Genomic DNA, 61,225 nt, shown 5'->3' on the forward strand with positions numbered 1-61,225 from the left:
GTAGGCATAACGGGGGATCCTCTTGGCATAAGTGGACTCTACCGGTTACACTTCTCTCTCGGCGGAATGGCATTGGAGCACCCCTGCTACGTATGCCCGGACACGGTGTCTCTGCCCAACGGAGTGTCAGGTATATTAGGGCAGGATTTTTTGAGAAAAGGGAAGGTAGTAGTCTCATTCTCTGAGGAAGAGGTTAATACGGGCGGGTCAAAAGTTCCGTTTTTGAACAGGAGAGGGGCTGAGATTCTCATTACCGAGATTGATACCCGTCAAACAGTGGGATCATTGGAGGAGGTATATTCGCGGGTTGCCGTCAGGCTGGTCGATGAGGCGGTCGTCCTTCCTTGGTCGGAGCACATTTTGTACGCGTTTGTGCCTTCAGATGTAGAGAGCGGCGCCGTGGGAGTGCTTGAGCCGGTCGACTCTCTCAGCAATGGCCTGAAGGCAGCCGCGTGCCTCGTGACAGTTAATGACGCCCACAGAGTGCCCCTACGGGTGGTTAACTGTAGCCAGCAGCAACTGAGCCTTCTCAAGAACAAAACATTGGCTTTCTTCACCTCTGCGATAGAGAAACGTGAGCCCACCGATACGGCACTCGCAGCTGTAGAGCATGCTAGTCCTTCGGCTGCTCCAAAGGTGTCGTTCGATCTTTCTCACGTAAAATCCAGGGAGAGGGAGGCTCTGGCTGGTTTGCTGAACGACTACTTGGAGGTATTCGCCGCGTCCAACCTGGATTTGGGCTGCTGTGGCGTTATAAAGCACAGGATAGAAACCGGCACTTCATCGCCCGTTTACCAGCGTGCGTACAGGATTCCTTACTCCCAACGTGAGGAGATGGAGCGGCAGGTGCAGGACCTGATTGATCGTGGCATTGTCGAACACTCAAAGTCACCCTGGGGAGCACCAGCACTATTGGTGGAAAAGCCAGATGGCTCGTATCGATTGGTAGTGGACTACCGCAAACTAAATGCCGTAACTCGCATCGATCCATACCCCATCCCCAATATACAGGAGACGCTTTCTCAGCTGGGCTCTGCCAGGTACTTCACGGTTGTGGACATAGCGGCGGGATTCTGGCAGATAGCAAAGGATCCAACAGATGCCGAGAAAACGGCATTCAACACGCCCTCAGGGCACTATGAATGGAAAAGAATGCCGATGGGTCTGGCCAACAGCCTTGCTGTCTGGCAGAGAATCGCTGATGTTATCCTGGCAGGTCTTCTGGGGAGGCTGTGCTTCGTGTATATGGGTGACATAATCATATACAGTGACAGTTTTCAGAACCATTAGCGCGATATTGAGCAGATTTTGGTGCGACTAAGAGGAGCGGGTCTCAAGCTGAAGCCCTCTGAGTGCCAATTCCTCAAAAACGAGGTGAAATACCTCGGGCACGTTGTTTAAGCTGACGGCGTGCGACCGGACCCTGAGAAACTAAGGTGTGTCTCGGATTTTCCATCCCCGACTAGCGTCCGCCAGGTCCGGCAGTTTCTCGGCCTGATCGGTTACTACCGAAGGCACATAGAGGAGTTCGCCAAGCTCGCTAAGCCGATCACCGCATTAACAGCCAAAAATGTCGCCTTTCGCCAGGACGAAAACGCGGAGGATGCTTTTGGGGCCCTGAAAAGGAAGCTAATGAGTGCACCGCTGTTGCGCCACCCGGATTTTAATTTGCCCTTCGTTATGGCCACAGATGCGTCAAAGTTCGCAGTTGGTGCCGTGCTATCTCAGGTTATCGAGGGCAAAGAACATCCCGTTGCTTTTGCTAGCCGACAGCTGAGCTCCACAGAGCAAAAGTACGGAGCTACGGAAAGGGAGTGCCTCGCCGTTGTCTGGGCAGTAAAGCACTTCAGATGCTACCTTTACGGCCGCAAATTCAAGCTAGTCACAGACTGCCATCCTCTGAAATGGGTGATGAGTGTCAGGGACCCTAGCTCGCGACTCGCTAGATGGAATCTACACCTGCAGGAATACTGCTTTGAAGTTGAGCACAAGTCAGGAAAGACACATCTGAATGCTGATGCACTCAGCCGCACAGCTGCCGTGGCAGCTATAGATGAGTTTGTCCCCGTAGTCGACCCCGCCGAATTACGCACAGAGCAGTGCAAAGATCCTGACCTGAAGCGAATAATCGAAAGCTTAGAGGGCGCACCGTCTCACCCCGAACAGCTAGGTTATTTCATTGGCAAAGACGGCACCCTGTGTCGGCGCACGAGACCAACCAGGAAAGGGAGACCATATAAAACCGCTTGGGAGAGAGTCGTCATACCTCGGTCGTGGACAGAAAGGGTTCTTCGCGCGTTTCACGATGCGCCATGCGCCGGTCATTTTGGCGTAGCGAAGACACGCAGGCGTGTGGAGCGTTTGTACTTTTGGAGTGGCATGCGACAGGATGTTAGAGACTACTGTGCGAAGTCTCATTCCTGTCTCGAAAGAAAAACACCCAAGGGAAGAGGACCAGCTCCAATTCAGCCGTTCCCTGAGGTTTCGGCTCCCTTCGAGCGGACAGGTATGGACATAATGGGCCCATTGCCCACGACCACTTCCGGAAACAAGTACATTTTAGTATTTGTCAACCACCTTTCAAAATACGCGGAAGCGGTAGCACTCCCAGATCAGAAGGCAGACACGGTTGCAAGAGCATTTGTCGATCAGATCGTGCTCCGACATGGACCCCCGAGGCAACTCTTGACAGATCGGGGAACGAACTTCGTGTCGCAGCTAATGAGGAGAGTTTGCGAGCTGCTTAAGATCGCTAAGAAGCAGACAACACCGTACCATCCGGCTTGCAACGGCGCGGTGGAGCAACTGAACCAAACCATGGCCGGGTTCCTGTCGCATTTTGTTTCGCGCGACCAGCGCGACTGGGACTTGTGGCTCCCGTATGCAATGTTTGCCTACAATTCCGCAGCACACGAGAGAACGGGCGAATCGCCATTCTTTCTTCTCTACGGCCGAGACCCGGACAAGCCTTGTGAAGTGCCAGAGGGCCCCCGTCGTGTCCCATACGCTTCACTGGACGACTGTAAGGTTGAGCTAGAATCGCGATTGCAAGTGGCGAGGGGCATCGCAAAGGAGGCCTTAAAGAAAGCGGCGAAGCGCAGGAAGGAGGTGCACGATCGCAGTGCTAGAGACGCGCCGTTTGATGTGGGGGACAGCGTGTACATTGAAAACTGCCAAAGGCAGATTAGGCTAGCTTGTAAGTTCCAGACGAAGTGGAGAGGACCGTGCGAGGTTGTCGAGAAGCTTTCTCCGGTAAACTTCAGAGTCCGAGACGTGAACCGGCGCTTGATAAGGATACACGCAAATCGCCTCAAGTCGGCACCGGTTCAGTATTCACGAAATGAGAAAAGGGAAAGCGCGGATTTTGATGGGGACAGAAGTGTAGCGGAGCGCGCAGATAGTTCGCAAGAAACGCCCTCTCCTGCATTTGTTCGGCAGGCGCCAGAGGTGATGGCCGGAATGCCACCGGATTTACTTCATGCATTGCTAGAAGAAGAAGCGCGCGAGGTTGCCGCGCAGATAACGCCAGGAGAGGCTCCTGCCACGAGCCCTCGCGAGTCCCAAAGCAGACAAAGGGTCACAGACTTACTTAGTATGACTCATGAAGGCCGATATCCGCTGCGAAATCGGAAAGCTAAGTCGGACTAATGGCGTAAACAGAGCGGAGTTGTGAACTGGTTAGAATTGTGTAATGCCGCAGCTCATAACATTGCTATGTGCGTATGTGTTAAGTTATCGGAGTTGGTAGTTAAACCTTTCTGTCATTAAGTAACACCTTCACAGGAGAGCATGCGGAGCGCATGCAGAACCTGCCCTACTTCCTTTCGTTATTTATATTTTTGTCTGTGCCTTGATCGTGCTAGAAGTGGGAGCTCCTTCGTAACTGTGGTAAATTTATTTCGTCCAGTTTGGACTAGAAAGGAGCTGCTTGGGTGCTGAGTTTCATGTTTATCTGTAAAAGAAGATCACTGCTGCCCCTGGAGACGCCAGTTATGACAGCGGAGGCATATGGTGTTGGGCAGTGGTGTTGAGTGCAGCGAAAAGTGTTTTGTCGGACGCACTGTGCGAGGCGATTCAGAAAGACAAGGGGAGCTGCATGGACTCAAATGTTCGGAGAACATTCTTCTGGAGGGTGAGCGAGTGTGACGTTCCTTGTGTGTGCTACGAAGTTCTGCGTTCGACGGCGCGGCGTAGACGGAGCCCCCAGTGACGGCGAAAGCACAACCGGACCCCCTTTCATGTTTCTTCTGTGTATGGCTGCAAGCAACTTGAGTGAGATTGCTTTTGGGCCTGCCGCCGTGGACCGCACGGAGACGACCCAGATGACAGCGGCATCATCAATTACCGAGCCATACTCGTTGAGAGTGACGACCGGAACGAAGGGGTTTAAGCCCAACCGGACCCCCTTTCCATAGTGTCGGCACGAGTCGAACGCCGCCGCCGCCGCCGCCGCTGGGAGACGGGCGTTATCTTCCCCAATTGCCGTGGCCGTTCCAGGGCGGCCTCGTTTCGGCGGGCCTGGCCCCGTGGCAAGACGGCGGGCCTCATCAATCAACCCTCCCGAGCACATCCCAGGACAAGGGACCACTTTCCCGGCCTTTTAGTGACCACGCGTTCCGGCCTTGAGGGGCGAGTGTCATTTGATGGAGAACGGAGGCCGGTGACCCGCGGGAACCGACAGCGGGCCAGAGCGCGCCTTACCACAGCGGAAGCTATGCGCTACCTCGAAGACAAGCTTCTTTCCCTCGGACTCAACACGTGAGGGGGGCGAGACCATAAGTGCGGTGGTGTGTTTGTGCACCCAAGTGAAAGCCCTAGCCCCCCCTCCCCCCTCCGGCGTGGGCGTCCTCACCCTAGGGAGTGTGGGGAGAAGAGGATATAAAAATCGACAAGCAGGACGGAAGAAGAACGCTCAGGACGACATCGTTCGCCAAGGGGGCCTTCAGCGCCGAAGCCCGACGGCGTGCAGCTTCTGCCAGCAACCGTTCGAGATCAACTCCGGAGCCCCTCCATCGTCCCCATGAAGTCGTCGGCACGTAAGCTCGGACGCCCCAGCCTCTGATGTATAATCTTAATCATGTGTAATTATTGAATATATCTGTTTGTTTAAACTGAGCCATACGGTGTCTCTTTGCCTCTCCGTCCCGTGTGGACCTGCGCATTATGGGGGGTCATCACACTTGAGAATAAAATTTTTTGCCTTGTTTTCAAAGATGACAACTTCGCAATAACTAGCCTGCTTTTGTCTTCAGAAAAAGCTTCAAGTCTATGAGCCCGTTAAACCGACAGTTCCGACGGTGGCAAATTCAAGGCAGATGAAGGTACATTCCCAAGTTTTTCTTCAGCCTCATCCCAGGACTCAGAATTGGCGTCAGAAAGGCCTAGAACAGAAGACTATCATGGCGCTGCCTATCTTTGAGCACCGCCTGATTATCCGTCAATTTCAAATTTTCTCTAGCTAGGCTATCAGCAAAACTTCTTAGTCGTTGGCGCTCCTTCTGAAAACATTCACTGGCTGTAGTTTTGCCTTCGACCGCAGCTGGCCTACTATCATTATCTGATAACTGATTCTGAATTGCCTCCTGGCTTCTATTAACTTTATTCACAGTATTGATTAGTTCGACTTGGTCTTTCTCCATTTTGGAGGTTCGAATATTCATATCCTGTAGCATCCCTAACATATCACTTAGCTGCTTCTGCTGTGCACCCATGTCAGCTCCTGCTTCTTGGGAACGGTTATTGTGTCGCGGTCCTGGGTTTTCTTTCGCATCCGTGAAAGACATAAGAGCGCAAACTGGCAACACGGACGAGGAAGGGAACAGGACGAGCGCTACACTTTCAACAGGGTTTCTTCAGGTAAGAGCGTATATATAACCTCTGACCTTATCCATGCTCCTAATCTCAATTTGACAAACATCTACCTTTCACAGATATGCCTCACGAAACATCATTTCACTGTGCCGGATAATAACCGAGGTGTCACTGATGCAATTGTCACCTCGTTTCTTGATATAAAAGGCTTCCACGAGCTCACGTTCAGTCTTATCTCGGCTTTTCAGTAGCACTTTGCATTCAGGCAGTCGGGGCATGCAGACTATACGTTTCTCTTTCGAGCATGCTTGGCAGTGGTCTGGAAGATGGGCTCCTTTCTTATTTAATGAATTCTTGTGTTCAAGCAGGCGCTCATTAAGACACCGGCCGGTTTGTCCAACGTACACCTTCCCGCATGTAAGCGGGAACTAGTACAACACTCCTTTCTTGCAGCCAACAAGTGGTGTTCGGTGTCTCATGGCGAAATCTTGCATTTCCTTTCTCCCAATACGTGAGCACATTCCGGCTAGTTTTCGTGGCGCTGAAAATACCACGTTGACGCCGTACTTATTGGCCACCTTCTTGAAATTATGAGAGGTGTGGTGTACGTAGGGTACAACTTCCGGCCTTTCCAGCCTTTTTTCTTGAGGTCTGTTGTTTTCATTGCTGCCCTTCAGCTTTTTCAGGAAGGTCTGCGTCACGGACAGCATCACCGGACAGCAGGAGCAGCTCTTTTAAAACAACAGCACGCTCACATAGCATGGACAAATGTATTCCCGGGCATGGGAACATCAACAAGCAGGCATTATTCGATTTACGGGCGTAAAGACTATAGTCATGACTCACCTGGCAAAGAAACAGACGAAATTGAAGAGCCTCATCACGTAGTTGCTCCCATGCCCACTCAGCAGTTATGGAGCACGCCAGCAGTTCTTATCAATGACGAGTGCTGATGACATAGTCAATCCGGATAACTTGATTCACGCAGAAGCGATCCTGCGGGGTTGCCAATGGTGGTCAGTTTTCTCCGTGCAAGCTGACGAAACATGTTGGCGAATCGCTGCATTCCCGCGCTTACGAAGTATGCTTGCCGGCATTCTCATGTATCTCGCACGGCGGCACAATTAGCGGTTACTTCGATATCGTACTCGTGTGTGTTTGTGTGTGTGTCTGCAACCCGAGTACACAACGCGCAGTACAAGTAACCGCTCGCTCACCCTGAAGAACAGTGCTCCTTCCAAAAATGCCCGGATGATGATGGTCCTTCCTCAGCACTGCACGAGCCCTCGAAGACTTGAAATTTGCTTTAACCGCCCCAGAACATGCAATCATTTCCAGAATGAAATTATTCTCAGATCCCCACCCTTCAAAATATAACTGAAGGCATCAGGAAAATATTGATAATCTTAATGCATCGAGCTCCCCTGGGCCTGAAGGAATAATCGAGAGCGCTCATAAATTACTCTATAAATTACTCGAGCCCATAAATTACTCGAGAGCGCTACCTACTCGATTCCTGCAAGTACGATTCGAACAATCTATATCAATTGGTTCACTACCAAAAATTTCAAAGGGCGCAATGACCGCAGCGGTGGTCGAGTGGATGAGCATCCACCTCGCATGTGGGAGGTGCAGTGTTCTATCCCCTGTGCCGCCGGTTACCCACCGGCGATACAATGGCTACAAGTTTTCTCCTGGTCAGGTGTTCAGCTTCTTTTGATTGAAATGCTTGGGAAATGGCTCTTTGAGCCCACCTTGAGAAATGAAAAATACCTTCTGATATGGCGCTCTTTGGCCGAAGATGCCCTTGAGCCATAAAAATTCATCGCCATAATCAAAGGGAACAGCGTTATGGCGGCGTTGAAGGCTTGTAAGCGATCAGACTCATCGAGTTCTCGCTCCATTTCGCCGAAATGCGTTACCTGTAAACTTCTAGAACGCACAATATATTCGTCAATCTCATTGAACCTATACCATGACACTTCCGTTTTTGCTGAGCGGCATTACTTGATTCTGGCTTCTCCTGCAAAACTCAGATTTTTTATTACAAACCTTCATTAAAATCTTTACTTTTTACTCCAAACCAACATCATATATTTAAATTTTCTTCAAAAGGTTTCATTAGCGTACTCCATCACCCTCCATTGTCTAACTTTCCGGACTCTCTATCGAGCCTTTAATATTACCATGGATACACTGTCTTCTAAGAAATTGTCTGTAGTGAACAGCAAGCGACATCACTCTTTGTGTACTACTAAAGTAAACTCTCGTGAAACCTAAGGTTCTGTTCTGGACCCACTTGTTTCGCGGTCTTCATTAACGATCTTCACTCTGGTGATTCCGCCACTCTCCACCTCTATAGAGATGACTGTATCATTTATCGATACATTCCTACTAACAGGCGTCAGTTGTCGCCCCAGAACTGTCAAACAGAATTGAACAGTGGTGATCAGACCCGCTTATCTAGTGAAACATCTGAAAGTGGCAATAAATTAGCGTCTAGAACACATACTACTCAGTTACGCTTATTCACACTAACGCAAGTCCGATGCTGTCGGTACCACAGAGACATTTTATCGAGGAAAGTAATCTGGTCCGTACAGATTAGCAGCCAAATCATTTTAATGACACGGCCTCATCAGAAGAAGACTCTACCTGCTCCCTTTAAGCGGCATATCTAAAACATCGCGATTTGTGTTCGTACACGGTGAAGTTCTTTTTTTGAACATTCTTGGGCACAAGAGCTATTTTGTCCGACCAAATCTCGCTCGACTCTACCGATGTTCTCAAGGCTACTAATCGTTAGTCGGAAACTCGTTTCGGGATTCAAGACGCCGCCAACTGCCGTCGTTACATCTGCCGGCGTACTCGAGCCACGCGCACCTCGTCCATACTAGAGCAGCAGAACTAGTGGTTTCCTTGGCATCGCACTTGGGTGTGTGCGTCTGCACGGACACGGGAGTGCAACGTGCAGCCCAAGTAACTGCTCGCTCGCTCCGCTGAGCAGCACTGCTGCTTCAAGGACTTTTCAGCCGCAACTTGATTTGTGTTTATTAGACCAGAATCTCAGCGAGTGCTATCACTCATCACCGGCACTATCAGCCTGAGTACACCCACTGCGGGGCAAAGGCATCTACCGTGCCTATCCATTTACCCTCTCCTTTGCAGCTGCGCCCACCTTATACCTGGAAACTTCTAAGCCTCATTCGCCAACCTAAATTTTGCAGCCCCCGGCTACGCTTGCCTTCTCTTGGAATCCACTCCGGTACCCTTAAGAACCAGCGCAGGGCCCTGCTAAAGGTCATTTTTTACTCTTGATTTCGACTGGGTTGTCATTACCCCGAGTTTATTCCCTCTCCTACTCTGCCCGGCTCCGGTCTCTTAACGTTACACCTATCATTTTTCTTTACGTGGCTCGCTGCGTTGTCATTAACTTAAGCTTAACCCTTTTCGTTAGCCTCCACGTTCTACCCCGTAGGTGAGTACCGGTAAGATACAGCTGTGAACACTTTTCTCTTAAGGGATGTTGGTAAACTGAAATTCATGACCTCAATTCTTATACTTCTAGTTATTTGCTTCTCATCATACGTATCAGCTGTCATTACCTGCCCTAAGTAGACGTATTTCTTTACCACTTCCAGCACCTCGCTGCCAATTGCGAACTGCTGTTTCCTTGATAGACTGTTCAGCAATACTTTGGTTTTCTGAATGTTAATTTAAGACCCACGTTCTGCTCTGCCTCTCTTTCTAATCGACCATAATTTGCAGTTCATCTCCTGAGTGACTCAGCAAGGCAACGTCATCAGCGAATCGCATATGAATTAGGTATTCTCCATTAACTCTTATTCCCATCTGTTCCCAAATCAGGGCTCGGAATACCTCTTGTCCTGTAAACAGGCGGTGAATAGCATTGGCGAGATCCTGTCTCCTGGCCTGACGCCCTTCATTATTGGAATTTTATTGCTGACTTTATGAAGGACTATAGTAGGTGTGCAGTGGCAATATATATCTTCCAGTATTTTGACATAAGGCTCTTCTATGCCCCGATTAGCAATGCCTGTATAACTCCGGAGATTTCCACTGAGTGGAATGCTTTCTCGTAATCATTGAAGGCTATATATACGGGTTGTTTATATTCTGCGCATTTCTGTATCACCTGATTGATAGTTTGGATATGATTTATTGTAGAATATCCTTTACGAAAGCCTGCCTGATAATTTGGTTGATTAAAGTATAAGGTTGCCCTGACTACATTAGCAATTACTTTAGTAAATACATTGTAGGCAACGGACAGTAAGCTAATCCATCGGTAATTTGACAAGTCCTTGGCGTCTCCTTTCTTATGAACTAAGATAATATTTGCGTGCTATTCCTATTGCACAGCATCTCGTGACAAGTGTCGCTTCTTTCCTACCGTCAATCATTAATTTTGCACTGATGAGGGTACGCTCCATGAGATAAAGACCAAAATGTTTGCCGCTGTTCCAAAGCTTAAATATTCCTCTCACTCCATCCCAGGTGAGGTCAAGCCAAGCTCCACGCAGTGAATAAATTTCCGAAGCCTACATATCTGAAATAATTCAGGAGCTTTATTGCTCCTTGCTCGTACTTTCGTGCTTCGTCAGCAATTTTGCTGACCCCTCTGACAAAACTTCGCGACAGCAGTTCTTACTTGTCGGCCTGGTCACCTGCGTGCGACGGAACATTTACAGCGATTTGCTGTTTTATCACCTCCACTCGTATCTCAGCGGAAACCTAGTTTAAATTAATACGTCATTACTTACGCCAACAGAGCACTCACAAATGCTTAGACTAGTTATTCAGCAACGAAAAATGAATGCTTGTCGATTTGAGCGATTACAAAAGTTCGCCCTTACTTATATGAGCGCCTGCTCGAGGTGATCACAGATCACCATGCCCTTTTTGCTGGCTGTAGTTTCAGAGATCCGCCCAGCCGCCTCAGTCGTTGGGCTCCCTGTTTAAAAAATACGAAATTCGGGTGATTTATTGCTCCGATCGTAAGAACTCAGACGCCGGTGCCCTCTCAAGATCCCCTGTGCTTGGGCCGTATCCTAGGACAGTCTCTTTGTTCATTCTACATTTACATTCGGTCCTCTTCTATTAGTCCCATCTACTCGCTCACATAGGCACCTATTTCAAGCAACGGTGGGAAGCGACGCGAATATTGGCTGGTTGGCGACCGGACCAGATTACCAGTATAATAAAAACCTGCCCACCGGATCTTGAGCACACTGCAAACCGTGGCAGATGGCAGTTCAAGTTACGACTGGTCGCGGGGGATTGCCCTAGAACAACCTGGGTCTCACAAGCCCCACCGATGGCAGCACCTGTCAGCGCCGGGATTTGGCCCTTCGCTGCAGCGCTGCACCTCTAGACCAGGAGGGTAGTGAGGACCCCAGCGATCAGTGAATGCAAACTCTAGAATGCAAACTTCCGCACATACCCATAAGGCGGAGTTTAAGTCCAATTTGCCGATGTTAGTCTGAAGCCTGCTTGATCTAGAAAACCGAGCTCGAGCAGCAACAGAAGTTCTAGAGCAGCTAATTGGTATTTGGCCTAACCACGATTAATCATCCGCCATTTTTATTTATGTTTCGAAGTTTTAAATATTTCATTGTTTCAATTTCGCTTTTCTTTATTCTTCATATTTTATTTTCTTGTTTGGGTGCTTTTTACTTGATTTTATTCTATTTTTGAGAGCGGTGAGCCCTTACAACCCAGTTTGGTAGCCTCAAAACATGACACACAAACCAACCATTTGGTCTATAAATTTTTAGTTGTTATTGAGATCAGGCCGCGTGGTCGCGCAATTCCATTGACACACCAATTCTTTTCAATTCCAGTGGAGAATTGCGCGGCGGGGATTCCTCAACAGTCCTATAGCACAAGAGGCACATTTTTTTACCTCTACGCCTAATAGCGCTTTAGTAGCTTGCGTTTCGCTGTTGCTTTTGCAAGGTACACACATTTAAAATAAACATAATTTCACAAATAAGTTTAAAAAATACAAACCTCCTTCACGCCTCTCCCCTTAAGCTGGGGTAGCCCGGTAAGAATGGATGCAAGCGACACTTGCAAACGCTTCCGCGCCGCTATTTCACCTTCTGCGTTGTACACCTTGAAGATTTAAAGCTGCAGTTCATTTTATGTTTAGTTTCCTATTTTGTCGCATAGCTGCTATTTTTAACGTCATGTCAAAACAGTGGCATGCATAAGTCGACAATGATCGTCTCCACGAGCGTGGCACACGGCCAGAAAACCTGTTATTACTCTAATTCAGTGGCGTATGTGGTTTTTTTGTCGGCGACTTAGCAAGCAGTGAGTCGGAAGCGGCTGACTCCTCAATCGGCTTGAGTTTCGAAGGCTAAGAAGAGCCGAGGCACAGATCCAGAGCATCAGTCGTACTGCCTCGGTTAGTTTTTTTATATTTTTGCCTGTTTCATTCGACTCTGCGACCGTTTCGAGAATATCGCACGCTACTATTGTTCTTTGTCTTATTTCTAGAGATTCATTTGTAGGCATTACACCACGGAACGAGACTCATCCTTTGATGTCAGCGACGAAGAAAGCGCCAGGAACGCCTATAGAGCCATCTCCGGCTTCGTACTTTTGGGGTTCGCGGCCACAAAAGCATATGACTGACTTGTGCTCTTTGCTTTTCTAGGTAGGTCTTTTCACTGCTCAATTTTGTTATAGTATAGTCCTGCGGTCGCTGGTCCCAACTATTGTCTTTCAATGGATATGCATTTGTGCATGTATCGTGCTCGCATAAGCTCATTTTCTTTCTGTCACATACTAGTATGTGAACAAGAGTATCGTTTTAGACCAGTGGCGGGACTAGTCCGTGAATTTTGCCCGAGACCCTCTTCAATTCTGCAGTTCTGCTTTCAACATGCCTGACACAAGTTTTCCTTTTGCTTTTTGCGAGCGATGTCGATCCAAACCCCAGAGCAAGGATTGATGTTGTGCTCACGGTGTTAAAAAAATGCCGTGCTGAACAAGAATATTCAAATTGTATCACAGTTTCATTAGCTGTCGCAATTGCAACATATTGATTGAGTTTAAAAGATTTAAAAACAAATTAATCTTCGATCTGAAAAAGGCAAGGTATTATTATTATGAAATAAAATTGTACAACTTTCGAAACGATTAACGTAGACATTGGAATAATATGAACGATTTCACTGGCCGAGGGCGAAAAGCATATCGAGAATGAAATTGTAATCGATAATTGCAGTATAGTTGGGAAAGAGCATGTTGATGAAATGAATCAGCACTTTGGTAGCACAGAGTATACAGTGGACAAAACTCAGAAGCGTATAGTTTTATTACTACAGGGCAGGTTGATTCCATTAAGCTTACACCAGCGACCCCTACTGAAAACGAAACTGCCGAGTACTGCCCTACAAGCCTTCATGGCTTGGACAGACCTGTTTCAAAGATTGTAAATATGTTTTCTGAAAATAAAGGTGTTTATTATTATTATTATTAATGTTATTATTATACTTGGAAATCCATGGTCTCCCAGAAAAAGAGAAAAAATCTGAAGGAAACTTGTGATATCGCTGAAAAATTACACCTCCAGAATTTTTCCCTGACGGAGGTTGAGGCGATTCATCGTCTGCCGGGCAAACGTGACTCTATTCCGAGGGTCCTTGTGCGCTTCACTACAACTACTGCCAGAAACAATCTGTTCAATGCCCGAGGAAAGCTTCTACAACTCAGCGAAACTAGTTCGCTTGAAAAGATATTTTTGAACGAAAACTTGACAAGACTAAACCGTGACCTATTCTGGCGTGCTAGGACTAGAGCAAAGCAAATGGAGTACAAGTTTGCCTGGGTGAAGCGCGGCAAGATTTTTGTGAAAAAGAGTGAAGGATCATCTCTTCTTCGAATAATCAGACATGCAGACTTGGACAACATTGTGTAGCTATCATGGCTAACACGTGCTACCAGCTACCACCCTTCCAGTCGTTCAGACACTTTTGGTGAGAGCGTTGATAATGATTTCACTATTGTAAATACAAATATCAGGAGCCTTCGCAAATGCGGGGAAGAATGCAAGCTCGTCGCTACGTCAGGAACAGGATTCGTCGTTGTATTCGTGCTGACAGAAATCAATACTTCAGATGCTTGCTTGCGTACATTTTCAGTGCCAGGCTATCAAAGTCATTTTGTGACAAGGCCTCATCGTCGAGGTGGTGCAATCGCCATCTTTGCAAGTGAAAAAATTGATGTTTCATCAAATGACGTGAACTTCACGCATGCGGATTGTTTAACGTTGAAGATAACTTGCGGCGCCCGGTGTTTAAGTTTGTTGGCTGTATACCGGCCGCCATGTGGTAGTATCACCCGATTTCTGCTAGAACTCGAAGAACTATTGCACCTCTGGAATTCCGTGGAAGAAATATGTTTAGTGGGCGACTTAAACATAAATACATTGTGCCCTACCATGGGCACCATTTCCGATTACTTGTCTGTCCTGTCCTCATGTGGTTTAATGAATACGACCACAGTTCCTACTCGTGAAGAAATGGCTAACGGTCATCTAACTGGTTCATGTATAGACCACATTGTCTTACGTGCTCCTAACTACTCGTTTGCCTCCTGTGTTATATTACAGCGCTTTGTGGATGAGTATCTGGTTGCTTGTCGTTCGTCTCTATCTTTTCCTTTATGAAATGCTTCACGAAACGCTGTTCCAAATAACCTCACCTATATTACAATAGCTGACCATAGAGTCCAAGATAGCTTAATTAGCAATTTTAACTGGTTAGCAATAACTGAGTCTAATTCACCGGGTAAGGTCTATAGTATCTTCTGCGACCAAATAAGGAAGTTTGAGAACAATTCTAAACGGGTCGTAATAAAAAAGCGTCGAAGAGAATATAACTGGTTGACCCCTGACATAATGCGTGCCATTTCACACAGAGACATACTTTGGAGACGCTGTATACGAGTACCAAAAAATCAAGCCTTACGGCTGGAGTATAAAGCCGCAAGAAATAGGGTGGTCGCTCTGCTAAGGTCCACGAAGTGCCAGTACTTTTTTCAAGAATTTCGCCAATCGTCAAGGAATGCCGCTAAAACGTGGTCACTGATAAACCACCTTCAGGACAAAAATTCTGCAAGTACGTCCCCGCTTTCCTTCTTTCCGGGAGATTCCGGGTATTCGAGCCGCCATAATAACAGCCTTCAATTGTACCTTGGTCCCTGTTTTAACCACGATATTTAATAACTATTTGAAAAATTCTGCCTTTCCTCGCGTGTGGAAAACGGTGCGTGTTTTCCCTGTCTTCAAACCAGGAAACAAATCTGATGTTTCGAACTACCGCCCCATTTCTCTTCTTTGTGCAACCTCTAAGCTTTTTGAATTAGCTTTGCACAAAGTACTTTCCTTCCACCTAAAACATGTAATCATACATAATCAGCATGGTTTCATAAAAGGTCGTTCTACTACAACTAACCTTGTGACTTTTATGACGTATACATCAGCTGAAGTCCTTCAGAGGAGTCAGGTAGACGCTGTGTTCTGTGATTTGAGCAAAGCTTTCGACGTTGTTACTCACTCATTACTTCTTCAAAAGCTTCTGCTGTTTGAGATCGACGTTTCAATTGTAGCCCTCTTACGCAACTATCTTCTTGATCGGTCCTGCTTTGTCAGTGTAAATGGACAGACCTCATTTGTTTACACTCCAACCAGCGGAGTTCCTCAGGGCTCGGTATTAGGCCCGCTTCTGTTCTCTGTTTTTATCAATGACGTTTCCTCCGTGGTCAAAAACTCCACGTTTCTCCTTTATGCGGACGATATAAAAATGTTCAAGGCAATACATACTCTTCATGATTGCTTGTCATTACAATCGGACATATCCGCCTTCTCTGATTGGTGCTTGAATAATGGGCTCACTCTCAATTGATCTAAAACCAAGGTTGTCTCATTTACGCGTAAAACGCACAGTCTTTTCTACTCTTATCCTGTGAATGGTAGGCCTCTGCCCAGGGTTGATGAAATTAATGACCTCGGCGCACTTTCCGACCGTAGCCTCAGCTTCTCCTTTCATACAAAACGCATTGCTCTACGGGCTATGCATACACTCGGATTCGTCTGCAGGCTTTCGAGAGTTTCGAGCCCCACTTCCATGAACTGACGTTTATTCAAAAAACATTCAATATAAGACATCTCAAAATACTGGCACTTACACACGCGTCTGTTCTTGGTTTTCGTCGGTTTTCTTGCAAAACTTCAAGCTCTCGTCCTAGACGCAGTAACACACTGCAGATTCCTTCTCAGCTGCCGTCGCGTGAGGGCAGATATACTTTTCTTGAATAAACTTCTTTATGGTCACATTCTATGCCTTCAGCTCCTAGCGCGTGTCCTTTTGCGTGTACCGTGAAAGGGCATAAGGGAATTCAAACCATTCCAAGTTTCGGCGCTTCTGCTCTCCCTCTTTCCTCTGGACAGAATGCAAAAGTTGTTTAAATCTCTTTGTCCTCACCTTGATATATTCGAAAATTATCTCCTTTCCTTTGTATTGAATGTCCGTGACATTCCACTTTGAGCTCTCTTTTTCTCATATGTAACTTCCCCTTAAAAGCATTCTGTCTTTACTTCACTTCTGCATTTGCACCTGTATTATGCTGTTTTTCTTCACCTTAATTGTTCATCACTTCTAATTGTTTTCATTAATATTATTTCTTTAAAACCGTCTGTAACGCGTTCACTAATTACATTTCTTATTGTTTATGATTGTATTTCAAGCTAGTATTTCAGAGGTTTCATATTCGTTCATATAAGTATTGGCTTCATTCTTGTTTGTATTTTGCTGTACGCTGTACTTGGATGTTATCGGTCGTTCTTGAGTTCGTTTCCTTTGTTTATTGTTTCTTTTAGTTATTTATACGTCTGTTGCCTGTTCTAGCAGTTTTCATTTACTGCTTTTCTCGCTGTTTTCTTGTTTTCGCTTTTTTGCTTTATGCTTGCTGTCACGCATAGTTTGAATCTTTATATTCTATCGCTTTGACTGCTGCATTACCTCACTTGAGGGTGTTTCTTTGTGGTGAAAAAAATTTACATTTTTGGGCGTGTGCATGGTGTACCAGCGCCAAGACCTTTCGGTTGTTCCTGGGCACCAAAAGATAAATATTGATTGATTGAAATATTTTATATTATTATTATTATTACTACTACTATATTATTATTATTGTTATTATTATCATCATGGCCCTAGATAGCAATGCTGCAGGCGGGGAAGACGAAATAAAGCCCTTACCTGTCAAGTATGTCGCTCATCTCATAAGTGCTGTGTTAACCAATATAACAAACGCGATGCTTACACGTGGTGAGTTCCCAGATGAATTAAAATAGCTAAGGTCACCCCTGTTTACAAAGGTGGCGATAAGAAAAAGCTTACCAACTACTGGCCGATATCTGTTTTGCCTGTTTTTTTCAAGATATTTGAGCACGATGTCGCAGCATGGCTTTCAAAAGGATAAGTCTGCAGAACTAGCTTTGATAAACATAAAGGACAAAATAATTGAAAATATTAACAACATACTGCTTACTTTGAGGATTTTCTTAGATTTGAAAAGGCATTTGACACTGTGCAACAAGATACCCTTCTTAAAAAGCTTGGTGCATATGGTGTTCCAGGTGTAGCAAAGAATTTAATGACATCATGTCTCTCAAATCACTATCAGTATGTATGCGTCGACAATCTGGTATCACAAAAATTGAAAGTCGAATATGGTGTCCCTGAAGGATCATCCTTAGGACCCCTCTTATTTCTTATATACATAAATGATATAACGTCAATACCAAACTCCCCTGAAATAATAATGTATGCTGACGGCACTAATATGTTCTCTACTAGCCCCACAAAAGAGGTCATAGAATCATCTGCTAATAGTAACCTCGTACACCTCTCCAGGTGAATTAAAAGCAACCAGTTGAGTTTAAACACGAGCAAGACCAAATATATAATTTTCAAGCCAACAAATAAAAGGTTTCTACTGTGTTCATCCGAAATTTGAATACACGTTACTAGAAGAAGTTACAGAGCAAAAGTTCTTGGGCGTATGGTTTCAAAGGACTTTACATGGAATACTCACGTTAACAAATTAAAAAAGTGAGCTATCTAGAGATACTGGCTGCATGTATAAAACACAAAATATACTACCCCCTGGTTGAAACGAGCATTATACTACTCACTTTTCAATTCAATACCCAGTTACGGCATTCTCGTATGGGGAACTACGACAGCTTCAAACTACAACAAACTAATAAATGTACAAAAGAAAATATTGAGCATGTGTGAAAACTATGTAGGTGACAAACGAGGACACCGAACAAAACTGCTCTTCATTAAATATAGCATGCTTAAAGCAGATCAAGTTTATTATTTCAAACTAATCCAGTGGATTTATAAAAACAGGCCGCACACAATACCTGTCGACAGTTGCACTTCATGCCCAATGCGTAGACCGCACCATCTAAAGCCCGCCACAAGAACTAATTACTGAAAGCAAACACTGAATCATCAAACGATTAATATATTAAACAGGAATCACTTTAACCTACAATACAGTCCTTCCACAACTTCAAAAAGGATTGTAAAAGCTATTAGTGGGCTGTGACATTGCATTTTCATTTTTTGTAACTTGCGCTGATCCCTGATAACACATGTAACCCCAGTTATGTTGCATTATGCTATGTTATTTCTATGTTATTATTTAAGTATATGTTATATTATGCTGTGCAGTTTCACTCATTGCTTGTAATATATATTTCCCATTGCTTCAGAATTTAAATTCAAATCAGTCTAAACCTTGTTCTTTTCTGAAATGTTTCTATGTATTGATCTACTCACTGCATATGCCGTTTATTTTCGGGGCACTGAATTCTATGGTTTTCTTTTCATTGTTGACTTCTGATGTAAGCCAATTATATTTTTACATAATACTTATTGTTTATATATCTTCAGCCTTTTCAAAATCTATCATGTCCAAGAAAAAGTTTTGCTTTTAAGGCATGCGTTCTGAATAATTGAATTTTTCGTTGCTCTCTGCTGTGTGTTAAAGATATGTTTGGCAAATATGTGTGTGAATGATACTTCATGCTGCCTTGAAGTGTAGGGGCGAAGAGGCTATGTCAGGAATTTGTCTTTGCCTCTGCCGCTTACACGGAGAGAATCTGTGAAACAATGAACAATAAACAATATGCAAACAATGAACGTCAGAATCGCTAGAATATATCAAACAGGAAATAAACAACGTCCAGGACCGTGTTACTGAAATCTAGAAAAGTATGTCTGCTGTACTTGATATGAAGAAAAACTTCGACACCGCGTCTTGTTCTGCAGAAGCCGTGAAGACAAACATACGTAAAACAAACTATGAACTGACAAGCGCAGTCGAAGATATGAACAAACGAATTAGAAGGAACAACTGGACAATTAAAGGTCTCGTTGAAGAAGAACACGACGGCTATGCAGAAACAGAGAAGATAGTTGAGGACTTTTTTAGCGAGCATCTTGAACTACAGTGCGGTGACATTGAACGTGCACCTCACATTGTCTGATCATGCTCGACCAAATATAGTCATACTTCTGAACTTTATCTCTAAACTCGAAGCACATAAATGCTAATAACTCACGAACCAAAAGATTGCCTAGACGAAGGCTTTTCGTAGAAGGATCTTCGTGCACGGAAAAAAAAAACATCGCGATTTTTCAAAAGCGATAATCAGAGAAAATAAGTGTTAATGTAAAACAGGTGACAAGCTTCACATGAAAAATAATGTTTACTGTTATGATTCCGAAACAGCGAGCCTGAAAAGACGTCCTTCCAGGCATACGCCCTCGCGGCTTCACAGTCTGCTGCAAAGAACCCCAACTGTAACAAAACCAAACCTGTCTAATTGACCTCGGCGGACTCCCACAGCATATATAACAAAGTACACGCTCATCAACATATTGCACATACCAGCTCAGCTGATATCATTGTGGGCACGGAAACGTGGCTAAGCGAAAACGTTGCAAGGCATGACGTCGCGCCTCCATCATCTTTCGTTTTATTTAAGAAAATTAGTGCTTGCCTTCGGCGAGGAGGAGCAGTACTCATCGCGATTAAGGAATATTTCCAAGCATCTCATATTCCTTTCGACTCTCCCTTAGAAAGAGCCTGGTTTTCTGCTCAACTTGGTCACATACTTTGCACTATAGGTGCCCGTTATCGACCAACAAATAGCCAAATTGAATTTAGTGAACCATTAAATGACGCCGTCGAGCAGATCTTTGTAAAACATTCAAATTGCCTTTATTTTTAGCAGAGGACTTTACCTTCCGTGCGATTAACTGGACGACGCAAACTGTCGATTCCGACAGTAACCACCGGGAGAGCATTAACTTATTTCATTACTTCAACGTCAACACCTCACCCAAATTGTTCACGAGGCCACTCGCGGTCCGCATATTCAGGACGTCATCCTAACAACGCATGCGGTGTTCTAAGATATTCACGTTTTGGAATAAATAAGTGATCACAAAGTTGTGCACTGTTCTCTCTAATATCCAGGGACCGAGAAAACAAAACCAAAAAGCTTATCTATGACTACCCACGCACAGACGTGGAAAAATAAACGTATTGCTGGAAACTTTCAGAAATAGTTTTGATGCCAATTTTTGTAATCGCAAGACTAATAAAAATTGTAAGCCCTTTCGTGACAAACTCAAAAGAATTGAAGCTTCCTTCGTTCAAAACTGAATTATAAGCACACGTACGAATAATCATTCGCCTACCAGATATGTCAAGAGGGCATTAAATAGGAAAACAGGAGCATTTAAGCAAGCAGTAGAACAAATGGCGTTACAGATAGGGAAAACTAGAAAATCATTATGAGGACAGCTGAAAAACAAATTTAAGAAGCCAAAAACAATTATCTTTAGTTTCAAACATCCTATTTTGATAAAAAATGATCCTGAAAAGGTTTGGGACACAATTAATGCGAAAAGCATTAGTACACTTTCCAGTTATTTTGTAAGTAAACTGCAGCACCCTACATATAGAACAATGTGCAGAACATTCCTACAGCCGTGTCACAGCGTTTATTACGAATTGCTCATTTACAATTCACTCCAGTTTCATGAGGCCGATATGCAGATTCCTTTTCGCCCATGCACATATCAGCACTTGGCATGGGTCGTGCAGGTGAAAGCCTACCCCACCACACTAGCACAGGACTCGATGGTATCCAACGCGAAACTGTTAAAGCAACATGCCAGCACACAGCTTACCTGCTACCTCTCATTTTCCAAGAGTCACTCGATACGACATGTGTGCCGGAAGACTGGAGGTGTGCGTATTGAATTCCGGCACTTAAATTTGGAGAGAGATCCGTTCCTGACAACTACAGGCCAATTTCACTTACCTAAATATGTGTCAAAATACATGAACACACAATATTCACTCACATTACGACTCATCTTAACCAGAACAACTTGTTGATAAAACCAGCATGGATTCCACAAGTATTTACCCTGCCAGACAGTTATTCAAGTTAATAACGGACCTTCATCAAGCGTTCGACTCTTCCGTCTACATTGACTCCATCTTTATTGAATTCCCGAAAACTTTTGATCGCGTACCTCATAACAGCCTGATGTTAAAAATAAGTAATGTGCACCTGGATCAAAATACTACACAGTGGATTAATACATTTCTAACCAACTGCTTTCAGTCAGTTAAGTAAGGAAGCTTCTTGTGAAGACATACAAGAGTTGCTTCAGGAGTCCCGCAGGGTTCGGTGCTGTTTTTCACTGTTTTTCTTAATACATAATATTGACATCACGCCGAATATAGCATCACTAATAAGAATATTTGCAGATGACTGCGCAATTTAGCTAGTGATAACTAACCGTCACGACATAGTTGCTGTCCAGACTGACCTTGATGAGGTAACTCATTGGTGAGGCAAGTGGAAAATGGTAATTAACAATGATAAAGCGATATATCTCAAGTTTACTTCCGTTACTATCACGTGTCCGAATGCCTAAACAGTTAACAACAGTGTTATTCAAACTGCTGCGTCGCTAAATTCACCTTATGCTTAGTATTTGCAGAATAAAAACAACTTAAGTTGAGTTCATGGGCACGCCCTTCAAATCACTGAGTAACTGATAATGCCTGTCATTAAATGTCCTATATGAGGACGCAACCATCAGAGTTCAGCGCATGGTATTTACTATGAATTCTATGTCTGCGACAGAAAACAAACAGAAAGCTCAGAAAGAAGTCGATGAACTTGCGGTTTTAAAAACATACGCGATGTGAGTAAAATCTCTACAAACATAACCCCACGATCTTGGAAAATGTTTTACAATAAACCTCTGGTAGTACTCTAAGTTTATAGTACCATTCTGTGACACGTCTACACATCTGTCTGTTAGCCCGCTTCTTCAATTCGTGCTGTTGATAATGCCCAAAACATACCTATGTGAAATGAATGCCCTTAGCCTTTGTTAACCTGTTTGTGTAGTTAAAAATGCCAATAAAACATACTTGTCGGCAGACATTAACAATGTACCAAAGCCACGCCATGCTGTCATTTCTGCTTCTCGGAGAAATGTCACCGTGACATTTGGGAACCGTGCCGAAAAGGTCAAGTGGCATAATGACAGACGAGTGCAGATGATCGTTATGAGCTAGCAGGTGCAAGATTTTTGTCGGTACGCTGTTTTATTCGATACATCCCCAAGCTTATTAGAGAACTTAATATACCTTGCAGCCTGCGCTGTACGCTTCGTGGGCAATTTTATTTTTTCCAGTAATTTCCTCTCACAAAGAAAAGAATTTTTGCTGAGCCAATTTAATACATGGTTAAAAATCGCTTCATTTTTGTTTTCTTGCTAACCGGAGACAGAGAGGTATATTTTGTCGTTTCTCAGAATAGACCTTTGGCACAGCTTTGCTATAAAAACCTGGAAGTTTTTTACCGATAATGGTTTCTTGGAACAACCTCCGTGGATTTCAGTCTAGTCAGCATATAAAAAGTTGTTTTCTCCCTGCCTGGCAGGGCTATCATAGGTCGTATATTGACAGTTTCTTCGCAATTTCACATCATGAGGAGGTTTTGTCGACACGGAAGAATATTTATGTTCATTATGTCCGCCCATCTCATCACATCGGAAGCAAGTAAGTACCTTTAAAAGCGAAATGAAACGTACCGGCAGCAAGAAATCCAAGTTTAGCTGTGAGCTTAAGATTTTTGTAGTTCACATGAGCCACAAATTTTTTTTTGCCGTAAAACACCAAGCACATTATTTAATGCTTGTATGAATTAACTTATACCGCATTCTCAATATTGTGTGAATACTGGGGTACTCCATGTTGCATTTTTTAGCTTTGTACTAAATAAGCATTCTTATTTTTGTCAATATGCACAAATATATTGCGCTAGATGTCATGGTAAATATTCAGGTGTGTTCATGTGAGGCTCATAGTTGAAAATTTAGGAATACAAAAATTTTCAGGCGTCTGCAGCGGTTTTCTCAGTAGAACTGAGCTGTTAATCCGCCTGTAAAAGAAAAGAATTCGTATGTATCTGTGTTTTGATTGCGCAATTTCTCTTTTCTGTTTGTAAGTGGGTGTCATATTTATTTTTAGTTATTACAAAGTTGGCAATTTAGTTAGTGCTTTATTTCTCCTCAGCATTTTGAGGATCACTCTATGCGCATAGGTGTAATCAGGTGGTACACCTTTTAACGAATCAATGAGTGGCTGGGCTAGCAAGGCTTCTGGACTTAATTCGTGGAGTAGCGATGGGGCTGACAGGTGAGCCTGCTCCCTCTGGTGCTGCGCGGTTGGCAATACGCGGCATAAAAATGCCACCACGGGCTTTCATATATTCTCCACAACGGCAAGGCGACAGAGTTAAAATTTCTGTTCTGCATTTTAGAACTGCATATTTTTCCCCTGTGGTTTCAGCTTTCCCAAGCCCGCGAATTTCAGCGGGTAGTGTAGAGGAGTTCACTTCTTCATTGGTCTTTGTATCGTTTTCTTCCCCGTTTGGATAATAGGCAGGACAATGGCTGCCGCTGAGCTCAGCTCTCTTCATTTTTCACTTCAAGGTCTCGCGCTAAGCCTATGCCTAAGAAGATCAATTAATATTTAACAACTCACTGGTGCACATTACCAAAAGATGCCAACCATTGCAGATGCCGCTTAACTTTGATAAAACCATCTCTATGACAGAAACCAGGGAAAAAAGGCAGGACAATGGCTGCCGCTGAGCTCAGCTCCATTTTTCCCTTCAAGGTCTCGCGCTAAGCCTATGCCTAAGAAGATCAATGAATATTTAACAACTCACTGGTGCACATTACCAAAAGATGCCAACCATTGCAGATGCCGCTTAACTTTGATAAAACCGTCTCTATGACAGAAACCAGGGAAAAAATTCGGTAATATTTGCTTATGGCATTGAGAACCAGAAACTAAATAAAGTTGATGAACATAGGCGCTTAGGAATTCTGCTCTCATAGAATTAGAAATGGAATATATGTGTTTTGTATATAACATCTTAATCACTCACTGCGCTCTATTCGTTTAAGCATTCCCTAACATCCGCTGCAACTCACACCAAATTATTAGCATATACTTTCTTTTTTCGTTCAGTACTAGAATATAGCCCCTTTTGTTGGTTTCCGTAAACTAAAGACTGCATTTGGTCAATTATAAGGTGTTCAGTGAAGGGCCATTAGTTTCATTTATAACAAATACCGCCGTAGCGATTCCCCAGCAGGACTTTTACGTGAAGCTGGTCTGCAAAAATACAAAATACGGCCAAATTCTTAGGGCTAAAGTTTCTTTTGCGAATTTTAAATGATGCATTCAAGGTAGATAAAAATAAGTGCTTGTCATTTTCTAACTCAGTAAACTCGAGAACAAAGCATACTAAGTACATTCGTGAGTACAGATTTCATAGTCACACATTCACATTTCTTTGGAATATATGGCCGAATGATGTGGTCACCTGTAATTTTACAGATGCCTTTTTGGAAGGCCTGTCATAGATAGAATTAATAGGGCACTGTTTTGGAATTATTTGTTTTGATTTTGTTTTCTGTGTGCGTGATTTATCGCTTTGCATTGCCATTTTCTTTTCTCAAGGTATTTTGCAACAAAGATTTTTTTTAGTTCTACAGTAAGCTATCTGTACACAAGTATTTTCGTTTGTATATAATTTTCCTTCCCTGCAAAAGCCTCCAGGTAGGGACTAGCAGTATGTTGTAAATAAAATTAATAGATAGATATACACTATATAAAAAACTACATATTAGTATAGCCTAGACTAAAATGAATTTGCATTATTTAACCAAATGATTTCGTTCCCTAAATACCGAATATGGGATATATGCGGAAAGCAAGAAAGGTTTCTTTCACAAACAAAAAATTGCGCCTTTAGTGAATATTCTCGTTGGAGAGGATCTTCGGCCGAGGGTCCTGGTTAATGTGTTTGGCTGTTAAACTTCAGGCATCAGACACGATATCCACAGCTTCCCTTTCACTTCACAGAAGTAGAGCTCCACTTCTGCAAAATATTCTATTCAGTGAAACCGGTGCCGAGTTAGCGGTAGAGAGAATTGATTTGCCTAACCTAAGGTAAAGTTACCATTAGTTAACTGCCTTTGGTGAGCATCGCTTACAAAGAAGGCCCCATAGAATGTGCATAACCCTTCCACAAGCGCCGGGACCTGTACTTAAAAACCTTTTACCCATCGACCGCAAGATCGCGGTAACAATTTTTTTAACCACAGAAGCCCATCGCCTTCAAGTGTCGTTTCTGTAAAACATGAAAAGAATGCAGTTACTGCTTCTGGTGCGAAGAACAAGGTATTTACAGATACAGAGCTTCATGGGCGGCGGGAACCATATATCCCACGGGCTACATGGACAAAGACGTCGGTATCTACTCTAACACACAGTGCCTTGGAAAACGGCACAGCGCTGTTAAGTGACAACTCGCACAGAACAGAAAGCTCAATTTCGGCTAAGCCGCAGCTCTTAGCGGCTTTATACCAAGACAATTAATCCTAGCGCAAGATGACGTCATAAAAGCACAACAAACAGAACGGATCAGCACAAAAAACAGAACCATATACCGAATGTCCTGCTTTCATACCAGAGCTACGCACATATATAAAGGCTTGACAGGTTGCACTGTAGCAGTTTCAACAGAAACGCCAGACATCGACGTTTGGTTTGGTTTGCAGGGATTAAGATTGGAAAGCGACGCAGGCTAGGAGGGGCGCTAATTCGACCATTTAAACTAATTGGGTTTCTTCAACAGCACCGACATCGAGAATTGCGTTGGACTCTACCGTTTCGCCAAGATCAAAATGCGACCTCTGCGTCCTGGATCGAAACTGCTTCTTTCGGATCAGCAGCCGATTAACGAAGATGACACCAAAGACGGGCAGCGAAGAATGAAACGGCGGTTATTGTGAGAAAAAAGTCTCATTCGGGGTTGAAACCATGGACCACCAGCTGCCCAAGTGACTCAGCTTTATACTTAAGCTAACTTGGACATCCAGCGGCGGGCAAATCTAGAGCGAATCGATTTACAACTTCAAGCGGATACAGCGCTGTTTCAATTATTAGGAAAATGCTGCAGTAAATAAAATGTGGCTAATACAGGAGTTCTAAATCATTACCATCCACCAAAGCGTGGCCATACAGTCACAAAAAAAAGCTATATAGCTTTCACGTAAACATTCAGAAAAAAAAATAGAGTGCAAAAAGAGCGCCTGCTTGGTTACACCGACATCACCTGTCCCAAGTCATCTGTTTTTAACGACGTCGAAAATGGTGGACGAGACAAATAGGAGGCTGCATGATATGTTCATATTTGTAACGATTTAAGTTTTACAACTGCTTTTTTCTGCGCGTAAGGAATTTTTGAAGCATTATCTTCATCATTGGTGAGAATGGCCGCACATAAAGATGCAAAAAGGCATATGCTACATCAATATATCACGCTTTTTGATTGGACACCGAGGCTAAATGATAATCGTATGCCACGTGCGGCTTCCATTGGACAACTGGAAAGAAATTTTGTAGGGTTGGGTTTCGAGCCGCTGCTGTACTCAGAGAGGAAGAGGTTCCAGGCTGAATTTGGCAAGTAGATATTGCTGGCATTACGCTAGCATTTTCGTCTTCAATTCGAATATTCTGAGAACTCCTTCAATAAATGGGAGCCTGCAGGACATCGAATGTAGTGCTGCAGCGTAAGAGCAATACTCAAAGTTGAAGCGTGCAATGTACATCTTTGGTTGAGAAGTGAAAATATTTGCAGCATGCTCTGTCCCGCATCCCAAGTACTGCCGCAAGCTTTGTCGTCCTCAAAAATGCCAATTCCTGATTTTGTGCGTCATGAATATTTTCATATGTTTGGAATCTGAAGGAAATAAAAATTCAGAGTTTAAAAATGTTGTAACCACTGTGCCCTGCCGCTTTTATAAAAGGACGTGCAGCAATAACTACCATCCCCGCATGCACCAATAATGCTTGATATCTGTAACGTCCCTGAATGGTAGCGGAGCATAGTATATGAATGTACGTAATCTTGAAAAAGCGGAAAAAGTGAAGCCTGAAAAGAATAAGTAGCTGCTGGGGATAGCGTGTTGCAAGATGGCGGAGCAAAGGGCTAACGGGAACCACTGGAAAAGACTGGAAGATGCCTTTGCCCTACAGCGTCTGCGGCTGGCATGAAAACTATCAAAGTTTTTTGTTTTCTTAGCAGCATCTTGTACCCTCAAAAACCCCGTTACCCGTTTGACTGTGTTACCTACCTGCGTGGATATCTCGACGCCCAGCTGCGGACTATCAGCGACTGGAGATGAGCCACAACATCGTCGATTGCTATGACAGCTCGGCTATCAAGCGTAAGGGTTTTGTGCGTGCTCGAAAATTTGGCGGGGATGTGAATATGAAGAATCCCTGTTGTGTTATTGAGAAAATCAAAGAACTTCGTTGAAACGAACGATGTCTTTATGCTAGTTTCACGATGTCAGTGTCAACAGAGCATTAAGGTTTCGATACTTGATGATGATACTCGATACCAATGAGCTCGGCGAAGGGCTGATTATTGCGAATAGACGAGCAAGAAGGTCAGAAGATACGGAGTCATTGACGAGGTAGGCCGACTTCCGCCATTCCAGCGTTACCTAGTGAGCGGAGATGTTTATGTAGCTCATGTAGAATGCAGTACGGCTGTACAGAACCTGAAAGGACCCGAGGCAGTGCGGCTGAGGATGGATGCGGTGGTAGTTGGTGGAAAAAGAGAGGTAGCTGCGGTCAAGTCGGGTCAGATGTAAACTTGTTGACATGTTCCGGCGCTCTACGCCTGAGTTCGATATTTTAAACACGTCGCGGCGGAGCTGTATATACGCGTTGGGGACGGTAAGTGACCGTGAAACATTGAAGTCAGTAGGGAGACAAGGTGAGATGTCATAAAAAAGGCTAACTCGTTCAACAGAAGTGCTGAAGGCACATCGTATGTCCGGAAGGGCTAGAGGCAGGTGCTCAAGCCACACTTATCTAGGGGATTAGGGTGTGCATGGGGCCTTCAGGTTGCGATGGAGACTCATCAGTAATTCATTTGCCTGGCAGTGCTGCAAAGTGGTGCGCAGGTGAGTCGTGCCGAAAAAGCGGAGCTCAGCAAACAGAGATGGTTCGAACTGTCTGCCTCGGTCGGTTATGATTATAGACAGACATTTAATATGGGCCACCCAATCACAAAAGAAAGCAGAAGCATTGGGGGGGGGGGGCGAAATACTGGAGAGCGATGCTGTTGAAGCCAATGGATGTACTGGTCCACTGAGGAAAGTAAGTACCGTTGACCTTGGCAATGTCGAAGCAGTCCGACCAGCAAGAAAAGCACCGCGAGTGGCCTGGCGTGGGAATTTTGCTGGTTTACAAGAAGCAAATGCGCGGAGCCGATCACGAGCATAAGCATTCATGAGCGACCATAAGTAGCGAGAAGCGACTAGTTTCCGCGTTGCGCGAATAACAGGGTGATACAAGTTGTGGAGGACGTAGAAGATTAGTTTCAGGACAGAAACAGGCACAAATTTTCTAAGATAACCCGTGGAACAATCGCAGACGAGGGTGATGCTTTGGATTTCGACTTCCACGAGTTGCAGGTATGTTGTAGAGAAACGGAGACGCGAAATTTCGGAGTTCGGCAGCCAGGTGATGAAGGGAAATCGGTTCAAGCGCGTCGACGGCATCCACAAGAATGAGTGCGTCAGCAAGAACGTTTCGAATATCTGTGGCATATTTCGGCACGAACGCAACCTGGCGAACCTGTTGTATTCTCTACACATGATGAATGCACCGCCTTCCAGAAGGTGCTTGAAGTGTCGCAAAGTGAGGCACATGGCGAGCAACTCCCCGCCAAAGGTACTGTAATGGATCTGGCTACGGCTCATGCGTTAGTAAAAGAAAACGAGAGGACCACTTTCTATCAGCACTACTTGGAACGTCCGTCTTGAGTGCTATCTTGCTGCCTGGTGCAAGGCGTGGAAGCAGAGCTGCGACGTCCACGGCTTGCTAGACAGCCACAAACGCAGTATGTGCTTTGTCTCATTGCAGTAGATACGTCGTTATTTTCGCCGTAAGCACACAGTCAAGAGGCTCTACTGAGCATCCTGAGTGCCGAACTAAAGGCGGCATTATTTCACCATGTCGGAGAACTGCCGTAGAGAAGTAACAGAATTAGGTTTCATAAACTCCACATTCGCTTTCACATTGAATATGAGAGGCCGAATGCAACTTGCGACGATGCGGTGACCAATGAATTGAACATCAAGGACAAAGAACTGACCTTTCGCGCTGTTGAGGACGATACCATTATGTGGTTAGTCGGTCAAACAACTGCCGCAGATGGTGCAAGTACTCGTCTATCGACTGGCTGGCCACGAAACTGTCGTCCACGTAAGCGTCAGCGCAGGGATGACCACGAAGGAGGTTGTCTATGAGTCGTTGAAATCTCTGTGCAGCTGTACGGAGTCCGAATGGCTTCCGCAGAAATTCGAGACCGCGAAAAGGTGTGATGGCTGCTATCCATAATATCGTCCACTGCCATTGAAATTTTTTCGTAGGCGCGGACGAAATCAATCATCCAGAAGAAGGTCTTGCCATACAGAGCTGCGCTGCAGTCCTGGATATATGGCAGGGGGTAGCGGGCAAGGATGGTGCTTGCGTTGAGAGCGCGGTAGTCGCCATACGGCCACCAGTTCTTGACCTTTTTAAGGACAATGTTAAGTGGAGAGGCACAACAGCTAGAAGACGGTTGAAAAATTCGATGTTCGAGCGTGTGACCAAATTCGGCAAGCGAGATTTTTATTTATTTATTCATTTATTCGGATACCTGCAGCGCCCTGAAACGGGGATTATTGTAGGGGAGAATGCCCCGCAGCGGTGGCTCAGGGCGCTCGACTACTGATCCGGAGTTCCCGGGTTCGAACCCGACCGTGGCGGCTGCGTTTTTATGGAGGAAAAACGCTAAGGCGCCCGTGTGCTGTGCGATGTCAGTGCACGTTGAAGATCCCCAGGTGGTCGAAATTATTTTGGAGCCGTCCACTACGGCACCTATTGTTCCTTTCTTCTTTCACTCCCTCCTTTATCCCTTCCCTTACAGCGCGGTTCAGGTGTCCAAAGATATATGAGACAGATACTGCGCCATTTCCTTTCCCCAAAAACCAATTATTATTATTGTAGGGGATAAAACATAGAAAAATGGTAGAGGTAGCACAATTCAGCAACAAAAAATATGCTATGTTCAAAAGATAACACAAGATGCACAACATATTCAAAGAAGAAGAAAATGTACAAAACGATGTATATACAAGAACTGGATACAAAAACTACGGTTGTGTATACAAAGCACACGAAGAAAATCTGGAACATGACCGGTGCAAGCCCACGTGGGTGGCAACAGAAAGGCAGGCCAGTTCTGATCAGATGGTGACACACGTAATGCAATACAAGCAAAGTTCAATCCAATGGGGCTGTGAGGGTGAAACGCTCTCGCAGTAAAGGGACGAGAGGAGGATCGTCTACCGCTGCGCAGCAAAACGCGGAATAATTTTTTTTCCTGAGTATCAGACCCTGGACAGAGTTGAGTGTTCATGTCAACAAGACGACTTCACTGGGCGGCAATAAAATAAATTTCGTGTAGACGCCGACACAAATAATAGCGGTGCGGAGATTGGCTACCACGAAAACCATCGGAAACTTTACACAGGGCCAAGTTCACTGGCAACACCATTGTTAGTAATCAGGAATGCGTGTGCCGTTCACAGCGGTATGTCTTGCCGGTGCCGGCGGCTTCGTTAGTCGCGCGGAAACATCGCAGTAAACACTGCGTGAATTGTGGCGTGATCCCGGTGAAATAAAGGTGTGCCTTAAAAAACGCTGGGTTTCCCTCCCAGTAGCACGGGAGGTGGATAGCAATTGCCGTGGCATGGGGCTACGTAGTCCGGATTGAACAGCGTTCCGCGGAATCAGATGTATTGAGCCTCTATAAGCTATGTTCCATGGCTCTACTTGTTCTCAGCAAGAGCCACAGGGAGCATGTGCTCTGCTCACCAGTAGTAGAAAGCAGGCCGACAAAAGTCCTGAACTCAGCACCTGCTGCACTGAAGAGGAGGTTTTCACTCTTTAGCCTTGAAAATAATTCCTCAAGAACGTACTAACATGTAGCACCAAATCGTTGACAATTTTAGGCGAAAATTAGGGTTGTCAGGTGTGCTGTCGCGAGTCCAGTTCGAATTTCCCCCCAGGCTCCGACTTCATCTGCAAACCCTGGACTCCTCTCCGCGCTTTTTTTTCCTTCTCCCCGTGCGCCTTCACTCCCGCCTGCGTTCTTTCTCCCTCTTAAGAGCTCCCTCCCGGAGTTTTACGTTACGTGACTCGTGACTCTTTCGTTCTTTCAACCGCGCTGCACAACTGTGGCAGCACCACGTTTTTAGAAGTTTGTAAATGCCTAGAATTTTCCTTGTGTTTGCGACCTGTCATCTACCTGAGGAGTGGCCCCAGCCCCAACGCGTGCCACGCAATCAGAATAGTAAAAACGCGATGAACGTCGATACCGTGCCTCGTGCGCTCTTCGAAAGCACCTAAGTTTCGGCAGCTCCACTGGCTTGAGCCGCTCTTCAGAAGTTCTGTTTTCGCATCGCAGGCACGGAAGGCATGGTGTCGCAAGACCGCAAGTCGCCTGCTGCTCAAGTGAGTCCGGACCAAACTCATTTCGCACGTTCTGAGAAAATAGCAAGCTCTGTGCAGTCACGGCATTCGTCGCGCTCAGCTCCTTCGGAGCGTTCGGCCGTCTCGACTACGCCAATCATGCTCGCCGCCAGAGCAAGAGCGGAGGCCGCCGCGGCGCGAGTACAGGCTTCTCTTACGAAGTAAGATGCCGCGGTGAAACTGGAAAAGGGCAAACTAGAAGGACAAGAGAAAAATCCGGCTGCGGAAATCGAGCGCAAGAAAGTCGAGCTGGACACTGAGTTACTAGTGATGCAGTTGGAAAGAGTAGCGGCCGCCGCGGAAGCACCAACAGAGGTCCTGGAGGCTGCCGTAGATTAGTATGGCGTGGAGCATCACATCTGTCGGACTGTCTCCGAGGCATCCGAAGACCACGCTCAACGTACCTTTGATTACGTGCTTGAAAAGGCTCATGTGCGCATCGGCCCGCGCCAACAATCGCAGCAGCATGATAACGAAGGGCATTACGCCCTTTAGAACGTCGATCAAGCACCTGAAGACGACGCTCCATGCACACCAAGGAATCGCGCAGAACATTGCTCGTCAGCGAGGAGATAAAGATAACGCACCTGAACTGACCGCCATGGCAAAGTATCTCATTCGTCGCGACCTTGTGAGTACCTCACTTATGAAGTTCGACGACTGCCCTGAAAACTACAGGTCGTGGAAACCTACATTCCAGGGAATCACACAGACTCTCGAGGCCACGGCAAACAAACAACTTGACCTTCTCGTGAAATTGCTTGGGGCCGAGTCGTCAAGCTATGCAAAGCGGCTGCGTTCCATGCACGTCGACAGCCCCGAGGCCGGGTTAACGGTAGTTTGGGAAAGACTGGAGGAAAGCTAAGGATCAAACCTTAAAATCCACAAGATAGCCTCTAACTGCCCTACAGTGTTGGAAGTATTTCCAGAAAAAGACCGTGCCAAATATTTGAAGGATCTTGACTTGTGTAATAGCTCAGAGCCGATCCAATGCAGTCCGGGAGATTCGTGGAATCTGAAGATGTCTTCACATTTACGACTCCTATCCAAGAAAAGCCATTCACTCGGCGCGGTGTCTTGTCAGTGGTGAATAGCCTGTGCGACCAATTTGGGTTTGTTGCTCCAGTCATCGTTCAAGGAAAGTCCCTCCTCCGAGAGCTAGTCGCTGAGACATGCGACTGGGACTGCCCACTTCCTGACGACAAGAGAGCCACGTGGGAGACGTGGAAAGACTCCTTGCAAGTACTCGAGCAGCTGGACATACCTCGCACCTATGCCCCTGCCTCACTCACTACCGCACAATGGAGGGAACTGTACATATTCTCTGACGCATCAACCAAAGCTGTGGCTGCAGTGGCTTACCTCAGAGTGACATACCCAGATGATGCGTGTCTGGTCGGGTTCGTCATAGGAAAGGATAAGCTAGCACCACATCCGGAACACACCATTCCAAGGCTTGACCTGTGCGGCGCGGTGTTGGCAGTAGAGCTAGCAGAGCTCTTGTAAACCAGCGCAACGGCTCGAAAACCAAACAGAAAGGAACAAAACATAGCGCTGAACTAACAACAGAATATATTTATTCAGGGCATCATGCAGTGGTTAAATACACGCTGGTATCACAGAATAACGGGAAAACAGAGAAAAACAAGACAAAATAAGAAAAAAATAAAAAATAATGTGAAGAATGTCGTCCGCCACATCGGGATTCACTGTCGTGATTGCTCATGCCGCCCAATGTTCAAGAGCAGTAAAATTGTAGCAAAAAGCAAAGACCAGCTCACCAGGTAGATAATTGAGGCATCAAAAATCATGAGGATAGGTACGTAATGCATAAGCACCCCTTCTGTTGCTATCTCGGAAAAAGAATACGGATACCTAATGTCATAGATTACGTGCTTCGGCAAAGTTTTCGCACAATCACAATGATAGGATGTGAAACGACATTTCTTCATATTTTTTCTGATTTTGTCTTGTTTTTCTCTGTTTTTCCGTTATTCTGTGATACCAGCGTGTATTTAAACACTGCATGGTGTCCTGAATAAATCTACTCTGTTGTTAGTTCAGCGCTGTGTTTTGTCCCTTTCTGTTTGGGTTCCAGCCGTTGCGCTGGTTTACAGAACTATGTCTGACCAACTCGCCCACCAGTTCATGTTGTGTAGCAGAGCTCACCACTCGTGAAATAGATATGGAACTTTATGCTGTAAACTTCTATACTGACAGCAAGGTCGTTCTAGGCTACATGCATAATGAGACGCGAAGGTTTTTTGTGTATGTGCAGTAACAGGGTGGAACGCATCAGAAGCTCTACACGGCCAGAGCAATGGCATTATGTTCCTTCTGGCAGATCACGGTACCGGGTCTGTGCCAGCAGCCCAAATGGCAGGATCGACCTGGCTATCAGGATCGACCAGGCTGACAGGCCCGGAGTTATTGTACCATCAAGAACACTTCTCAGTACTGAAGGGCAAGTTCGACTTGGGTCGATGTGGATTCCGGCACGGAGGTGCGCCCCCAGACAGATGTTCTCGCAACCAGTGTATACGTGAAACGACTCGGCAACAAGCGCTTCGAACGCTTCTCAAGTGGGATTAGGCTGACTCACGCAGTTGCAATGCTCGTACGGCTAGTGGGCAAAATTCGGGGTACCTCTGACAATGTGTCAAACCGCCCACATAACAGCTCATTTCACCAACTGCGACCTTCTTCAGAACACCTAGCCCAAACAATGGCAGTCATTATTCTCTGTGTCCAGTAAGAAACCTTTTTAGAGGAGGTGAAAAGCTTGCAACTAGGAAAGCGCCTACCGAAGTCAAGCCCTCTGTGGAGACTGGATCCATGGGTTGATTCCGATGGTCTTTTGAGAATTGCATTAACACGTCTTTTTAGGCGAGTTGGTGCATACTTGATTTGAAGAAAATAGCGCCAGAGCATGCAAACCGTGTCTTTTCGTGGTTTGCATGCTCTGGCGCTATTTTCTTTGAGAATTGGTGGCCGACTAGGCAGGGCCAATCATTTCGACCAGCAAGAGCAGAAGCCCATCATCATGCCAGGGCGACAGCACGTCACCACCCTGATTGTGCGGCATTACCACGAACACATCAAACATCAAGGACGCCACTTCACTGAGGGGGTAGTCAGGGCAGCTGGATTCTGAATCGTCGCAGCTAAGCATAGCATCGCCTCATACATACACAGCTGTGTTACATGTTGCAAGCTCAGAGGAGGGCAGCTACAGCAGAAGAAGGCAGACCTGCCCGCAGAAACAATAACCACCGAGCCACCTTTCACTTATGTCGGACTAGACGTAATTGGCCCGTGGCAAGTCGCATGTCGTTGCACCTGAGGCGGTGAGGCCAACAGCAAACGGTGGGCCGTGCTCCTCACTTGCATGATTATCCGCGCTGTTCATATTGAAGTAATCGTGAGCATGAATAGCTGAAATTTTATTGACGCGCTCCGGAGATTCTTTGCCATAAGAGGCCCGGCAAAGCAACTGATGTCTAATTGCGGGACACATTTTTTTACCGAATGCTGCGAACTAAAACTGAACACCAGTGGCCCAGACCACGATGAGCTAGGAACATTCCTGTCAAAACATGGATGCGCTTGGGTATTCAATCCCTCTCATGCTTCTCACATGGGAGGAGTGTGGGAAAAGATTATAGAAGTCACACAGCGAATTTTGAACTCAATGCTTCTTGAAAATACCTCTCGTCACCTTACTGACGAAGTTTTGGTAACCCTCTTGGCAGAAATCCTAGGGATCATAGATTCGCGACCCCTTGTTCCTGCCTCAGCGGACACCGGGTGCTGGGAAGTGCTGTCTCCTGCAACGCTCCTGACTCAGAAAGTTGACGGCAAAACAGTGCCACCAGTATTAAATGGCCAAGACATATATCGGCGAAAGTGGCGCCAGGTTCAGTGGCTGACCCACGCCTTCTAGTGCCACTTGCAACGCGAGTTCCACCCTGCAGAGTCGTCGTAAGTGGCAGGACCCAACTCGAAATCTCAAGGCAGGTGACCTCGTTCTCCTGAGAGACAGCCGAGTTCATCGCAACGAGTGGCCCATGGGACTCATTGTGAACGCTATCGCGAGTGCGGACGGCAAGGTGCGAAAGGCCGAGATCAAGACGGCAGCACGGGGAGCGATCAAGACGTTTCTCCGTCCTGTGAATGAGACAGTCCTGCTTATTCTGCGTGGGGCCTGAAACATCATATATTGGTTATATGTATAAACAGACGGGGAGTGTGCTCGCGCGAGTACAGTTCAAATTTCCCACCCTGGCGCCGGCTTCATCTGCAAACACTGCACTTTTTCTTAAGAGCTCCCTCCCTGAGTTTCATGTTACGTGACTCGTGACTCGTTCGTTCAACCGTGCTGTACATCTGTGGCAGCACCGCGTTTTTACAAGTTTGTAAATTCCTGGATAAAGTTTTCATTTTCCTTGTGTTTGCGACCTGTCATCTATACGAGGAGTGGCCGCATCCCCAACGCGTGCCACGGAATCACAATATCAGGATTAAAAATTGACAGGGGGGTTACCAGTGTTTAGTGCGAGATACAGTGACGCCCGATAGAGTATTTGTGCTTTACTATATGGTGCGCTAGCGAATATGAAAATGACCTCACATCTGTATAGGATGCGGATAGGGCGCTCTTCGTAGTTTTGCTATCTAGTCGTTCTTCGGCTTGGTCTGCTCACCAGTCTGCCACTCGAGAAAGACAGCGCCGCGAAAATCCTCTCCTCGAGCTGCGTAATTCGCAGCCACTGCCGCATACGGACCGTGTTATGTTCCTTCGTTCTCGCCATACCCTTTTACTTCGTTCTACGTTGACCACGTTCTATTTAGTTGTCATGGTACGCGTTCCTACACTATCGCGATAATCTCCACTTCTTCCCGTACCCTCCATGCGCAGCAACCCCCTTTCTCCTTCTAGGGTGACTACCCTCTTGTTGGTTTCCAGAGGGTAGTTATCCTTCTCGAGCTCTCGAAATACGCTGCTTCTTTCAGACTAATGATCCTCCGGTTGGGGATTCCGCTGCTCTCGCCTCATCCTCCTTCTAAGATAATTACCTTCCGGACGGTTACCGTTTTCCTTTGATTGCGCCTTCCTGCGCCCTCCCGACGAAGTCCAGTTTCACTGTAATCCTGCTCGTCCTTCCAGCGTAGCCGCCCTCGAAGTGGTTTCCTTGAGAATCGCCGTCCGGTTGCTCCTTCTTACGCCCTCGCCATACCCATCTTCTACGGCAACCATCCTGCAGTTGTGCATTCCATCGCTCTCTCGATACCCTCCTCCTTCCATAGTCAGTGCCCTTAAGATAATTCCTGATGTAACCACCTACCAGTTACGCGTTTCTCCACTCACGTGATAACTTTCTCCTTGCGCGGAAACCACTCTCTGAGTAATCCCCAGGCCAACGCACCCACCGATTATGCCACCTACGACATACAGCGGCAAGGTACCAGGACTGGATAGCCAGGAATAGCCATTTAAAAACCTGTTGCGGCAAAAACGCCCCTGAAGGTACAAAATGGATTTCATGAAAAACTACTGCCTACAGTGCTGAATATTGCAACCAATGCGATAACCGACCGTAATTGCTAATTGTAACATTTTTATATTGCTAAGAATCTATGGTTTTATATTTATTCTCAGAAAAACCACGCATATAGATGCTCGAAACACGACACTTGCATTAAAGGGAGCACGAATTTTTGACACTAAAATCTTCCGTCTGGAATATAATTTCATATCACAGGAGTACAATATTTTTCTGGCGGTACAGTAGACAAAACCAATTTTCTCCACACCGCTGCTTGTTCAAAAAATCGTCAAAAAGCATTCAAAAATCGAGATACCGTAGGTAAAGCATGCTTGTAGGAGTGGTAGTGCTTCTTAGAAGAATATGTAGACACAACCGACTTTCTGAAAAATCGTACCCCTTATATACACTGTAGGTGGTGACAAAAATTATCTGGATATTATGAATAAGGCCAACTAATGAGAAATAAGCACAAAATAAGGCGACGCACTTAAAACTCAATACACGACGTAGTACTGAGCGAGCCCTGCGTTTACAACAAAATGCTCTAAATTCTATTTTTAATATAAACAGTAATCGATCGAAATACTCTTCTATGCTAACTAGGAACGATCGCATCCAGATATTTTCCGATGCACCAAGGGTGAAATAGAGGCTACATAAATATGGCTGATATCCTAGTACATGGTAGGCTTGATAAAACGCTCCCGCCGCGAGTAAGCTTCTGTTTTGAACCAAGACATTGGGCCTTCAAGCATTAACTATTCTGACTACACTTAGAACCACGGCAAGCGGCTTTACTTTCGACGTAAAAAAATAGCATCAACTGCGCGTCTTCTAATGTTATCTACATCCATCCGTGCACCTCCTGGCAGAAAAATACATATAACGGAGGTGACGATCAATGAACGTAAGCCATATTGGCCGCCCTGTAAACAAAAAAAAAACCGAAAGAGATTTCTGGAAGAATTTATTCAACGTGTTCATTACATGACTCAACCTAAACTAAACTATTTCCTCCTTCAACAATGCTTAAACTCTGCGAGATATGGGAAACACAAAGGTGCATGGTTGATCTGCAATTTTAGTACCGTACAATAGAGATAAATGTCTCCAAAGAAAGTTCAGAACCTCTCAGGTCCATTCCGTTCCTAACGCAGTCCGTTAGTAATTATTTACAGCTCGTCAGAGCTGAATGGCTCAAGAGAAGGAGCAAACCCTTACTTCACAGTTTGTTATGGTGCCTCTATATATTTTCTTTACTGTGTTTTGATCTCACCTCGGATTCTAGTTTTTCTACTTTCATTTGCTAATTACAGGTGAGAACGAACATCACGTCATACATTACTGCAGAAACTAAGTTTCTGCGCCTATTTCTCTAAGAACTCGTTTTCTTTTTAACTAAACGACATTTCGTTTCAAACTTGAATAAGCTGTCACAGTTTGGCATACATTGGACGAAAACAGGCTCAGAATGCTCTAACATGGTGAAAATCACTCTTCACGTTTAATACTTCGTATCTTCATGAGTGCAGCTAACGTAAAATTTATGCAATACCATAATAACTGTCATCTTTCTACATTTCAAGAAATCAATAATTACAACCCATCGTCGTTGTGCCCAACTTGGTACGTTCTGCTGCTGAGCCCCATGAAACAAATTATTTGCTGATTTGTGAAATGGTCGTCTTCAACTCCATCGCTTATATTATACAATCTAGTACGTGAAGGAAGCTTAATGCCTACAATTCAAGTCACGAGTAGCTTATTAACGTCATGGTTCATACAGAGATGTAACCAGAATTGCTACAAAATTTTCGTAATTGACTCAGGTAGCACACTTCCACGCTCAATGAATGGCAATGTTATTCCTAAAAGAAACACATTTATCCTTCAATACAAATTTTTGTCACCGAGCCGTTTCCGCAAACGAAAACTCATCTTCAGGGTCATTTAGTAATGTGTTCTCAACGTGTGCCCAACTTGGTACGTTCTGCTGCTGAGCCCCATGAAACAAATTATTTGCTGATTTGTGAAATGGTCGTCTTCAACTCCATCGCTTATATTATACAATCTAGTACGTGAAGGAAGCTTAATGCCTACAATTCAAGTCACGAGTAGCTTATTAACGTCATGGTTCATACAGAGATGTAACCAGAATTGCTACAAAATTTTCGTAATTGACTCAGGTAGCACACTTCCACGCTCAATGAATGGCAATGTTATTCCTAAAAGAAACACATTTATCCTTCAATACAAATTTTTGTCACCGAGCCGTTTCCGCAAACGAAAACTCATCTTCAGGGTCATTTAGTAATGTGTTCTCAACGTGTGACAGGAAAAGCCAATTGCGAACAGGGCACCAGTTCCAAGATCCACCGTTAAACTCCAAGACTCCCGTCTTTATTCCTTCATTTCAGAAAGCCATCCTTTTATCATTGCTCGAAATTGTCTTTTCATTCTGTCCAGTAGAAAATTCAAATGCAGCCTACATCACCGAATTTGCAAAAGCACCTCTCCGTTCTGATCTTCCGAAAAAGATTCTAATAGACGCGTGCACCATCTAAAGCTCCGTGCCTCGAATGGTTGTAACTGAACATCTGAGAGCAGCAATATATAAGCTCCTTCCGCATGATTCTGCAAACATCTCACATCCGCATGAAACACATTTTGATTTGAGAGGGGGGATTTAGTTGCGGCTAAGCTCAGTGTTGAGACTTCCAACACTTGCCTCTCTTTGCTCTCCAATGCATCCCGTGTGGGCGGTAGCATTTCATATTCTTGAACAGTGAGTTGAGTTCAGGCGTTGAATGCTACAAGTGGGATTAGCCTTGCATATTCTGCCGACAGTTACTCCACCGTAGCGTCAATTCTGCGTTAATAATGTCCTAAAACCTATCGGATCTACCCCACTATGCCCACAGTCACTTATAGTAACACATATTCTCCTCCCGCAGTCACCATCTATGTACACATTCACTCCACACAAACCACATCACAGTTCAATCCAGTAGTCACCATCTATGCACATATTCAGACACAGTAGAGACAGTCAATTGCAGTGCCACAATCCGTACATACATTCGCTCAGAGTATAACATAGTCCACTTCAGAAGACGCATTCTACGCACACATTCAATCACAGTAGACCATAGACCGTTCCTGCTGTCACCATTTAGAAACAAGATCAGAGTCCTGCAGAAACGTTAAAAGAAAGCGTGCAGCCTCCCTTCTGCATGTCTGGTTTCCACTCGGGTAGACAATGTCCTGAAATGTACTGAGAAGGATTCCTGTCATGAAGGAAGCGAACATCACATACCTTTCCGCGTTGTACTCTGCGCCGTACATGATATAATGTTCAATATCTCCTCACACACCACATAAAGAACATAGCGGAGACGATGACACGCCCGTATTAAGCATCCAGGCAGGAGTGCGAGCAGAGGCCGTGCGAATTCGATCTAGTAGAATCGCCTGGGATCTTCTCAGTCCCTTGGTCACACATGGCTTCTGGGGCGCACTCCACAGGGTACTGAAATGATGGAGCACCGTTTTCTTCTAGAGACTTTTTACATTTTGAGGTACTTTTTAGATGGATTCCTTGACAGAGCTTTATCTGCGAGACTGTGTGCCACGTCATTGCCTCTGTGAGAGGGCACCCATTGGAAATGTAGAGTAAAACCTCAACTGTACAGATTCTGCACTAAACGTAGAGAGCTTGTAGACAAGATATCAGTAGGGAATCCGCGCTCTAACTTTTGGAGGGCAGATTTTGAATCAGCTAGGATGAGAACAGGTTGAGCCAGACAAAACCCTAACTTCCGTAAAGCCGCCTCAATAGCAACACTTCCGGCCGTTGTGGAGGATACGACAGCAGGAAAGCGTACAGACCACTTACAGTCCAAAGAAGGAATGTAAAAAGCCGCTGCCCTAGCCTGTTTGACCTTGTCCACAGAACCATCTGTGAAAATTTAAAATGGCGGGCATACTCTGTTTCCAAATGTTCAAGTACGAGCGAACGCGTTGCTGCCAAAGGAGAGCTGCGCTTTGCGCTCACATGGAGAATTGTGACTTTACAGTCGAGGGTCGGAAAAGACCACGGCGGTTTCAGCCGTTTCATTTGCCTTCGGACATTAAGGCCTAAAGAACTAAGAGTATTAAGTGCCAAGAGGGCCTTCGATTCATATCTCTTGCAGATCCGCTGGAGAAGGGATCGCCCAGCTACTGTCTCTCCTAGGCGGCCAAGATGCATTAGTATTCTCTCAGAAGCGACAAATCCAAGTGGTTTCGATAGAGGCTCAAGAAGTAATGCCTTGTTCGCAGCCACCTGAATCACTCCAATGGCTCTTCTTTGGTCCTTTCTGTGGAACACTTCGAGGCGTTCAAGCTGTGATGCTGGGGGGGAAATTAAAGGTAATTGGTACATTGTGCGACTGACCACCAGCGCCTCATGAAGATTGACCAATGAGGAAAGATGGTTTCCCCATTGCTCACTTGCAATTCTACGGATCAATTGAGACGCGAAGATAGAGATGGAACAATCGCGTTGACAGCGTTTCGCCACTGCAGACGGGAGTCAATAATGACGCCCAGGAAACGCGTGTGGATGAATTGGCGGATGCAAGAGTGACCAAGATCTAACTTCAAGAGCGCTTGACGTCTTCCTACACGTGGAAACAGAACAAAGCTGGATTTTTCCACTGATAGAGACAATCCCACACCTTGAAGGTAAGCGTGTACCAAAAGTAGGGCCTGTCGAGCTATCAGGGCTAATCGCTTGTGTTGGTAGCCAGTAATCCAAATACAGATGTTGTCAGCATATATTGACAAACGCACTTTCCTGCAATTTTTTTTTGCAACGAATCGGGAAGGCCAGCCATTAGGACTTCAAAAAGCATAGGAGAAAGAATACTTCCTTGAGGCACACCTCGTGATAGAACCCTTTCGGTGCTTAGGGTACTCCCTAATTGTACACGAAGTGCATGATCACTTATAAACTTGTAAAAGAATCTTAACATATGGCCCTGTATGCCCATGCCTTGAAAACTGTTTAGAATTGAGCTCTCAATCATGTTATCATAAGCTTTTGCAACGTCAAGAAAAATGGCTAAGGTTGAAAAGACGAAAGCTCTCTGGCGTTTAATGTCACCAAGTCTAAGACTCACCAAGTCTAAGACGCTATCTTGGGCACTAAGACCTCGGCGGAATCCTGTCCTACATGTTGGCAGTTCCTTGCTGTCCTGAAGCCACCACAATGAGCGTTCATGTACCAGCTTCTCCATCAGCTTCATAGGAGGTCAATGACACAGGGCGATACGAGGCAACGTCCGTCATGTCTTTGCCAGTCTTCAGTACTGGAACTACATGTGTCACCTTCTATGACAGAGGAACATCGCCAGTATCCCAAACACGATTGATGAAGTTTAGGAGCTCCCTCCTGAGTTCCAGGAGCAGATTATGCAGCATTTGGGTGGTGATTCTGTGGGGACCATGTGCACACCGGTGGCGCAGGCAACTGAGCGCAGTTAGAAGCTCATGAAGATTGAACGGGACGTCCATGATAGACCGGGAGGAATCAAGTGATCTATATATATATATCTATTCCAGAATTAACACGTACGAGTGCGTCTGCAAATTCCTGTGCCCAGCACGCAATAGATTTTTTCTTGCTTATTGCAAGAGCTTCAAAAGTCTTCGAAGGGCGAGCTTCTTCAGCAAGGCTGCCAATAACTCGCCATATTCTTGTCATTTATGAGAACACAGTCAAACTAGCGCAGAATGAGGCCCATTCCGTCCTGTGCAGCTTGTTCGTGTGCCATCGAAAGGCAGAATTGCGCCAATTAAAGGTCACCTTTAAGTTGCTGTCGTCCTTCTTCCGCATGAGTTGGCGCACCGCCCTTCTCGCTTCGCAAAGGTTCCTGAGTTTTAAACTGGCCGGAAAATGATCACGTAACGACCGCCATAGTTGCTACCAGCTTACTAGAAATCGTTTTGTCAATAACATCACCAGAAACACGTTATAGCTGCTCTCTGTACTTGTGCCAGTTAAGCACGTTGCTGAGTTTAGGACCACGCATACGAAAGTCGACCGCAAACACAAAAATCGGATAGTGGTCACTTTCCAAGCGGTCAGGCGCTGTTGACCACCTCACGCGGACGCCAACTGAATGCAGAGTCAGGTCTATAGCTGTGGCTGAGGCTGGAGACCGGAAGAAAGTGGGGCTTCCCCCATTGGCAACACACAGGTCCAAACTGTCAATAACGTCTACGAGTTTGCGTCCACGGGATTCCGTGTTCCTGTCACTCCAGACGGCATGATGAGCGTTGAAATCACCGCAGATGATTCGAGGAGCTGGGCACCGGTCGCAGAGCTGCTGTGGAAACAAATCCAATGCTACCTTCTTCGGCGGGGACATGTACACGGATGCAGTAGAAAGGGTTCGAAAGCCGAGCTGTATCCTCACAGCCGCTACCTCAGTGTCATCCGTTCAAAGATCGGTAACGCTTAGAGGAACATGTGGAATTTTCCTTCTTAAGTTAAGCGCGGCAATTCCTGCAGGAAATCACTTCTTTCAGCAGTTAGTATGGGCGACATATCCAGTAAAACATCTCCCGCTTCGCAGGCCGGCTTCCGACGGGGCCAATACTGGAAAAAACTATCTTTCAAGAATAGTTTAAGTTCAGCTGGCCGACTTAAAATCCCAGCGCAGTTCCATTGCAGTGTAAACGGCACTTTTCGGTGGCTATTAGATCCACTAGGTTGAACACCATCTATATTAGATTGAAAGGAAGTTCGCTGCGAAGGTAGTAATTAGGAACTCAAAAGGAAGCACCAGCAGTAGGAAGTCCTTCAGGTTACCAGGCGAAATCGCTGGAACATGTGAACACAGGGCCCCAAACAAAACATGAAGAAGGTCAGACACATTTTGATTTTTGAGCACCTTAGTTTGCGCAACGCACTGACTTACAACACCGACAAAAGATGCCGACGGGGACAGACTCTTGGCCGCAGTAGCTGGTTTTTTTGTCACTTGTGCATATGAGAGTCCCCCTTGCCGTCGAGTCTAGCTGTGATTCGGTCGCTGAGGAACATCGACACTTTTTGCTGGAGGTCGAATAACCGACCCGCACGCAATGGACCTTGGCGTCTTGCTGGACTCAGGTCTCTTAGGGACATTGTTGGGTAACCACCAGCAACAGACTCCAACACTGGGAGCTCGTCTAATCCTGGCACAGGCGTCTCAGTCGGTTGGATTTTGGGACCAGCATTAAAGGATATTCGATGGTGCAGAGCGCTCACACGGAAGGGGCAGCCTCCGAAAATCGCTGGATGGTCACCACCACAATTAGCGCAACCAAAACCGGCCTTGCAGCTTTTAAAATCGTGGTCTCTACCGCACCGCTTACAGCGTCGATCCTTTGTGCAAACTTTGGCCACATGCCCAAACCGTTGGCATCTAAAACAACGTGGAGTTTCAATGAAATCGGCAACTGCGTGTTTTGTGAATCTCAGATCAATTTTTCGTGGCGCTCTGAGTTGGGAGCGAATGTCAACACCAGGGAGTTCGTAGGTTTCGCAGCCCATTCTTTTTCTGGAGACTCCACACGACGCACGAGTCGGTTCACGTGCAGAACGCCTTGTGGTTTAAAATAGTCAAATCGGTCGCTTTCTAAATACCATTTTGGTACACCCGAAATAACACAACTGTTCTTCGTGTAGGAATGTGGCAACCCTGTGTTAACTTTGATGTCACCAATCTGACTGCAATGCAGGAGCTTCAACCTGCTCTTCCGTCGAGATATCCAGCTGAAGAGCCCCTTGCATAGTAAACCGACTAAGGATCGGGGCCGATCCCAGCAGTGATTGTATGACCGCGAAAAGCCAAGATGCGATTCTTCTCTCTTAAATCAACCCCTTTTCCTGTCTGCTCAACCACTACCGGGGTCCCTACCGTTCGTTGCTTTTGATGACTCACCAACTTGAAGCTCTCGTTCTTTACGTCAGCCATATCGGCCACTGACTCGTCACCGTCCACGATCGTTGACTCACCCCCACTGAGCGATGAGGTCTCACTGGACGGGTGGCCGTCTTCATGTTCTGGTTGCTCCACGGCCTGGGAAGCCATGGCCGCCTCTTCCGAGCCAGTCTCCTGAGATTGGCGTGGCCTCTTTAGACATGCCGGCGCCGCAGCAGCCGTAATCTGCCCATAGGGACAGTACCGCCTTGATGATGCAGCGGTCCTCGAATTTTCAAACGACACTTTTCATCGCCTCTTCAAGTTTCAAAGCATCGGCTGGTTTATGAAAGCTATACGCTTTTTTCCAGACAATAACAGGTGTTAGCAGTTTACTCTGGAATCGTTTTTTATGCCCTGCTAATGTTCGACATGTCGTGTAGCTTAGATACCAGCAGTAATAATAAATAACCCATGTCGCGGCGTGCGTGGAGATGAATAGAAGCACGTAAAAAGCGCGTCGTGTGCTGAGGCGAGGAGTAAGAGCAGCAGCCTCAACGGCATGCACCTGCGGCGCTGATGAGCTCCTTTGGTATAAAATTCAAGAAAGGGCAACATTTCGAGAAATAGATGACGCAGTTCTAGGGTATAAGCGTACATCGATGAAAAATTTTTTCGTCCCACTCTTATAAGCTTTTTCTTAAATCGCTTAGCAACAGCAGCAGTGGCTGCAAACCTCGCCTATGAACATAGTATTGTTCGCTTGAAGTCAGCAATGACAGCTGAAAAAAACCACTGTGGTAAATATTTTCTCATGTATGTTCCAGGCCCTCAACAAGGCACAATTGAGACAGGCGTCATTGTTAGCAGTGCACTTGCAACTTCTTTTCCTGAGATTGAAGGACATGAACACAAATACCTTTTGGATTACCTGCGGGTCCTGTTCAACGCTGTAAGTTTACATTGTCGCTTTTGCAGTTATTTTTCAAGTAGGTTTGGTTTGGTTTATGTGGGTTTAAGGTCCCAAAGCAACTCAGGCTATGAGAGACGCCTTAGTGAAGGGCTCCGGAAATTTCGACCACCTTGGTTTCATTAACGTGCACTGACATTGCACAGTACACGGGGCTCTAGAATTTCGCCTCCATCGAAATTCGGCTGCCGCGGCCGGGATCGAAACCGCGTCTTTCGGGCCAGCAGCCAAGCGCAATAACCACTCAGCCACCGCGGCGGCATTTTGCAAGCAGGACTTTTACCGACTGGTTTTAAGGGAACCCAAAGCAGTGGAAACGTATTAATGATGATGCTTCAATAGAGTCGTTTCTTTCTACGGCAGATGCTAAAAAGAATAACTTAGCATGCTGTTGTACTGTGGCGACTGACGTGTGCATATGTTAAAAGCAGATAAGCGCCTTATAGCAGGAAGCACGAAGTCTTCAAGCCCAGAAATCTAACCCGAATACAGTTATTTTGATTTTTTTTAAACCTAAGTAATTATTTGCGTCCATGCTAGACGTGCACACAGCCAGAGTGGGAACAAAATGCCTCAACAGTCTTGCTCACCAGGTTGACCCGGTATTGCACTGCCTCCGGGATCGGCCTGGGACATAATAGCGCGCGTCTTTTCTTTCAATCTTTGCTGTCCTATCTTTCAACTCTCCTACTTTAAGCACATGGCAGCGATTGTGGCTCAGCTTGAGACCGTGGGCAGGCCTGTGCGCTTTTCGTTTCATTGTTCCTGACAACAGCATGCAAGCATGCTCAACTGTGCCTGTAGCTATCATAAAAGTTGAATACAAGATCATAATAAGAAGTTCGGGAATAAAGTAACGCACACTAAATATATAAGATGCCCTGCGCACATTAAATACAGTTATGCGCCCAGTCACTTAATGAAATCGACCCAGTGATAAAAATGAAGTGCCCTTCAGAAAATAGAAGTTCAATATTATTGCATTTTATTGGCAGAATTTGGCCTTGTTGTGGCGGCCTCAATCAATGCACCCTCGCCAATCCCCCGCCGTTTGTTTGTGCCATTCAGCCTGTGGACATCATCATCATGATTATCACTGCCAGCAATATGAAGTCAAGACAAGTGTTGGAAGAAAATGGGCCGCAATATTCATTTACATATATATGTAAGGTCTGACAAGAGCAGAAATATATTTTTACGCAGGGGTTTATCAGACCACGACGGGTGACTGAAAACCAGCTGGGTCCGCTTGTCGAGCACGAGAACCATCTACCTCGTTCTCCTTATCTACTGCGTAGTCAGCGATGCCGACCAAATAGAATAGTCACCACCTCTTCATGGGCGTCACACTTTCCCCACCGCAGCCGAAGCCCGCTGGGCGAGTTAAAAACACCTCTCGAATGATAAGTATGTAGCAGGGCAACATGAGTAACTTCAGTTCATGCAGAACAACGGCCACTTGCTGTGAGAGGCGCTATGTGGTAATTGAGCTCGCTAATTTGCTCAATAATAACATAGGATCCTACATAGCGGTACCGCAGCTTCTGGGACAATCCCCGCTTTCAGACAGGCCGCCACAACAAGACCAAATCACCAGGGCTGTAAGTGACGTGATGGATGCAGGCATCGTAGCTCGCTTTGAACTGATCTTGGGAGGCGAGAATACGAAGGCGGGTAAGACGCCGGAATTCTTCGGCGAGACAAAGTGTCTTGGCGATGGAAGGATCTTCACGAGGCTCGGCAGAAAATGATAGTGTGGTGTCCAGGGTGTAGCGTGAAGGGGGAGCTTATTGTAAAAAGAAGGGGCTGAATCCAGTAGTCTCATTGCGCGTGGAATTGAAAGCGTAGTTTGTGAACGGCAGGACGCTATCGCATTTTTTGCGTTTGGAATCAACGTACGTTTACAGCAAGTTAGTGATCAAACGGGTCGCGCGCTCACTTAGCCCATTCATCTAGGGAAGGTAAGGCGAAGAATGGCGAAAATGCGATGCGCAAGAACAGAGAAGCTACTTCACGACGTCAGCGGTGAAGTGCCGACTACGGTAACTGATGATAACTTTTGGTGGTCCATGACGTAGAACTATGGAGCACAGCATAAAAAAGGACACATGATACGCTGTAGACGGCGGTAGGGCTGTCGTTTCACAATACCGCCTAGATGAAGCCAGGACGGCGCAAAAAGGCTAAGGACAAAAAGGCACAAGAACACAACAGGACAGGCGCCATTCTTGTGCCTCTTGTGTCTATTTTGTCCTTGTTCTTTTCGCGCCATCCTGACATCATCTAGAAGCTATGCACCAACTAGCCCAAACCCAAGTACTTGTCGCAATACCGAGTAAGGTAGTCAACGCAAACCACTATTCAGCGGTTCCCATGATAGAATTTGGGAAATGGGCCCCGGAGATCTATGCCCACTTGCTCAAACGGTGCGGCAGGTGGTGTCACAGGATGAAGCTGCCGAGATGCAACGCTAGTGGGGCGCTTGATTTGTTGACACTGAGTGCACCTGGCTATGTACAGCTCAGTCGCAGCACACATGTTTAGCCAATGGAAGCGCGCCTGGATACGATGGAGCGTGCGTGCCGACCCAAGATGTCCATATGTAGGGTCGTCATGCATGACCTGCAAGACAGAGGAGTACAGGCTCTTCGGAACTACCAGGAGGGAGTGCTGGCCTGTAGAATAGTTTTTCTTTTATGGGCGACTACATCGCACACAGGAATGGTTTGCACCGACGGGGTCTTCAGCCTCCGCAATGAGAGACTGCAGGGTTGAATCTTTCAGCTGTTCCGCTTTGAATGTCGTGAGATCAGGAAGAAACGGTGACACTGACGCGACGCAGTGGTCGAAGTTACCCATGTTAGACTCCGTCTCAGGAAGGGGCAGCCGCGAAAGACAGTCCGCGGAAGCGTGCCGGCGACCGCTCTTGTAGGCGACTGTAGCCGGAGAGTCCACCGTGCAAGGCGGCCACACGGGAAACGAAGGTTAACGAGCCAGCAGAGGGCATGATGGTAGGTGACGATGGTGAACGGGCGTTCGTACAGACATGAACGGAAACGATGCGTGGCGAAGTTGACGGCGAGACATTCTTGCTTGATGACCGTATAATTGCGCTCCGGCTTACTGAGCGAGCGACTTGCATAGGCAACAACGTGCTCTTTGTTGTCGCAGCACTGGACGAGCACAGCGCTGAGACCAATACCTTTGCCGTCGGTATGAATCTCTGTAGGGCCGGAGAGATCAAAGTGGCGAAGTACAGGGTGGGACGTGAAAAGTAATTCTAGTTGGCGGAAGGTGTAGCTGCACGCAGGGGTCTACTCGAAAGCCACATCTTTCTTAAGCAGGCCTGTCGGGGTGTATGCGATGACCGCAAAGCGATGAATAAGGCGGAGAAAATATGAGCATAAGGCCAAGAAACTTCGCAGCTCTTTGACAGACTGTGGTGCCTTGAACGAATCGACAGCTTCAGTTTTGGCTGGACCAGATCTGACGCGGTCTTTGTCAACGAAGTGTCCAAGCACTAACTCTCGACGTGAAGCAAACTGGCACTTTTTACAATGAAGCACAAGGTCAGCTTTGTGCATACAGTCCAGAACGAGAGCTAAACGGTCATTGTGCTCACTGGACATCTTTCTGAAAATGCCAAAATCGTCTAGGTAGCACATGCATATTTCCCAATTCAAACCGCTGAGTAAGTGTCCATATACTCTCGACGGTAGCAGGCGCATTACAAAGGCCTAATGGCATCACATTAAATTCATGAAAGCCGTCAGGTGCAATAAACACTGTTTGCTCTTTGTCTGAGGGGTACATAGGGATTTGCAAATCCCCCAACCGGAGGTCAACACAAGAGAAGCAGGAGGCTTAAAAAAGACAGTCGATGGCATCGTTGATTCAAGGGAGGCGGTGTATGTCTTTTCTTGTGACGGCATTTAGAAGACTGTAATCCACTCAGAAACGCATGATCTATCATTCTTTCGAACAAGAATTACTGGAGCAGCCCAGGTTCTCGAGGACTCTTGTATAACACCTTTGGTTGACATCTCCTTCCCTTGTTCGTTGATCACCGCAGTGCGTTCAGACAGTACACTCGGTAGGGCTTTTGTCAGATTGGATGTGAGGCGCCAGTGTAAACCCTGTGCAGGGTCCGAGGCGAGAGGATGGAAGATAGGCCGCCGGGTTGTGAAATGACAAACACGGTAGTGTCGCTGTAGGATGGCGAACAGAGCACAGCGCTAATGCCTGGAAAGGAGTTGTCGATCATGCGAAGTAACTGCGACTCGTCGTAAAACTCTTGTGCTGCTGCGCCCAAGGTGTCGGTAACCAAGGCAACGGATACCGGATAGTCGTGGCTGCATGATGCACGCTTCGGGCCTTCAGGCAGAACTACAGATTCTATCGAACAATTCACTGTCCACAGTTCAGTGCGTCCGTTAATGACGGAAACCATCACGTGGGGAACCAAGATATTCTTCATGCAGGTCAAATGGTTCGGCTCCCAAGTCGCATAAGTGTGGCGCAACCTTCGAAGGATGATTGTCTATGACAGTGGAAAAATGCACGTGTCATAGCTTGTTTACTCAATTCTAAAATTCGTTGTGAAAGGAGATTAGTATTGTGAACAGTTATTCTCGTCCCTTTCCGCTTAAGGTAAGCAAAATTTACGGGCGCTGAAAAGAGGACAGATCTTTGCGTGCAACAAATATATATGAACTTTCACGAAGGTCTTTCTTCTGAAACAAGAAGAGAGTTTTAAGAGTTCGCAGAATGGAGGTGGCCGTGCCTATATTGCAGTCCTTTCAAGTAGACAGGAAGAGACAGTCGTTGAACAGCACTTTGAAGTTTCCATATTACTCCATACGAATACATTGAAGTTTCCATATTACTTCGACTATACCAGTCACTTTGTGACCCACTGCTCAAATGCAATTATTGCACAGTAAGCTCTACAATAATCACTGCGTTTGAGGACAGCCAAGTAAAATGAGTGAGCAAGGAATTGGCAGCTATCAATGTCCTGTTTATGTTTTCAGGTCGAAAAAGACTGGCACTTGTTTTTTTTATTGTATATAATTTATCCAGCCATCTCCACAAGCCAAAGTAATCCAGCACAGAATTGGAAATTGTTTGGATTTTGTTTGTCATGCCGAATGCAAAAATGTTTCAGTTTTCTCCGCCTACCAAATAACTGAGCTGTATTGTCAGTCTTTGCTATGCTGTTTGGGTAGTTAAATCTTTATACAGACACATTGAACTAGCGTCATCTACCGCAATTTTTGCGTAGACAAGCAATCTGGTGTCTTCACAAGCAAATTCATAAGCGACAGGACAATGGGGCAGAAAGTCTACACTTCAACACAATGTCCCACTTTATAGGTACTGTGAAGAAAAACTTCAGGTCACTAAGTTCAACAGAAGCGAAGTTTTATAAACTAGTTTTATAAACTACACTGCCATGAAAATAAAATACACAAGTTGCCACAACTGCCTCATTTTGCATGCCCACTGCACTGCGTTAAAGCAGTTTTATGGCGCTATCCTCTTGGCACCGCTACGATGCCTTCACTTCAAGCGGCGATCTAGCAGCTTGTTGCGATTTGATTTCAAGAAGTTTAAATCCAGGGGCGGAAAGTGTTAAATTCACAATTCTCAGGAATTAATACGCCTTTTGACGCCAGACAAACATCAACATATCCACTAACAGCAGCAGGAATTATTTGTACTGCAAACAAAATTTGATGCTGTCGTTCTCTTTGACCATTTGCAATAACCCGAGATGCATTAGTCCTAAAAAAGATAACATGGCAGTGCAGCACTATTACAAGGCTGAAATCTCCAAAAAAGTAAAATATGTTTTAGTCACAAATGGTCCTTCGCCCTGGGTAATTACGGCTGCAATAGATCACATATACTTCTTCATGGCTAGTGCATCTTGGTTACCAAGAAGAAAAATGAGCGCTCCCTTTTTGCTGCTCCTCTCTGCGTTCTTAAATTCAAAATTGATTCAGAAAAATAATACATTCCCGTCTCACGCTTCCTCCCGCTTCTTCTTCCCGAAGGTGAATCAAATTATGGCCAGCACTGATCGTGACATTCTAGACATGCAAGTCGTCGTCACAGACATTGTGATATTAGACGTAAGTCCTATCTTTCATGCCTCCTTGACAAGTAGCCACAACAAAAAAAAACTTTCTTTCACTTTATTGCCTTTCAAGATACAATGAGGGGAGTTTCAGGTTTTCATATAAGAACTATAAATATTGAACGCTATTTTCTGTCCTCGTAAAGGATTTGACTTCAGGATGCAGCATCAGGTGCATTTAGAGTGCATTTTCATCTGTATGTAAACGCTTTCTCTCCCTTGTAGCAGTAAAGGTGTAGGTCATCATTTTTAAAAATGAAACCTTTAAGAGCGTCTCATGAATCTTTGAACTACGTAAAGGAAGGACACAGAGTTCCCAGCAGCTTGTTTATTTGTATTCTATTTACAAAAAAGAATAATCCAGAGGACACTTGAGGATGCTTACGTGCAGTTCAGGCGAAAGCATTAGTGTGTCATTGTAAGCGTTCGACCTCGACACCGGATGCGCACTGAGAAATGGAACGAAGACGTGCCTCCTCAAAGTTCCAGCGCTAAACCCCAAAGGCCCCAATGAAACAACCGAACATTCGGTTCAAATAGCTGTCGCGAGCCCGCCTCGAACCTAAGAGACGTATGCTGTATGCAACAAGAAATTGTATGACACCACTCTCAAGTGTGTATGAAGAACGGTTGCATAACAAAAGGCAATGGCGCAGTAACTGTCTCACATCTCCCTGGACGCTTAAACCGCGCGTTAAGAAAAAGATAAAAAGTCTGGGAAGGCGTACCGTTGAAGGTGCATATGTCGTCGGTTCCAATCCTTATCGCAAGTTAGCCTCCAACTTGACTAGTGCCTGTAAGCTCTCTGAAATTGGAAATCCTATGACAACACCCAGAACGCTGTAGGAAAAACGGTTGCAATCAACATTTTGCAGTTATTTAGTCGGTAAAACTGGTGCCACATGGAGGTCGGCCTGTGGGGAGTTTATATAAAAGGACGAGAGAGTGAGAAACCTTATTTTTCTCGGCTCATGCCCGCGCCTTAGTCACCCACTGTGAAATGGGTGCGCTCGGCCTGCGTATGTTTTACAGCCGCTTGATGACGTCACCTTATTTTTCTTGATATCGCTGAGATTGTCTGTACTATCCGTGTGTACACTAATACAAGCCACCAGCTTTTCTCTTAATGGGACTAGTAAGGCGTTCGCATTTAAAATATGTCATAATTTCCTGTTGCTTTCTGATTTTCTTATCCATAGTTCTTCACTGCACAAGGAAGATTTGGTACGTTTCTTGGCACGTTTAACAATCTCTAATCGTCATGTCATCTATTGTTTACGGGGTTTAACATCCCAAAGCGACTCAGGCTGAGGGCGCCGTAGTGAAGGGCTCCGGAAATTTAGGCCACCTGCGGTTCTTTAACATGCTGACATCGCATAGTACATGGGCCTCTAGCACTTCCCCTCCATCGACATTCGACCACCGCAGCCGGGATCGAATCCGTGGCTTTTGGGTCAGCAGCCGACTACCATAACAATTAAGTTACAGCGGTGGCTCTTCATGTCACTTGGATTTGATCTGATTTGATCTCTATTGGACTGCTTGAGTATTCACTTTGTGAGTGCGGTGAAGAGAAGCAATAGTAACCGTGTGGTATGGTTATTAATTACTTATGTTTCCAAATTATCTTCAAGCTTAGTTACTGTCATCTACCGAAGGAATTACTCGGGAACAAGAATAAGTGACATTACGAGAATAAGGCATCTGTTTTCACGAACAGTGTTATCACGTAAAACAAGCCTTGAGTATATTTTTCTAGTGTGTGGGCGCAAAAACGGCATAGTGTTTCTTATGAAACTAGTAAATTTGTTCGGTTTTGGGTAGAGGGATAATGACTATATTTCTATTAAAGCTGACGTAACACGAAACATTGTGACTGGGGTTGTCGTCGGATTCAAATTAACTTAAGTGTGTGCAAATATGCAATAGTGCATTTACCCTTCGACAGAAGCGATGGCATCCTGCCCACGCACGGAAAAGAGCCAACTGTAGGATAGCAGTGCGGCTTGAGGTTCTAAACGTGCACAGCATCGCGATCTCCAGGACCGAGGTCCTCTGTGGTGAAAATGATTAAATAACAGTTCACCTGAGAGGTCCGCCGGAGAACGCGGTATTGGCTGGGGTTCTTAGTGGTCTTAAGGGAAGGGCTGCGTAAGTGGGTTTATGTTTAGTGCTTTGGGGAGTTTGACCTCCCAAAGCGACTCGGGCTGTGAGGGACGCCGTAGTGACGGTATCCGGAAATTTCAACCACCTGGGGTTCTCTATCATGAACTGACATCGCACAGTACACGGGCCTGTAGAATTTCGCCTCCATCGAAATTCGCCCGCGCAGCCGGGATCGAACCCGCGTCTTTCAGATCAGCAGCCGAGCGCCATAACCACAGAGCCACCGCGGCGGCGCGGTATGTTTTATCAGATTCAAAAACTACTGCGATATTTTGCATGAGGCTGAATCCACGCCCCTGCTATTGCATACCGAAATCCACACGAGGGAATCCCAATAGGACCGAGCAGGATCGATGACGGGTTGAAGGTGTTTGTGGCGGCAATGCTTCTCTGCCGTAAATCATCGGGAAATTTGGCGCCATTGTTCTGCGTGCATGGCACCTTGCAAAAGGTACCACGTCGTTGGTGCCAGTAGGTAGTAGATACAGATACGACCGGGTGATGCGGAACAATGGAATTCATTGTGCAGGTAGGCTCTCCTTCGTACAGAAAAAAGAAAAGCAAAAAGATGGTTCTACTCTACGTGACATTCTCACAGGCGTAACCAACAAGTGGCAGAATCCGCTCCTAATTAGAATGCTGCGATGACAAGTACATGAAGAGCACGTCACACATTCTATTTTTGAAGCGTTAAAACACACTGTTTGTCGCAAGTGTTAGGCCGTTGTGAAGCGGTGAACAATACGGCATCGCTGAAGCAGTGCTTCGACAGTTTTCGAGTGAAATACACGACCCGGGACGCTGAAGTTGCTCTCCGTGCTCTATGGACCACAGCTATAATGTACCAGATGAAAATAGGAACATCAGGCGTTAAGCCGGACAGCAAAGGCAAGGTGTCAACATAAGGAATGAGCTCGCCTACGGCCACAATGACGCAGCGGCGACCATTCAGAGCTAGGGAAGTGCTCTAAAGCGGTCAATGAGAGAGTAAGGAAAAGCGGTCAGTGACAGTCGAACTGCCTTTTGTCTTAAGTTTTCTTCTTCGTCCAGAATAATTTTTGTCTCTCAGGAGAGAGCACTAGCTGCAAAGGACCGGAGGAATGACGAGAAGGGGTTTTATGACGGTGGCAGTCTGGGCTAGAGTTGAGACGTAGAAGACTACATAGCATGCAGACAGTAGCCCAGATGAAGGCACGCGTAAATTTTATTCTGATCTGAAGAGGAGTCATTATAAAGAAGAAAGAAACGAGGTTATAAAATCCCGTGATTGGTCGAAACAGTGATGCCGTCACATGGTCAAGTGATGTGGGCGAGCGCTCATTTTTTGTCGGGCGTATGACGTCATGACATCACGTGACGTGGCTAATTTGGCAGGTTAGCTGAAAAATAAGATACGTGGTTAGCTACAAAATACGCCTATTGGTCCAGACAGTGATGACTTCGCAGGAAAACGTGGCATGACTAGTGCTGATTGATCACACAAAAGTGTGACGTCGTGAGATCACTTGACATGGTCGAGTTTGCATGTGTACAGGCGGCTTTTGGGTGCGCTGGTCAAGTGACATGGCCTATAGGGGTTTCGGATTTGGTGGCAGCTGTCAGCTGTGTTTGGTTCTGTGTATATGTGTGTAGACATCTCTATGGGTATGATGTTATAATAGAGCCAGAAAATAAATGTAGCAGCTCTCTTCTGCAGAGCAATATCCCAGGAAGCTAAGAGGGCTTTCACAAGAGTACGTTGGTGAAGGCAGTATCGGCCGCTGCAAGCATGTGGCGAGACGCTGTGCCGAAGGAGGGGAACAAGGCCGAGCTGGCTTCAGACTAATGGTTTTGAATCGTCAACACTTGATGTAAATAGGCGCCCTTTAAATTTTTACCACGCCAATGTGAGTGCACTGAGCACTCAGCAACAATAGTGGAAGGAGTCGCAGAGGTCCGGACGCACTGCCACATGCTCCATACGGTCTAGATGCTGAAGAATAAAAGCAACAAATTACGTCCGTCAGAGAGCTAGCTGCGGCGTATAGCATGTCATGGTTGCTGGCAAAGTGGCGAGGCTGGGGGCAAAGCTCTCGGCCCAGGATACATGGATGCGAAGACAGGAGGGCTAGGGGGCACATATCCAGGAATCTTTCCTTGTCCTAACATCTTGTCAGCAATGTCGAGTGACGTGACATCATCCGCCGGAAAAGCTAAAGAGTAAAGGCAGGGATGAGTCAGAAAGCATTTGAGTATCAGAATGATGGCGATAACACATACACATAAGAGGAAAGTCGCACTCCAGTAAATGAAGGACCCACAGAGCAGACTGTGTATCTTGCTACGGTGTGTGTCTCGCTGTTCCTAGCCGATGGTACCAATAAAAGAGCACAAGAAATGAAGATCCTGAGTTACCAACCGGAGTTATTTTCTTGTATCTAATCTGAATATATATGAAACTGGTCCAGTAGACGTTCTAGCAGTCGTTTTTGGTAACCACCGGTTCGGACATTATTTATAGCCCACATTCACATATAGATTGTTTAATGGTATACTTTTACAGAATGACACAGAGATTGCCTATCAACGGTTTGACAACAAGACGATGGCTGGCTCGATGACGAAAATTTCAGAATTTATTGAACGAAATCACCACATATTTGAAGACAACGACGTGGTGTTGTACATGAGCAAGTATGGGCTTTTATTTCCTCTTTAAACATAGTGTGGAGTGTTGAAGTGCTTCACACCGAGTGAAACATGTTACAAATAGTTCGGCCTTTGTGATTGTGATCAAGAGGTAGCTAAATATTATTTTCCAATGGCAACAGTTCCTAAATGCCTAATTGCCGCCTGTTGGCGGTTAGCAAAGCGAATGTTCTCTGCTCTGGTATTGCATTTTGTGGTGAAAAGAGGAACTATTGGTTTAAAAGCTTCACTGATAATTGAAGGTCTCTGTGCTAAGGAAACGTGCACCTCAGTGCAACCCCTGCGATGCCTGTGATCCATTGTCGTCTATTTTTAAGGCTAGATGCACCCATTTGCCGAATATGTGTTGATCGCGAGGTACGCTTTTCTGTAGGAAGAGAATGCGCTTAGTGTGCACGACTTGTACAGCATGAAGCATTTTTTCGGGCTATTATTTGGCATGATTTCATGCATGCGACAAACTGTGAAGAGTTGTCGTCAGAGATAAAAAGCTCTGAGCACATGCTTTTCAGTATACGCTTTACACAAAAGAAATTGTCAAATATGTTGGCTAGAGGTTAGACCAGAGCTTCTAGTGGCCCCATTTATCGAGCTTTGGAGGGAGCCTCACGAAATATGTGTGTTAGAACATGACGCCGCTTAAGACGCGGGGAACACTATCTATACAATTTATTGGGTGTTATACATGTCGGCGTCATTTTAATAACGACATATCTGCATTAAAAATTTTAAGCACGAATAAGGAGGCTGAAGCGTCGCCGTTGAGCATGCAGTATAAATATATTTGTGATCTTCATTTTAAACCACTCGAAAACAATATGTGGTAGAAGGTGTTGCATGGAGTAGCGAAAAAAAATTTGTACTTGCTAGAAAGCGGTCAATAATTGAAATCAGGGGAATAGACACAAACATATGAAGGACGACTGCGCCAGCGTTGTGCTTCGTCCTTAATGTGTTGCTTTTTTCCCATGCTGACTATACTCAAACTATGTAGCAACCAGCACAGATGCAAGAACTTTCGCAATTGATATTCAACTACAGCACCATTCGTGATTAGCTACTGCATGCCCGATTTACGCATAACTATTCGCACAGATTGAAAATCTTTGTATAGATAGGAGTATACATTATAAACTACAAAGGAACAATTTGGTAGTCTTGGTAGCCTGGTGTCCTTTGGAATGCATAACACTATTTATTCAACGCAGACACTATGCTTAATATTGCGTTGCGTTATTGCGTTAATAGTGCGTTGTCACGCTACTGAGGTATTGGCCGCTCCCGCATCACGAGCAGGTCCCTCTCCCGCTTGCTTTCGAGGTGTTGAAGGAGCGGAACAGAAGCGCGAAGTGATATTGAGTGTTCATGACACTTATTTAGGAGTTGTCACTATGACAGACATAAGCTGCCTCGACAAGGGACGGCCTTAGGTCAAGATAACGTTTTGACGTGTGGATGAATGGGGTTCAAGTAGACTGACACCAGGGACCACTTCTATTTCTCTGTTGATATATTTAGAGTGCGAATACGAAGGCTATTTAGGAAATATGTTTTCGCTGTCTCCGCTACTGCCATGACTGAAATGACCTTAGTTCATTGCTGAGCACTGGGAAGCGGCGTGCTGAAACGCGAGGATGCTTGGAACTGAAATGAACAGCTTGCCTGGAAAGAAAACAGATGAAGTTGCAAAACTTTAGAAATGTAAAATAATGAGGATGCGTTTTAAGATAACAAGAAAACAAAACCTACTGAAAACTAAATAAGGCAAGCCTTGGTTCTTACGTCAACAACACTGCCATCGAGAAATTAGTACCTTGAAACAGGTTTCTTTTTCAATTCGTCCCTTTGATTTCTTTCGCATAACAAGTACACAATGCCGTACCACAGAGAAATGCAGTCCATAGAGTTTATTCGTCCAAAGATGTCAACCAGGCTTGAGTTGGAATCAGGACATTAAACACTTTTGACACCAATCACAATTTCTTCTCTCCCGTGGTATTCACTGCTGTCCTTAGAGGACACGAAGGGGCTGTATAAGCAGCCTATGTGCGAAGCAGCCAATGAGCTGGTGCGTGGGCTGTGCAAGGTAAGCTGTAAGCACGCTACTGCATAATTAAAACTTCTAAAAGGGCAGAAAAGAACGCCAGCACGTAAATCTGAAAACCTCGGTGTATAAAACTTCTTTCCGCACAAAACTATTTTACATAGAGCAACGTTCACAAAAACTATTTTTTGAAGAAAACGAGAGGTTCAGGGTTGCGTCTACCACACGCGGGATGTACTCTGCATGCACTCGAATCAGAGAAATGATGTAATATAGTTAATATTCCTGAATTGTCACAGTGCACCACACACTGTGGAAAGGTATGGGTTTATGGGGGCTTAACGTCCCAAAGCGACTCAGTCTATGAGAGACGCCGTAGTGAAGGGCTCCGGAAATTTCGACCACCTGGGTTTTTTAACGTGCACTGACGTCGCACAGCTCACGGGCCTCCACAATTTCGCCTCCATCGAAATTCGATCGCTGCGGCCGGGATCGAACGTGCGTCTTTCGGGTCAGCAGCCGAGCGCCATGCCCACTGCGCCACCGCGGCGACGTTGTGAAAAAGTATAAAAATCATTCTTCAGGCTACATTTCAACACATAAAATAATTGCTTCTTCGGAAATTTGAAAGCAGCTTTCGATGCTTGCGGATGCATCGCCCGTAGGAGTGTTGCAGGAGGTAGAAATACGTTTTTCTTTGAAGCGAATTTAAACAAATATAGCTCCATTTTAGATTTTATTACAGAGTGCTTGATGCGAGGATAAATTAACGTTTTACGTGCTCGCCCTGATAGATCTGCGCCTTTGGAAGAAAAGTAGAAAAGCCGTATAGTTTACACAAAAAATTGCCGATATCAATTCCTGCTATACAGCTTTGCTCGGAGAGCTTTGCTCTCCGTATCTGTCTATCTATCTATAAAAAATATTCGGCATAGACAACTAAGACTGCTTAAGCGTGGGAATGGGAAAGAATGTCATGGAAGCAAGACGTAGATTTTCGGTTCCGGACTTCGAAATCAATTTATTTCAGGCAATCAGTCTCTTTTACGCGACAGTCAGTGTATAGAGCTCAATCAGTAGAAAGCCCGTCGGCGTAGTCGACACCGGGTACCAGAAATAACCAGGGGCTACGTTAAAAAAATTGTATCACGCTAACCGTTTGCCGCAGAATATTCCGGATGGCGTCATACAATTCAGCGTTCAAGAAACATAAAATTAAAAGTTATGTTAGAGCCTAGCTTGGGGCAGGGATTTGAACAACCGATGATTTTGTAGTTCTACTGATTGCTAAATGATTTTTGTGTGATAGGCGATGATGAAATAATGAATCATTGTAATTGATTAATTATTAAAATAATGAAAAATTGGAAAAAGGGGGGTTCTAATGTGTCAAAATGCTCAAAATGAAAAGCCAGTGCTTGATGATACTAATTAAGAAAAATGTACAGAGTGTAATTTATCAATGAACAAAGTGAAACAACTGAAAACTGCGTTCAAAGAATCAACCTTCTCAGAATAGAAAGCCGAACCCACTACGCTATCGCGCATTACCCTGAAGGCGAACCTTAAGTGTCATCTCCA

At 45.5% G+C, this 61,225-nt stretch overlaps 1 long non-coding RNA gene across 1 annotated transcript; it reads left to right on the plus strand.

Annotated features, from left to right (window-relative positions):
- The first annotated feature begins 46,533 nt into the window (after positions 1-46,533).
- LOC144103276 (uncharacterized) lies at positions 46,534-57,610 on the plus strand. The gene is made up of 3 exons (XR_013308282.1): positions 46,534-46,586; positions 52,664-52,741; positions 57,455-57,610. It is a non-coding gene; the product is annotated as an uncharacterized LOC144103276 (long non-coding RNA).
- Positions 57,611-61,225: the final 3,615 nt, after the last annotated feature.

Source organism: Amblyomma americanum, chromosome 9 (genome assembly GCF_052857255.1).
Source record: "Amblyomma americanum isolate KBUSLIRL-KWMA chromosome 9, ASM5285725v1, whole genome shotgun sequence".
Taxonomy (NCBI): Eukaryota; Metazoa; Arthropoda; class Arachnida; order Ixodida; family Ixodidae; genus Amblyomma; species Amblyomma americanum.